This window comes from Sciurus carolinensis, chromosome 1, assembly GCF_902686445.1.
Source record: "Sciurus carolinensis chromosome 1, mSciCar1.2, whole genome shotgun sequence".
NCBI classification, from domain to species: Eukaryota; Metazoa; Chordata; class Mammalia; order Rodentia; family Sciuridae; genus Sciurus; species Sciurus carolinensis.
In genome coordinates, this window is record NC_062213.1 from 208,705,264 (window position 1) to 208,767,769 (window position 62,506).

Consider the following 62,506-nt stretch of genomic DNA (forward strand, 5'->3'; position numbering starts at 1 on the left):
AGACAGGCCTGCCCATGATGGTGGGGGACATAGGCCAGCAGAAGTGTTCCAGGCCAGAGCTCCAGGGATGAGGGTCAGTTCCTGGCTCGAACCTGGAGGTCTTTATCCCAACCCTGCCCTGGCCCCAGCCATTCCTGATCTCAGACAAATCCAGCCAGGATCTGTCCTGACTATATAGGACAAAGTGAACCGAGATGTGCTTCCTCTTCAGCCACTGGTAGGAGGGAATCTCATGGAGGTGTGGCAGACTTGTCCTCATGGGGTGCAGAACCTCCCAGGTTCCAGTACAGACACAGAACCAGGCCTGTCCCAGTTCTGCCTTGCTGTGCTGAGCCGGGGGTAAGTGGTTCCTGTTGACCCACAAATGATAGGGTGGGAGCCGGCAGGGGGAGGGCTTGGCTCTGCGATTTGGTGGGGCCTGCCAGGCCTGATAGGGATGTGAGCAGGGGCCCAGGCCCAGAGGAGGGCGAGTCCAGATGGTCTTCACAAGGTGGGGTGGGGAGGGGGTGGCAGGTGGAGCAGAGGCCAACCTGGGTTACACGCAGATGAGACCGACATGGCTTCTGTGAGCACCAGCACTGTATGAATGAGGCCAGGGGGCCCAGGGGTCATTCCAACCAGTCCTGAGATGGGTAGTGCATGGGTAGCTCTGTCTTCTGGTATCCAACCGGACATTACACCTTGGAATCACGAGGCTTTTGCTTTGCAAGTTCTGTGATCCAAATCACTTCCACAGTTCCTCTGCCTGCGAGGGTCCAAGACTGCCAGAGAGAGACCTCTGTGCCTGGCCTGTCCTCTCTGCACCCCGTACCTCGCTCCCACCCAGAGATCCCAGGACCCGGATCTGAGGATGGTTGCTTACGTCTCCTGTGAACTGCAGCCTCGCCAAGCATCAAGCTCCAGCAGTGAGATGCCAGATGCCAGGAAACGGGCTCTGTGGACCTTGCCTCTGCAGGTCCCTACCCCTGCCCACGTGCAAGCCAGTCTGCACTTACAGGGTGCGTACACCCCGGGGCAGGGTCCTGCAGCAAGGGCAGGAGTGACACTCCCACCTCCCTTTGCTGGAGGCAGGAAACTGGCCCCACCTGTGGCCTGTCCAGCTCTCATGCAGGTTTAGCCCTGAGCTTCAATTCAGAACCCCCAGCCGCCAGGGAGCCCGCCCCCAGAAGAACCGGGCTTCTTGGAAGGCTGGAGAGAAACGCTGTGAGGGAGGGCGTCCTGAATAGGCTGGTGGGGATGGGGTCTCTACCCCCAGACCTCCAGGCCTGCCTTCAGGCCTAGGAAAGGGGGGTGCCCCTTACCAGGCTGCCTCTCTGGTGACCATAAAGGAGCTGAGAAGAGCTTGCTGCACTAGGTAGGAAGAGGCCACTGTCCTGCCACAGCTGCTCCCCACACTGGGTTACCGGCAGGGCAACTTCCCCAGGGTGAGGGAGCAGCTGACCTCCACCCAAGCCCAGCCCTGGAGCGAGACTGTTCCTTCCACAACCTTGGGAAGGCCAGGCCTGGGGACAGGACCCAGGTGTCCCTACAGCCTTGGCTCTGAAGGAGGGCAGGTGTCAGAACCTCTGGCCTGGGGGTGATAGGCTGGGAAAGCAGGGAGGTCCTGGGGCCCAAGAATCCTGCACACCCTGGTCAGTGCTGGTCGGAGCTGAAGCCCATCTCCTGGCATGGAGGTTTCCGCACGCAGCTCACCTTCTGGAGGTCAGGCCTGCACTACTCTTGCCCCACCCAATGCTCTAGGCACCTTGCCCTCGGGCTAACCAGTCCCGCAGACGCAGAGGCGCCCTCGCCTGGCTTCATTAAAATGCCCCCAGTCCCAAGGGCCCTCGGTCTGGAGGCTGGGAACTCCGGATAAAGTCACTCAAGTTTCCTAGGGTATCCCAGGGTACCCCAACTTTAAAGGTTGTGCACAGGCTTCCAGGCTCAGAGAGTGAAAGTGCGTCAGGTTCCATGCCCAAGTGGCCCACGGCGCCTGCTGCCTTGTCACTCAGTGCACATGATCACTAATGGCTCAGGCTGGGGCTGGAAGCTGCTCCATCTGAGAATCTCCCGCTCGGAGTTAGGCTCGAGGCCAGAGGAGGGCAGAGCAGACTCCCCACCCCGCACCCCTCCCTGGTCACTGCTGCCTGGGCAGAGGCGGGAGGTGGACAGTCATGTCGTTCCCCTCCTTGCTGGGCACCCCTGCGGCAGTCTCACTTCCTGACCCCCCAGGCCACCCTCGGCAGCGGACTCGGGCCTGCTCGTGTCCTGGGGTGCATGGTCGCCACGCTGCAGGTCATCCCGCCTTTCAGGAGGGTTCCATTGTGGCCTGACATCATGTCCCTTGGGGTCTTTGACTTCTCAGACCCCAGCTTTCAACCTTTGCTCCCACGTGCCCACCTGCCATTGCCCCAGGAAGCAGGGTCAGCACTGTCACATCTTCCTCTCTGACTCACCCCTGGTCTCAGAAGGGCAGGTCACCCTCAGGGACTCCTTTAAGGACACAGGGTCCTCGGTCTCCGGGAGGGTGCTCCCAGTAGCCTCTCCCTCTCCTGGTCTTCCTTTCTGGGCTCCTCACCCTTCCTTCCTGTCTCCTCTCCACCTTGGCACACGCTGCAGCAGGCAGTGCATCTCCTGACTCCACGCAGGGGCCCTGAGCTCCCGGAGGCAGCCCCTGCGACCACCAGGGGTCCTGGCCAGTGCTGCCAACCAGTGCCTGTCTTTCCTACCCCAAACCACCCAAACCCTACCCAGCCAGGTGGCGGGGCTCTGCCAAACACCCCGAGTCACAGGAAAGGTCTCCTGATTTAGTCTGAACATTTCCTGCCTAAAGACCTCCAGGAGCCCGAACAGCTCCACCCCCAATGGCCTCTCTGCCCTGGCCCTGGACTCTGACTGCTCCTGTGCTTCCTTTCTGCCCCAAGTTCTTCTGTCCAGCCGCAGGACACTTACACATGCCACTCCTGGCAGACAGGTGCCTTCCACTCCTTGTGCTGTAGCAGGGTGGATATCTTCAGCTGGTCGGATGCTCCCAACCCTCCCTGAAGCCCAAGCTAGGGCAGCCCCCACCTGTACCACTGCCTCTTGCTGACCCCTAGCACCTGCCTGGTGTGCAGCAGCCAACATTCCAGAAGGAACCAGTTAGTGGGGGGACAGGAAGTGAGTGCCTGAGGCCTCCCTAGGTCCCCTGGGTCTGAGGTTGAGGGTCTTTTTGTTTGGGAGGGGTGTGCTCATTAACACAAGATTAAAAAGGTACACTTTTTATCTTCAATTAAAGTCACGACTTTGAGAGAGGGGCCACCTATCTGGCCACATGGTCCCCTCCTTCCCCCTTTCCTCCAAGAAGCTGACTGCTGCACTTCTGCAGGGGTGCTACTGATCAGCCAGGAACCCCTCCTCGGGCCACCAGTCGGTGTCTCCCAGAAGTGCCAATGGGTGGCCCTGCACACCTGAGCCTGCTGAATGGCTCCCTGCCACGCAACTCACCACACCCTCACCAAGGCCTTCCTGTGCCCACTCACTCGGGTACTGGCCTCCCCAAGCAAGACTGCACCCAGGGCAGCCAGCAGGCCCCTTGGCCCCTCCCGTCCTATGCTGATGGGGGGAGGCTTGTGCACTGGACTAAGTCCACGGCCCCACCCCACACCCCCAGGTCACCTGGACTAGTCCCTGTGATGACCCTGCCCAGCCCCACCTCACGGGGGCCACCTGGGCTACTGTCTGTGGCCCTGCCTTGTCCCCATTCAGAGCTGTCATCCACACACTGGGCTCTCACCAAAAGGAGCCTGGAGTCCCAGTTCCCAGTGCAGGGCCACCTAAGGGAGTTCGAAGCCTGTGCTCCACCATGAAACCAAACGGAGCTGCCGAGCTGTGGGGCTGGCAGCTGGCGAGGACAGACATGGCCCTTCTTTTGTTTCCAGACTTTATTTCACGGTGCTTGACATGAACACATACTGGAGTTAGTAAGGGTACACCAGTGCTGCTCCCCGCAGGCCCTCCCCCAGCCGAGGATGGCCAGGCTGCTACCCCACCACTGTTATCTGGGAAGGGCATCCAGGCAGGGAGCAGGGGACAGGACGTTGCAGTTTAAGGCATTTCTGGCTCTGTGGCCACCTCTGCCCCTGCACCTGCACTTTGGCCTTGCTCAGACGCTGGCCAGTCCCTGGTCATTCTCAGATAAATATGACCACTTCTCACACTGGCACTGATGAGGCAGCTGGGAGTAGCCCTTAAATGCCCTGGGGTCAGGACAGGAAAGAAAAAACAGCTCTTCTGCTCTGGGCACCAAATAAAACCAATGCTCCAAGAACATGTTTGGTGGTCAGACCTGGACATCCATCACCCTACAGGAAGACACAGGCAATGGAGGTCAACCACATCACGTCCAGTGGTCCATTCCCTCTCAGGGGCTGCTCACGGGGCCTGGAGTTGGGGAGGGATGGCCATGTCTGTGGGCAGAGCCTGATACCAATGGCGACACCATTTCTAAGTCACAGTACTGGCACGGGAGCCTGGGGTCTGGGCTAGCCTGGGTGAGGCTGCCCAAAGCACACAGGAAGGACAGCAGCTTAGGAAGGACCTAGGAAGGTCCCACAGGGTGTGCTCAGTGGAAGGGCCCCTCAGGCCTCAGCAGCCCCCTCTTGCTCTGGGACACAGGCTTTTTCCAGTGTGGCAGGGGTGACATGGGGCAGTAGGGGCTGCCGGTGGACCAGGGAACAGAAGGGACAGTGGGGCAGACACGCAGGGACACAGTGCAGAGGTTGGTGTGGTGCCTCAAGAGAGGGGCATGTCCAGAGCTGCACACCCACTGGCACCAGTTTGTCTCTGCAGTCCAGCTGCCTGGACGGAAGGGAGGATAGGCCAGTGGTTTCTCTGGCCAACACACAGGCAAGAAAATCATATCAAAAACCAACACGTTTACAAAAATAGAAAATAATTACAGTAGGGTGGGTGGAAGTCTCTGGTGTCAGTTTAGGAGGTGGGACAGGGCCGCAGCTCTGGCTTGGCAAGGGCATCCTCCAGCAGGTGCAGTGGACGCCGGCCCACCACCACATCCCGCAGGCAGCCCACAAAACCTGTTCCATAGGCCTTTGGCAGGGCCTGGCCCACAGGCAGCTTCTGCAGGCCTCCTACAGGACAGACAGCAGGAGGTAATGCTGATGGGCAGAGGGCCACCACCGCCCAGGGGAACAGGTGGACAGTGGGCACCCCCACCCGCAGGACCCTGTCTTCTCGCCCTATGCCTGGGAACTGCAAGGGCCAAGGTAGGAGAGCTCTCAGATGGACAGATGCAGTCTATCCTTAGATGATCTGAGGCCCTCGGTGCCCTCTGTCCTGGCCTCTGCCAAGCACTCACCCAGCCAAAGGGCTCCATCTGTGTCCAGTTGTGTGGCACCCAGTGGGGAGGAGCCAGTCACAGGGGCCTCGTTGCCCACCTGAAGGGACCCTTCTCTCTGCTCCCTGAGGATGCAGGTGGGCCAAGATTATCAGGGGTCCCTCCCCACCTCCCCCAGGTCCCTCCACACCTTACAGTTGCCACAGGCTGAGCCCAACCCAGTCACGCTGGAGACCGGATGGTGGCAGTAAGCCCCAGGCCACGGCTGCTTCTCCTGCCTCTTCTCGTCCCTTCTGCCTCTCCTCCCACCAGCAGAGACCTGGGCCAGGCAGCCCAGGCACTGCCCGCTGTTCCGAGTGGGCCCCACTGACCTGTGAGCCCTGACTCGCAACCAGCGGTTGGTGTTGACCCTCACAGTGGAGCGCAGGACCACAGGCTGAGAGCCCAGGTCATAGGCCAGCTGCAGGTGTCCATCCACGATGGCTAGTGCCATGTAGTCTGCCCGCTCAGTGGCCTTGCCACTCCACAGCACCAGCCCCTGCGTGGCCTCCGTGCGCAGGCTCAGTTCGAAATGGTTGGTCTGCAGTGCTTTTTCGCTGGAGGGTAAAGGGGCAGGTTAGACCTCCAGGAAGGTGGCAGGGTGGCCGAGGAAGGTGGGAGGGCAGAGCCTGGACTGCAGAGGCCAGGGGCTGGTGATGGGGCCTGGGGCAGCTGGCTGGGTGAGGGAAACACCAATGGTGGGGGGAGACAGGCAGATGGAGGAATGGGAGGGGCGGCCAGAGCTGGAGGATGACAGGAAGGCGCACGCAGGGCTCAGGCACTGCGGCTCAGGCACTGCCACGTGCTCACCTGCTTAGGGCCCCGGAATCCGGAGTTTCGGGGCTTAGAAGCAGGAAGAGAGGGAAGCAGTGAGCCAGGGACAGACAGGCCAATCACAGGCCCCAGTCCCATTTCCAGCACTGGGAGAAGCAAGCATGGCAATGGACACCGTGGGCCTGGGCCCACTGACCACCCACCAGAGGGCCATGGAAGCGGCATGTGTGCGACACACGCATGCAGAGCCCAAGGCAGGAGACCAGATGACCGAGGGACAAGCAGGGCCCACTTGCCTGGAGTGGCCCGGGTGCCCCAGCACACGAGCACAGAAACAAGGACACACGAGACACGCTCACACACACGCGCACTCAAGGCAGGCACACCAACATGCCCTGCACTCTGCACGTAGACACGTGCACACATGGAAAACCTGCGCTTGCACACACACGCAGACACAAGCACACTCAGGCCGGCCTCAGTGGGGCAGCGGCTGCAGGGTGGGTGAGGCCAGCCCCTTGCACACCTCTGGGGAGGGGTCCCACTTCCCAGGGAAGAAGCTGACCCTCATACAGCATCCCAGGCCCTGACCCCTCTTGGGTGGAGCGATGTTCTGCCCTTGAAGGGGCTTGGGACTGTGCCGGGGCAGGGGTCAGGCCGGGGCAGTGGTCAGGGGCACAGAGGGGCATGGATGAGTGGAAGGTGCAGGTGGGGCTGAGGGGCTACTTACACTGGGATCTCATTGGTCAGTTCGCTTGGAAACAAAGAGACAAAGAGGTGAGAAGGAAGGAGGGGGGAGAAGGGGTGGACGCTGGGGCTTCCCTCCTGGCCAGAGCACGGTGTCCTGCCCTGTGTTGTGTGTGTAGACAGGACCAGACAGACAGAGGAGGGTGCCCCTTGTGCGGGGCTCCGGGCAGCGCGTTACCTCTCAGTTACAGCGTTGAGGTACTCGATGTAGGTCCTCCCATCAAAGGCCAGTGCCTCCAGGTCCCCTGCGGCCTTCTCGACCAGCCCTGGAGACAGGCAGGGTGAGGGGGCTGCGGCGCAGGACCACAGCCCCTGGGCCGCCGGCGCTCACCCTACCCGCAGTGCAGCCCCGAGAAGCCCGCGGGGCACAGGCCAGCGCTCACCCTGCTCGCAGTGCAGCCCCGAGAAGCCCGCGGGGCACAGGCCAGCGCTCACCCTGCTCGCAGTGCAGCCCCGAGAAGCCCGCGGGGCACAGGCACGTGTAGGCGGCTTCCTTCGGGAGACAGGCAGCGCCGTGGAGGCAGGGGTGGCCCGAGGCCTGGGTACAAGGGTGGTCTACAAAGGGTGAGACGTCCACCGAACGCAGCACGTGCTCCTGGGCCAGCAGCTGGCGGCCTCCCAAGGAGACCTGCAGGGCACAGGGGTGAGAGCCTTTCCTGGGCCCGCTCCAGGCCCTGCGGCCAGCGTGAGGCAGCCCCTCCCCACTGTGGAGAGCCCTGGTGGGAGGACCCCACCCCACGCCTCGCACCAGCTGAATGGCACCGTCGAAGCCCGAGGATGCTGCCGCTGCCCGAGCAAGCTTGCTGAAGTCGGGGGCACCCCCGACGTAGAGTGGCTCCTTCAGGTTGAGCATACTGTGTGGCACCTGCAGAGGGCACCGGGTGAGGTGGGCATGGCCTGCCCACGAGGCAGGGCAGGCCTGAGTCCAGACCAGGCTGCCCAACTGCCTGACGCCCACATCCCAGCCCCCAGCTAACTAGCAGGCAGGGTTAGTCACACAGAGATGGTGGACAGTGGGCCTTAGTGGGAGCAGCTACTCTAGGTGGTGCGGACAGTGAGCATGTGGGCAGCAGACAATACCTTGCGGGATTTCTGACATCCGGAGAGCGGGTGGGGGGTGCAGAGTAAGAGCCAGAGAGCAGGGGCAGAGAGGAGACAGACCAGGCACAGGGCAGATGAGAGAAAACAGCTTCGTAAGAGGAGGAGGAGGAGGAGGAGCAGGGCAGGGTGGGGGCACACCCACCTCCTCACACCCCAGATACTCACCGGGGACTCCCCCAGCACGCGGGGCCCATCACCCACACGCAGGGCACCCTTGCGGCCATTTCTCTCCACCAAGACCCTGGTCCAGGTGCCTAGGGCTATGGGCTCCTTGCTCCTGTGAGGAGGAGGCCGGGTGAGCAGGCTCTGGGCCCCACCCAGGGCTCAGGTGACAATGCCACGTGCCCCAGCCTTGTCCCCATCCAGCACAAGCCTCCAGGTCCTCCCTGTGGGCAGCATGGGCAGTTCAGGGCAGGGCCCACAGCCCTCATGCTTGCCCACCTGATGACCGCGGCCCCTTTGCCCAGGTCATAGCGGAATTCCAGGTGCTGGTCATGCAGGGCCAATGACACAAAGTCCCCCTTGCCATCTGTCTTTTGCCCGTTGTACAGGAGCAAGCCGCTGGGGCCTCGGGCCAGGAACACCACCTCCAGAGCCATCTTCTCCCTGGGTCACGTGGGCCGGGGTGTCTCACTGCCCCTTCCCCGCAGGCTGGCTCTCCTCCTCCGCCCCACCCACCCTACTGACCCCAGGTCTCTTTCGAAGGTGTGTAAGCCTCTCAGCTCCAGGTAGGAAAAGCCACTGAAGTCCACCAGGAAGGGCTGGGCACTACCATCCCTCTCAGACACTGCGGAGGGAGGACAGGGCTCACTCAGTCTGTGAACCCCACTGTCTGGTGTAACCCAAACCCATATGACCCTGAACCCCAACTCTAACTGGACCCCAAGCTTGGGCCATAACTGAAGCTGAACATTTGACCCTGACTTGTCCCTGTCCCTGCCTGTCAGCCCTGTGCTCCTACCTGTCTGGCAGAGGGTGCCTCCACGCCCCGGGGGACACTCGCACTGGGCTCCGCCCGTGGGCAGCACACGGCAGGAGGCTGTACCATGGCAGGGGTTTGGCTGGCAGGGGCTCTTCTCTTCTGCACAGGTTGGGCCTGGAGGGAGATGGAGGTGAGTCCCAAGAAGCACGGGCCCCCAACAGCCAGCTCCCAGCCCTCACCCCTGGCCCCAGCCTGCCCTCACCAAAGCGGCCAGGTGGACACTGGCAGTGGAACATGCCGGCTTCCAGGGCCTGGCATGGCGCCCCACCACGGCAGGGGCTGGGCAGGCAGGGGTGCTCTCCACACTCTCCCACGCTGGAACTTCGGGACACAACCCCCTGCCAGAGGCCGAGCTGCAGGCGCTGGTTGTTGACATCCAGCAGGCGGATGCAGCCCTTCAGACCCACGCCAACAGAGGTCCGCTCACGGGCCCTGCCACCAGGAGGGTCGGGAGCAAGTTCAGGCAGAGGCCTCCCTCTCATGGCCAGGGTCACATGGGCACAGCTGGGGTCAGGGGCCAGAGCTGCTCCACCCGTGACCTTTTTGATGCTGACAAAACACCAGTCCCACAAACGGGACAGACCAAAGGGTGGGGTTGAGGTTAAGGGTTAGGACTGGAGGTAAGGGCTGGCCCAGGCCCTCCTCACTCTGGTACCAAAGGGAAACCACCCAGACAGGACAGGGGATGGCCAGGAGCAGGGCTCAGCTCAGGGTCCTAGCCACATCCACACCCATTCTTCCGCCCCATTTGCTATCTACTAGCAGCAAGGGTCGAGTGGAGTCCAAGGTCAAGATCAAGGTCAGAGAACCAGTCTGATGCCCATGCTCTTGCTCACACGTCAGCCTGGTCCTCTGGGACTCCGCCCACAAAGAGGTCGGTATCCAGGTTGAGGCCATCCGTTCCACTGGGGCTCTCCCCCAGAACAGGGGCCTCACCATCCACAGACAGTGTGCCTTGGCGCCAGTGCCGTGATAGCTCGAGGCGGTGCCACCGGCCTGGTTCCACAGGTACTGAGCTGGTCAGCACTGCTGGTCCAGAGCCTGTGTCAAACCTGGAGATGGAGCAGGTGCTCAGAGCGGAGCCAGGCTCCACAAGCAAGCTGGTTAGGGACCACCCACCAACTCCTCCCCCATGCCCCGGCCCCGCCCACCGAGCAACAGTCCCCCCCCCCGGCCCCGCCCACCAGAGATGCCGGCCGGTCCTCTGCGCACCTGAGCTGCACACGCCCACCCACTAGCGCCAGCGCCAGGAAGTCCTTGCCCCGCGCGTTGCCATTGTAAAGCAGCAGACCCTGAGGCTCCAGCGCCCGGAATTCCAGTGCCAGGCGCAGCGTGTGGTATGCACGGAGAGTGGGGAAGGCCAGGAAGGAGCTGCCCGCAAAGGCGGGCACAGAGACAGAGGAGTGTAGCACTGCAGGGGACAGGGAGGGCCAGCTGGAAGAGTGTCCTGGACCCTGCCTGCCCCTTCCATCTCCTGCTGGTGGCTTCGCCCCGCCCACCACCTTTGCTCTCATCAACCTCCCTGGCCTTCCAGAGAATGGATAACCACGCCTACCATCCTCACAGAAGGTGCCTCCCCTGCCTGCTGGGCAGCTGCAGGTGAAGCCCCTGCCAGAGTCCTGGTCCTGACAGGTCCCCCCATGCAGGCAGGGCTGAGAGTCGCAGGACCTTGGGTGCTGCTGGGGACTGAGGAACAAAGGCCAGTGTCCGGCAATATGGCCAGGAGCTGTGGTGGGAGGCCGGTGTGTGTGTGGGGGTGCTGTGGTCCTTCCAGTGGGCCTGCTGGTGTGACTGGGGTAGGCCCGAGGGGTCACTGAGGAAGGTGGTCGGCCCACAGTGGTAGCTCTGGCTGTGGCCACAGCAGCGGTGGCTCCTGTTGTGGCCCCCATGAATGCAGGAAACCAGTCTGTGGGGATAAGGAGCCATCAGGGTCTGCAAGAAGTGCAGGGTGGGGCAGCTGAGGAGGGGAAAGACAAGCCGAGGCCTGGCCTGCTGCTCACCAAAGTCCATGAATCGCACATGTTCCTGCAGAGGCCTCCTTACCACCAGGGCCCGGCGCCTGGACACCTGGATCTGGCGGAGCAGGGCCCGGCCCACATCCTGGGCCCTGAAGGCTGTGGCTGGGGAGGAGTGGGTATTGAGCATGGCCTGGCCTGGCCCTCTGCAGCTCCTACCCATCACCTCCTGGGAGAGACTCAGAGTGGGGGTCTCACTGGGGTCAAAGTGCACATCCACAATGGCACGGACAGATCTGCCAGGCCCCAGGTCCCGCAGGTGGACACTCCGGAAGTCCTTTTTGACATCTGAGTTCCGAAACAGGTCGTCCAGCTGTGGGCAGGGAGTGGGTGAGGATACTGGGCACAGCCTTAACCCACTGAACTGGTCCCCTGCACTGTGGGGTCCTGCCCTGGTCTCTGGGCCTGCCCTGGGAGGATGCCCTCCACTTACGGTGCTCTCGATGCTCCTGGCGGTCTCCCCAAACAGCTCTGACTTGGGGTCGGCCATTTCAGGTGTGTAGAACAGCTCCTGCCCCTCGACCCCCTCCAGCTCCAGCACGCCCTGGTATGCCTTGGTGGCTGTGGGGAAGGGGTAGTGAGGCCCTGCCTGACATCCACCTGGCGCAGGCCCCTGTAGCAAGCCACGCAGGATGCAGGGGCAGGTGGGTGTTAGTCAGATGGTCATGAGGTTAGTGGGAACCCCAGGGCAGGGCTGGCGTCAGTTACCAGGCAGACTCCTCAGAGCAGTTGCCCCAGGCTGGCTTGCAAGGAGAGAGACGGATTAGGTACAGGGTCCTGGGCATGCCCGTGTTAGGGCTGAGACCACACGTGTGCACATGTGTGCTGAATCCCCAAGATCTCATACACACGCGTTGAGGCCAAAGACCATGAACCCTGGTACCGACCTGCTGCCAGTGGGTAGGGGCAGCACCCACGGTGCGTCCAGACTGCTCCTCAAGCTCCACTTGCCCTGCCACCCACTCACCAGGACAGTTGGAGCCCTCTGCATCCAGTGAGGGTGTCTTGCCATCTGAACAGCAGCCCAAAGGAGAGTTGTAGCAGGAAGCCCTCTCAATGGGTGGCCCATGTGTCACCACGCTGCTGTCCATGGGGAGCTCCAGTCCTGGGGATGCATAGTCTGAGTCCAGCCCCAGGTGGGAGCCTCTCTGGGCCCTGCCCCAACAAGCCCCTGCTCACCCCAAGTCCTGCCCCATGTCCCAGAGCCTCTGCTCACCACAGGCCCACCCATGTCTCCGAGCCCCGGATCACCCCCAAGCCCACCTACGTCCCTGAGCCCCTGCTCACCCCCAGAACCTCCCCCACTGGCCTCCTGGTCCCCGCTTAGTTCCTCATCACCACTCCCGTCAGTGCTGCCGGACTCCCCGAAGGCAGACGTGGCAAGGCTGGCTGCAGTGGAGGACGCTGTGGGTGGCATGGTCAGCGCGGGCCGAGAGCCGGTCTTGGGGATGCTGGCGGTAGTCCGAGGTCGTAACATGGCTGGAGGGGTGGGCTGGCTTTGGGGGGTGCTGCTGGGAGCCACGGGGAGGACGCTGGGTGGGGGCAGCAGAGGCTTGCTTGGCAAGTGCCCCGTGGCTGTGGTGGACCTGGATGTCGGGTGAGCGCCAGGAGCAACAGCCTCTGCAAGGAGAGGGAGGCTGGGGGCTGGAGTCGAGCAGGGCCAGGCCCTCCTGGTCAGTGCTGGGTGGTGGCTCCCAGACCCTACCCGGGCAAGGGCCGAGGCTCTGGGTGGAGATGTCCAAGCCCTGGCGGCAGGCGATGGTCTTCAGCTGGCACTCACTGCCGTAGGTGATGCCATCTGACCCGCAGACCTGAGGCACGGGCAGGGAGGCTCAGGCAGGCTCCCTCACCCACTGCCCCTCACGCTTTCCACCCCTTGCCTTGCTCACCTTGGTGGCATTGGCCTCTGGGCAGGTGAGGGCTGGGCAGACGCAGCGGGCAGAACCTGCCTCTTCTATACAGGAAGCACCAAACTCACAGCGCATCTCTGCACAGGTCACCGGGGCCGAGGGAGCTGGTGGACGCAGAGACCCGCCAGCTCAGGCTGTCCCCCTGCACAGCAAACCCCAGGCCCGCACTGCAGCTGGTCCTTACCTGCTTCACAGCCAGTGGGGCCCAGGGCACGGCCATCGGGACACTGCCCACACTTAGGACCAGCAACGCCTGGCTTACAGGAGCACAGCCCAGTCATCTGCTCACAGTCGTCCCGCACGGCGCCCCAGGGGTCACAGCTGCAGGCTAGGGGAGGGGAGCCTGAGTCAGCACCTGGAGAGTCCCACCTGCTGTGGAGCCCTGCCAGGTGCGGCTCAGGCAGGGCCTGAGCACGGTGATGGGGGCCGGCAGGCAGGAGTGCTTGACTGTTGGCCAGCCCTGGGGCCCTGTCACTCACGAGTGCAGCCGCTCCGGCTGTCAGTCACAATGCCACGGAAGTTCCAGAAACCAGGCTCACATCGGTCACACTTGAGGCCACCCACACCTGGCCGGCAAGAACACTGGCCTGTGGCTGGGTCACAGGTGCCTCCGTAGGAACCATGCGGGTTGCACTGGCAAGTGCCTGCAAGGAAGGGGGCCCAGGTCAGTGCAGCCACAGCGCTGTGCCAGACTAAGGGTGAGGGCACTCAGGTACTCACTAGGGCAGCCGGCCAGGCCCACGCCCCGGGCAGCAGTGACATTATCCTGGCAGCATCCGTAGGGGGCCTGGGCACAGTGAGGAGGGGCTGCAGGCAACAGTGGGGCCAAGGTGAGGCCTGCAGGGAAGGGCATGGGGTCAGACTTGATGCAGTGCTATATGCCCGTCCCTCTGCCTCAAACCCCCACACCACCACTCAGCCTGACACCAGGCCCCTGGGGCCTGGAATCTGGGGTTGAGGTCATAGGCAAGGTCACCATAATAATACAAGGACATGCCCCAAATGCAGGACCCAGAACACAGGGAACACATGGGGCCACATACACAACAGAGCACCCACATATCATGGACACAGCCCCGTGTGCACCACCAGAGCTATGAACATACAGATAAGCGTGTCTGTGCAGCACACAAATGTGAAGACACTCACATTCCTCCAAAACCATGCACAATGACATACACCTGTGCACACACATCTGTGAACACGCATGAGCATACCAGGAGTGCTCAGATGTGCATAAACTTATGACATGTGATGTTTACAGATCCCTGCCCACAAAAGCAAAAGGGCCCAGAGGGTGCCCTGTGGTTCCCTGCTGTCTCCTGCATGGAAGCCTGACTGACATGCAGTAGGTGCTCAGAGCACACTTGCTTTTGTGAGGCAAGATCTCGCTGCATGACTCAGGCTGGCCTCAAACTCACATTCTTCCTGCCTCAGCCTCCCGAGCGTGGCACACACGATAACTGATGGACATACGCCCACAGCGCAAACGTGGACATGCCAGCACCTGGACACGTGCCCACAGGGCACAAACGTGGACATGCCAGCACCTGGACACGTGCCCACAGGGCACAAACGTGGACATGCCAGCACCGTATTCCATGGCACATGTGGATGCCTGTGTGCCACACACCAGTGCCCACACACACCTTCAAACACGCGTACACACCAATGCAGCCCCACGAGGACGTGCCGTGGCACACTGTGCAGGGCACTCACCACGGCAGGGTCCCTGAGCTGCGATGTACAGCTCTCCCTGTGACTCGCACCTGGCCCTCTTCAGGTCACACTCGCTGCCGTAGGTGACCCCATCCGAGCCGCAGACCTGGAGGGATGGGGTCAGTGTGGCAGCCCTGGCCCCCTCACTGCCCACCTACAGCGGAGGGGGGAGGGGCTCACCGGGCTCCTGAGGACACCCTGGCAGCTGGAGTCGCAGACGCACGGTCCGTCCTCGGAGTCCTCATCCCACACCCCGCCGCGCTGCCTGCACCGCTCCTGCTCGCACTCGCCGTCCTCCCCGGAGCCTGCGTCTCCTGAGCCACACTCGGCTGTGGGGCAGGGGGCGAGTCACCCACGGGGACCCGGCTGGAGGCTGGCACCCCACTGCTGCGCCAGCGGCCCGAGCCTACCCTGCTCACAGGGCCCGGCCCGGGCCTCCTCGATCTGTCTCTGCTGTCGGCAGGCGGCCTCCCGTAGCTCACAGGCACTGCGGTAGGTCACGCCGTCACTGCCGCACACGGGGCCGAGTGGAGGGCGCTCACACCGAGGACACACGCACCGCCCGGCCGAGCACACGGCCCCAAAGGCACACACGGCGTCTCCACAGGTCTCTGCAGCACAAGAGCCAAGCAGGGGTCAGGAGACCCTGGCCGGAGCGTCGTGACACCCTGGCCTGCCGGCCCCCGCGGCCCCACTCACGGCAGTGTCCGGCGGACGCCACGTGCAGGCTGATCTGGTGTGTGCAGGCGTGGACGTGCAGCTCACACTCACTGGCATACGTGTGCCCGTCAGAACCGCACACGGGTTGGGCTGAGGCCACGCACTCAGAGGGGCACACGCAGCGCCCGGTCTCGGCCTCGCACAGGGCTCCGAAACGGCACTGCCCGCATGGGTCTGGGGAGGGAGTTCTGTCACCACAGTGTCACAAGCCCACCCCCCAGTCCCGCTCGTCCACTACTGACCACATGGTCCTCTGCGGGCCACCTGGATATCTCGCCCAAGGGCACAGGCCATGGCCTCCAGCTCGCACGTGCTGCCGTAGGTGATGCCGTCGCTGCCACACACAGGGTCGTAGACGCCGGAGCAGGCCTGCCGGCACTCGCATGCAGCCTCCCCGTTCTTCACGGTGCATGTCGCCCCGAATGCACACTGCACCCCGCGGCACGGGGAGGGAGCCTGGTCTGGGGAGGACAGGGCGCTCAGCCCGCCTGCTGCATCCCAGGGTGGGCAAAGCCCCCAGCCCCACGCAGCAGGCCCTCTCCCAGGGTGGGGTGGTCGAGGAAGAGCTGAATGCGCAGGACGTAGCAGAGAAAGGGACAGACACACAACAGAGGCAGATGGGGACACAGGAGCCTCCTGACTGCCCACAGCAGGCCACTGACCCCGACCACCAGCAGCCCTGGGACACCCATGCACATGGGGGCTCTCTCCAGGCTGGGAGGAATCTGCACCCCAGAGTCACACCCAGGGCTGCACGGGGAGGAGGTGTCTGTCCACTTGCTCTGAGGACCACAAGGCCAGGCAGCAGCGAGCCACCCCCCCCAGCCGCGCCAGGGGCAGACCTCGGGCTGTGGGCTCCTGGTGGGCAGGCGCGGCACCTCATCCTGCCAGCAGGTCAGGCTGGAAGACACAAGAGGAGGAGCCGAGAGGGAAGGACCGAGGAGAAGAGACAGACGCAGAAAGACAGACCAGAAAGATGGACAGAGGACTGACCCAGATGGACACAGGCAGGCGGGGCCACAGCAGCCCCGGTTCCCACAGGACCTGCTGGTCACTGCCCAGCTGCCTCCACCCTCCACTGCCCCTCAAAGCTCAATTAAGACTCTGCCTCCAAAGGAGCTAGTGACAGTATGTGCCAAGAGTGTGGGACCCCATTGTTGTGTCCACTCCTGCCGCCCAGGCCGTCTATATCCTGAGGCAGAACAGAAGGAGGGACGGACAGATGAGAGGCCCCGAGGGCTGGACTCCCGTGGCCAGAAGTGGGTCCATCTGACCACCGACAGCAGGGCTCCAGGCACCCTGCACCCTGCCCCTCCCAGGGCACCCACCCTGGCCAAGCCCCCGGAGGTGTGTGCCCAGGGATGAAGATGGCATGTGACGATGGGCAAGGCCGCCGGCCGCGAGCAGGTGCTCACCACACGGGCCCTGGTGCCTGGCAGGGAGGGCTCGCTGCCGCCGGCACTCGGCCTGCTGGCGCCGGCAGTCGTTGTCGTACGTGTGCCCGTCCTGGGCGCACACGGGTCTGTAGGCCCCCTCACAGGTCACGCGGTCGCAGGAGCAGCGGGGGCGGCCACGGCGGGACAGGCACACGGCACCAAACTGGCAGGCCTCGGGGCACTGGTCTGGGGGTGCAAGGAGGTGAGGCCAGACCCACACCAGAGCCCCACGCAGGACCCCGTGGACACGAGCAGTGCGCGGGGGCCCCAGGCGGGGGAACACGTGTGGGGGCGGGCAACACGGGGTGCCTCACGGGCCACAGTGGCCGGGCACCCTCCGGGAAGCAGCCCACCTTGAGGCTGGCACTGGCCAGAGCGCACTCTCTGCAGGAGCAGGCCACGGGCAGCCCCGGAGTGGCCCATGACGCAATCGTTTGCATAGGTGACCCCGTCGTCCCCGCACACAGGTGAGCCCCGGGGAGGGCAACTCTCTGGGCGCAGGAGCATCTCGGGGCGCCGAGTGCGCGGGTTCACGCGGCAGATGCGGCTCAGGTCAGCAAGGGCTCCCTGGCAGGGGTCTGGGGGTGCAAGGGCAGGAGTCAGGGGTGATGCCTACACGCCCAGGGGAGGAGCGGATGTGGGCAGGCACTCACCACAGGGGCCGTCAAACTTCTTAAAGATGTTTTCCTGGCGTGCGCATGCCCGGCGCAGCAGCTGGCACTCCCCGGGGTAGTCCACGCCGTCGCTGCCACACACGGTGCCCTCCGGGGCCCCACGGCAGGTGGTGGGACACAGGCAGGAGGCGGTCTGCCCGTCGGCGGAGGGTGCGCAGGTGCTGCCAAAGCTGCAGGTCACGTTGGAGCAGGGGTCCCGGGACCCTGTGGAGGGCGGAGTGGGTCACACTGGCCGTCCAGCTGCCCCTGCACTGCCCCCCGGCCCTGCGCACACACTCACCACAGGGCCCCCGTCGCAGCAGACGGATGCGCCGCTGCAGGTGGCACTGGGCACGCTGCAGCTCACACTCGCTGCTGTAGGTGGAGGCGTCGGAGCCACACACGGGCGCCACGACAGCAGGGCAGGCGCTCTTCTTGCACACGCAGGAGGCCCGGCCTGGGTCCTCGGCACTGGGCTCACACACAGCGCCAAAGCCACACAGCATTCCCCTGCACGCTGGGGTTGGGCACCAGAGGGGTGGTTGGAGCCAGGGCCCGAGGCTGGGGCACTGCCGCAGCCCTCCAGGCACGTCCCGCGCGCGGGTCCAGTGTGTTCAAGTCCACGCGTGGCCACAAGTGTTACGGACGCTCCTGTGCGTGTTCACAGGGCCTAACCCCTGGAGGGCGCCCCCGCCAGCCCAGGGGCCTTTCCTCATTGGAGAACATTCTCCACAGCCTCTGACAGGGAGAGGGGCTCCTGTCCCCACAGCAGGACAAGCCACCCACTCCCACCCCACCTCAGCAGACCTGCAGCACAGGCAGGAAAGGGCCCCGGCCAACTCTGAAGCCAGCAGCTGAGGCCCCGCACTGCCCAGAGCCCCCTCCCACAGCAGCCCCAGAGCCCCTCTTGTTACCTCACAGCCCAGGGTCACCCCAACCCAGGCCATGAGTTTCTGGGAGCTGCCTGGAGCCCTGCCACCTCCACCCCTGAGCGAGAACCAGGTCCCAGCCCTCCCCCAGCCCCCAGTGCAGCTGCTCTACACAGCCCCAGGCGCCTCTCAGCTCAGCTGGGCCTGTCACTGGACTGACGCTGCAGCCCTGGTTCTGCAGATAGAGGGTCCAGCACACACCCTACCACGGAGCCTCCAATGCAGCCCACCAGGCGGGCCCAGGGAGAAGGCAGGCCCTCTACCAAAGTTACAAATGAAGAGAGCACGGGGACATTCGAACCCAGAGCCGTTAGGGACTCTCCAGGCAGCCACCCTGAGCCCAGCACTGGGACTGGGCCACATCTATTTCCTACCACTCCAACACATGACACGGTTCTGCTGGAGCAGAGGATCCAACAGGTGACACGGTTCTGCTGGAGCAGAGGATCCAACACGTGACACAGTTCTGTTGGAGCAGAGGATCCAACACGTGACACGGTTCTGTTGGAGCAGAGGATCCAACACGTGACACGGTTCTGTTGAGAGATCATCCTCCCTCTTGGGGGCCATAGGCGTGGCATGTCTTCATGTGCAGTTGCTTCTAATATTAATAATCAATATATCCTTAGATTCAGATTATAGAGAACACTAGGGAGATTTCATGGTGCTGGGACACAAAATAACATACAATAAAGTTTAATATTAATACTTAGATGAAACCATAAATAAGCAATTATGATTTACTCAAATTTGTAAAGAGCCTGTGATTTCTTTAGTATACAAATTCTCTAAAAGTTATATTTAGGTATATGAGAGTGTATTCCTCTGAGCTTTGATGTGGTTTTTGGTCTTCACTGCTTTCTTTGTGTTTATGATTAAGTTTAAGGATATTTTTCCCACTTAATTAAAAAAAATAGGTTAATCATAAGTATAATTTGTATTCTTCCTATGTCTAGTTCTTTAAAGATCAAAATAGTTTTAGTCCTCCACTGAGTACATGAAATAGAATAAATATTAACTATAAGCTGATTCCTCTATTTTCTGTTAGTAATAACAAAAACTTTCCACTGTTAATAACTAACATTAGAGTTCTTGGAAAGGGTAACTACCATAGATCCTTAATGATGTATTCTTTCAGGGAAATTAAAACTAAATGTAGCACGGTACCTCCTACCTTGCTGGGAACTGGGTTTTAAAAAAAATTTTTTTTTTTTAAATTTAAGCTATCTTTCAGTAAGAACATGTTTCTTGAAAAAGATCGTTAATTATACTCTTAAAGATTTTTTTTACTTAACATTTCATTGTATTAACCATTAAACAATGTAATCAATACCAAAGAAAAAACATACAAAAAGATTTTGTGAATAATAAAGATTCAGTTTCAGCCTCAAAACACTTGGTGTCTCTGTGCTGTTTCTCCACCATGCCGACGCCTCCCATCCACCTAGGACCCCCGACCGCTGCTAGGGCTGGGGATAGGCTGGCTCTGCAGGCCAGTGTACCCAGGGGTGAGGTGGTCCATTAGGGGCTGAAGCTGTCTAATAAATGTTTAATTTGGTTCAATTATCATTAATAAGTCACGGGTGGCAGGGCCTTGTCACCTCCCGGCAGGTTGCAGAAATGAAGCAGAAGTCCCCTCCCCATCTCCTAGGAGGGGTGGGGAGCTGGAGCCACTGCTGCTATGGTAACAGCCCACCCCAGTCTCCCCGCTGCCTGACCCAACCCTGCAAGGCTGAAAGAACAGGGCTTTGGCCTGCCTTCCCTGTCCCCACCTCGCTGTGCCTTGGTATCCCTTTCTGTGAATGGGACTATAGGACCTGCTTCCCAGTGTCTGCAAAGCTCAGAGGTGCTGGGCACAAGCATCACGTGGGCGGTGAGCGACTCTGCAGTAACGAACAGTCACCACCACTGGCCTCCCCTCTGTCCCAGCTCAAACCACGTCTGCCAGTGGCCCCTCTGCATGCCAGGCCATACGCTCCCATTTCCCCTTCTGTCTCCTGGTGGCAGCTCCCTCTCGAATGCAGGGTCCTTGGGACTCCCAGGCCAAGTTCAAGAGGCACTTGCTAATGCCTTGGGCTTCAGCTGGACCTGCTGATCAAGGTCTACAGGGTCGAACCCCAGGGTCAAGGGCTGAGTCACCTCCCTTCCCCTGGGTTCCTCAGCCAGCTGCTGTCTGTGCTCTGGGTTTAGCCCTTTCTATAGATCAGGTACCCCGTCCAGCCAGATCTCTCCAAGGTCCTGACCTCACAGCCAGAAAGAGCCGTTCCTGGGGGGCAGCACAACCTGGTCCTCAGTCCACAGCCCACCAACGTTTTTTGCAGTGAAGTCACACTATAGAGCACACAGTGCTGGTCCTTATTTCTGTCCCCTGCCAGGGTAAAGGTAACTTCTCTTTTTTTTTTTTTTTTTTTTGAGGAACTGGGGATCCCCAGTCCTTTTTACATTTCTTTTTTTTTTTTTTTTTTTTTTGGGTGCTGGGGATCCAACTCAGGGCCTTGTGCTTACAAGGCAAGCACTCTACCAACTGAGCTATCTCCCCAGCCCCTACATTTCTTATTTTGAGACAGAGTCTTGGTGCAGACTCCAGGCTGGCCTTGAACTTGTGACCCTACCAAAGCCCCCCCCCCCCAGCAGCTGAATCACACATGTGGTCACTGGCTGGCCAGAGCGAAGTAACTTCTCAAGTTAGTTCAGGAATTCCCACCTTCAGGATGGGCCCTGCTTCCTCCCATGCTCAAGCCCTTAGGCTGGGAGAGGGGCTGCTCCCTGGCACCCTGTGGATACCTACAGCATGACGGCCCTTTATGTGTCTCTCTGGCCGTGGGACCAGGAGATCTGAAGGGCTCAAGAACTTAAGAGTCAACCCACCTACACAGGTGCAGGCAAAGCCTGTCACAGCGGCCATGCCTCCTGTGTGCCAGGCACACTCTGTCATCATACACAACAACCCACCTCAAACCCACTCAGCAGAAAAGGAAACTGAGGCAGAGGGGCCTCCTGACAAAGTCACTACTAAGAAGTGGCAGAGCTGGACGCAGACACCTGCTGCCCCTCATAAATGCAGGTGACACGGTTCCCTTGTGGGTCACCTCTGGGGGCCCCACCATGCCCGCCCTGCTCAGTTCCCAGTGGAAGCCTCTCCCTGGCCACTGAGCTTCCCACCAGAGCAATCTCTCACTGCTGTGCGGAGGTGGAAGGGGCTTTTTATAGCCACAGATGCAGCTGGTATACTTAACTCTCCTCCTGGTCTCGGGGGTTTGGGGGATGGGACGGACACCCAGAGCCCTGCTTGTGGCCACAGGTGTGTCGTGATGGCTGGGTGTGCACAAGGGACCCACGCGGGCAGCTATGTGGAGGGACTCAGGAGAGGGACTGTGGACACTCAGCGCCCAGACCCAGCCCAGTGCAGAGCAGCCTCCTCCTCACAGTCACCCCACTGAAGGACATGGGCCCCTTCCTGGAAGAGGTAGGACTTGACTGGGTCACGACCTCCTGCCCTAGGTCAGGAGGGGGACAGTGGTCTGAGACAAATGGACTGCTCCCACATCCACTTACCCCACGATTCCTGCAAATACCAGGTCACATATCAATGCACTTCCCTGACCCCAAGGCTCCTGTATCTCAGGAGAAGGACTATAATCCTCCAGGAAGAGGCACCTCAGAGGCCATAGGCTCCCCTCCCACAGCCCAGATGGGGCTTGGAGCTCTAAGGGGCCTTCAGGTCTGGTCGGAGCAGTCTGAGGAGGGGCACTGCTGTCAGGGACACAAGCAGAGCCCAGGGCCAGGATGGGGACCCCCACAGCCACCATCACCCATTCTTACTGCCGCACTATAAATGCTGCCCAGTCCAGGGACCCCAGCACATTAGGAAGCACAGATGGCCATGCCTGAAATCCCAGCTACTCGGGAAGCCAAGGCAGGAGGACTGCAAGTTCAAAGCCAACTTCAGAAATGTAGTGATACCCTGTCTCAAAATAAAAAGTAAAAAGAGGGTGGAGCTGGGGCTGGGACTCTGGTAGGGCTCTGGGTTTGATCCCCAGCACCACAGAGGAAAACACACACACACACACACACACACACACACACACACAAGAAAGCACACTAGCCTCCAGGAATAAAGGAAAGTTGGTCACAGGTGACCCTGGTCCAGATGGCCACTAAAGGACAGCAGAGCCCTCCATCCTGTACCCATGAATCCAGCTCCTGCTTCTGGGTACCCAAGCTCTCCACTCCCCTGCCCTCACCTCCCAGCACAGGGCTGCAGGTAGAGGGAGGGAAGCCATCTCCTCTAGCCACTGTTTCCCATGCCCAAGACTCAGGAGGCAACCCTGCTAACGCAACCCAGGGGTGCATCCTGAGAAGAAAGCCCAGGGCCCACCTCCACCCCAGGCCACTCAGGGCTCTTCCTAGTTGTCCTCCCTACCCATGTCCTGCTCACGTCAGACAGCTCTGGACACGTGACTCTGTGCACCTGGACAGAGAACCCAGTGACGGGGCAGGACTGACAGCAGTCTGCTAAAGACTCAGGCAGGGCGGGCAGAGCCATGGCTACCCCTGGTCCTTGTTCCTCTGCAGCACTAGCGCCTCCTCTTCCCCTCTGACATTAACTTAATTACAGAGGCCCATACTCCAGCAGCCCTGTGGGAGGACTTCCCAACCCACAAGGAGGTCAAAAGGTCGGCCCAGCCCTCCATCACTTGCACCCTCCCAGGGACAGATGCAGGCCTTTCAGGCCCCTCCTCATGTCCCTGATCATGCTGAGACCCTCCCCATCCCCCAGCTCAGTCTCCCCTTTTGCACTTCTGTCTGTCTCAACCCCTGCCTGGCCCCACCCCTTCCTGAAGAGGGAGAGGGGAGGACAAAGGAGGAAGCCCCCGCAACCGGCCTACTCCACTGCCCATCCCCACCCTGCCCACACCACCTGCCAGCATCTCACTTCCTGGGGTTCCAGGACTTGCTCCCAAACTTGAGGCTAAGTCCCAGAGAAATTAGTCTTGCCTGTGCACTGGTCAGGAGCAGAGACCCTCGGTCTTGGACTCAGTGAGCACCCCAGAAAGAACCCAGGCTCCCTTGCCCAGCCTCCTCTCTCTCCAGACACCTGGCACCCGTGGTATAAACACCCAGAATGGCCCCAACCCTAGGATGCCCAGTCCACTTGCCACCCTGAGCTTCTCCAGTCACCCAGACTGCTCCACTCACCGTCAGGAGGCATGGGAGGTGCTGGTGTGAAGTGGGTCCCAGGTTTGTCTGGAAAAAAACAAATCTCCAAGTTAGGGCCCTCTGAGCAGGGCCTCTCACAGCCCACCATGCCCACTCTGCCCTTCCCCTGCAGGCTGGCTCGACTCTGGGGAAGAAGGCAGAGGCCTTTACTTTCCTCTGTCTCTCCAGCTGCATTGTCAGGGCTTGACACCTTTCACCTGTCAAGTGGGTCCCCAGTAAAGGGAACCAGCCAGTCATCTGATTCACCAGATTCAGTCCAAGCCCTCATTCCCAGTGCAGATGCCTCTTTCTAACTCCCACAGAAAGTTGTTTCTGCTCCTCAGGATGGGGTCAGCTGGCCAGAAGCCCAAGGACAGGTCTCAAGAGGCCAAGAGTGGCCCATCTAAGCTGTTGTGGCCCCTGGTCTCATTGTGACCCTGCCTGCCCTGTACCCTTGCCAACTGGGAAGCAGGATTTGGTCAGCAGAAGCAGGGCCACTTGGGCCCCGCCCAGCCGCCACGTACAGTTGTTGAGGAAGAGCAGCACCGCGAAGCCAAGCGTGGAGGTGGCCAGCAGGATCAAGCAGACGTTGCAGGGGATCATGAAGTACCGCACCACCAGTGAGGCGCCAGGCTGCTGCCGGGGGGCCCGCTCCAGCGGCAACGGAGGCATGGCCTGGGGCTTGGCCTCTCTCTTGGGGCGTGGGTCCTCACGGAGCGCCCTTAGGCCTCTTCGGGGCTATTGCCCCCATTCTAGGTCCCCTGGGGCAGTGGGCATCTGCTGTGCTCTCAAAGTTCAGCCCCACTCACAGCCTGGGGCGCGCCAGACCCTGCCCAGTCCTCCAGGCTCATAATTGGATGTGTGCAGAATTCTCCAGGAGTAGAAATCCCAAACGTGCACTCAGAAGCAGACGAAGGAGGATGGAGGAAGGCCAGGGCCACCGCTGCCGGCCGCAACCCTTCCGCCCGCCAGCCGGCGCTGTCCGCCGAGCGGGCGCCGCTGGAGAGGCAGAGGCCGGCGGGACCGCGGGCGCAGGGCGCGGGCGCGGGGCCTGCTGCTCGCGCCTGGCAGAGGCGGGAGCGCGATGGCAGCAGCGGGAGGAGCGACAGCGTCGGAGAGAATAAAGAGCCGGCCGCGGAGGCGCCCGCCCGCCTCCAGCAACAGCGGCTGCCCTCACCCTCGCCGAGGCTGGGGCGGTGAGTGAGGGGCGAGGGGCGCCGCGGAGGGAGGGCGGGGAGCAGAGACAAAGGAAGATGCCTCGGGGGACCCCGGCGTCCGCAGGGAGTCGCAGCTCCGAGCAGAGGATGGGCGGACGCGACTCACAAAAGGGATGAAGGGGCAGCGTTGACGTGGGGGGTAAAGGCAGGGGCAGGACGGTGCTATAAAGGGGACAAGGGCCGCGGGAGGGGTGGGCAAGGGGCAGGAGGTAGGGGCCGAGGCCAGGGGAGGGGCCGGAAAAGGAACTGAGGCAGGCCAGGTGCTGGTGTGGAGGCTGGTGCTGGCCGGGGGATGGGGAGTGAAGCGAGGGAGATAAGAATGGAACCTCTTCGGGGAAGGGCACGGACCAGGGGCGTGGTAGGAGCAGGGGCTGAGTCGCGGGCAGAGGCTGGGCTGGTGCCCAGCGGGGCAATAGGGTGTAACGTATCTGTAGGGGGACAGTCCCCCGCAGGATCCCGTTCTAGGGTTTGGGCATTCGGCCTGTGTGTGGCTGCAAATGTGTCTTCTGACAGCTCCACCCTGGTGTCTGTGGGGAAGGGTCCCCAGGTAGGGTGCAAGGTGGAGGCAGGGTGGATGTGAGGTGTCCCGAAGTCACCTTGCCCACCCCTCCCCTAGGAATTGGCAGCAAACACCTCAAATCACCAGTGCAACCCCAACTCTCTTCAGTGTGAAGAGAAAAAAATGCAAATGAGCCCCAGGCAAATAAGCCGTATGCAAATAGCTGTCGGAACCCCCAGCGCGGTCCCGCGGGCCTGGAGCGCCCCCAGCGGCCTCCCTGGGAATTCCGAGCCAGAAAGGAGGGGCTGGTGGTGCAGTCAGTCTGGGATCCCCGACTTCTGCTCCCTCCAAATTTGGGGGCACCACGTGTCAGAGAGGTCCCACAGCCCGGATCCTCATGCAATCCTGACCAGTCACGTCTACCCTCCCGAGGCCAGGGTGACCACCTTCATGGCTAACGCCTTCACTATCCTGGAAAGATCTCTGCACACCCACCCCTCACCCTTCACTGGTCCTGCTCACACCCCACCATGCGAGTTTTCACCGTGCCATGCCCTTCTGCACTAGGGTCCTCCTCCTCTAGGCCAGACTGCACCCTGCCAGAACCGGGTGACCCCACCCAGTCATACCCACGGGCTCTGCGGGCAGGTCTATATTCCCTCAGCAGGTCCTCCTTCCAGACAAACTGCTGCTACCACAGCTACCAGTGCCACCCGTGTTCACCCTGACTCATCTCAGTCCACCTTGGGAAAGAAACAGTGACCACCCCCACCTCCTGTAGGTCCCTGGTCTGTCTGTAGGGCTCCCTCTGTCTTGTCCTTGAATGAGTCCTTCCTGGGCCCTAGGGCCCTGCCTTCACTGCCCCCTGGCCCCACCCCCACATGGCCTCCATCTGGACCCTCCCCGAGGTCCCTCTATCCCAAACGTATCCCATGGAGCCCCCATCCTGCCAACTGCTTCCTGGCCAGGCTGCCCCTGAAGCCCGCCTCAGGCTAGGCAGCCTCTTGGCACTTAACTTTCCGCCCTGTCCCTCTGCTCCCACTCCTTCCACTGCTACATCCCACATGGGAGTCACCCCTGCTTCATCACCTGTGTTAGGGACCTTCCCACCTCTTGTGGCCCTGAAACCCATTGTTCTAATGACACTTTGCAGGAAGTTCCAGTCCCTGGCCAGCCTCACCTCTCTTCTGGGAGCTCCTGCCCCAACCACCTCTGGATCCCTGACGCTGCCCGTGACACACTGATAAGTGTCCAGGCAGTGCTGGCAACTCCGTGCCCAGGGCAGGGTCTGACTTTTATCTCCCAGGGTAGGGCTTGGCCCAGAGCCAGAAAGCCGAGCCCGGACTTGGTGCGGGTGCCTCATGCAGGCTTTCCCATTTGCCTCTCACGGCTGGGTTGGGGAGGACCCCCTGGAAAGTGCCATGGCCAAGCCCCAGGTGGCACTGAGGATGTTCCAGGTGTGTTCTACGGGAAGAAGCTGGGAATGGGGTGGAGGAGTTGGGGGCAGGGGGGTCTGAGTGGTAGTGGGAGCCCTTGGCAAAATCTGGCTCCCCCAGAGAGCCTGGGATCTGCTACTGAGGGGGTGCCAGCAGCCTGGCCTGGATGCTCACATGGGGGCCTGAGATGGCCAGGAATGGGGCTCAGGGTCCTCTGGGCTCAGCCAGTGGGAAGGGGAACAAGGCCGGTAGCCGGGGCCCCACTAAGTCCCAGTCAGTGTCTGCGCCCCTGCAGGGGTGCAATGTCTTCAAGAGACAAAGAGCCATTGAGGCTCCAGGCCCGCGGGGGAGGGGAGCTCAGGCTACTGAAGCTATTTTGGGATCTTCAGACAAAATCATTCAGCCGGAGCAGCCCACGCAGGCCCATGTCCCGGGAATGAACAGGATACTGAGCCAGGAAACAGCCCCCCGGACTCTGGGCTCACACCCTAGCAACAGCAACACACACTAGCATTCCTCTGGGGGTGCAGGCACACTCCAAGTCTGCAGCATTGGGGTCACACGCCCTCACCTGCATGCACACACTGGGCCCCCCATACTAGCTGAGCACCACACCTCCTCACCCCTCATCCAGGTACACGGTGTGCACACTTTTAAGATCTAGCTGGGAACTTCCAGGTATTTCTATGGGTCTGGAAAGGGTGGCAGTCCGGACCACTGGCAACCCACTGGCCTATTCTCATGCAGATGACCCCTCTCTCTGCTCTGGAGTGGGTGGGGCTCCTTTGGAAAAGATCAGGTGGGGTGGATGGCTGGAGCCCACAGAACCTAGCTGTGGGTCAGACCTGCACCCAGCTCGTGTGTGCAGGTGCCACCTGCAGACGCACCGTCCGCCCTCCAGTCAGACGAGGGCCAGGCCTTTGCTCCCTTGCCCGCTGGGCTCCTGGGGCTGTGTGCTCAGAAGGGAAACTTCGCCCAGCCAACCGCACAGGTGTGTGGCTACGCTGGTGGGGGCGGGCAGTGCCTCCATAGCCTGCAGTCTCCTCGGGGTGTTTCAGGCTGTACCACATCCTCCCCTGCCCCTTGGCAGGCACTGGCACTTCACAGCAGGATGTTGCTGCTGGGCCCAGCTGGCCTTTAGTGGTTCCTCTTGCCAACCTCAGGTGAGGCCAAGAAGCGTCTGTGCCCTTTACCTTCCCCCAAACACATCGTGCTCTTCAGGGTGGTGAGAGTAAGTGAAAATTAAGGAACAGAGGCATCAAGAGCTGGCTCATAGGTCAGCGGACACTCCTGGAAGCCTGCAGCCTGGACCCCACCCCTCACTCCTCAGCTGGTCACACCTGGTCATTAACCCGCCCTAACCAGCCAGTCTGCGTCCCTGGGCAGGGCTCAGTGTCCCCAGCACAGCCTCAGGGAAGCTATATCATGGCAGTTTCTAACTAAGCCCAGACTGGTAATGTGGCCTCTAGGGGTGATATTTGCACACAGACCAGTGATGGGAAGGGGGCTTTTGCACAGATTCAGAGAAGAGCCTCAGACAGAGGCAGTTGCCAAGGCCCTGAATGGGAACTTGCTCAAGAAGCTGCAGGGGAGGAGGCCAGTGTGGTGAAGTCTGGGGGACAGGGACAGTGGGAGCAGCAATAGGCACGGTCAGGACAGCTTCTCAGGACAGATCTAGGGGGCAGCCCCACCCTGGGCCCCTACCACAACAACTAAGGGGTGCCAGGTGAGTAGCTACTGTAAAACATGCCTCTCCCCTCCCAGGCAGCTCAAAACCCAATTCAGTCAGGCCCTGTCCATTTCCAGGAGGAAAGGGACTGTGGAGATAGGTGGAACCCAGATGTGGTCAATGCCTCTTGAGAGTTCAGTTGTGCTGAGCTGGGCTAGAGACACCAGACACGGGGGGCTAGAGACACCAGACACGGGGGGCGGGGTGGGCATAATAGGGATGGTTCACTCCTGCCAAGGGCTGAGTTCCAGGGGCTTTCCTGGAGGTGCTGAAAAGGTGGGCACTGGGATGTACAGGACAGGGAGAAGGACAAAGGACCAAAGGTGCAGGAAGCAGAGAGCAGAGACAGGCTCTGGAGGGGAGTGCTGCGGTGGAGGTGGGCAGGGAGGAAGAGAGGGTCGGCTTGCTCTCCCAGCCAGGGGTCCTGGCAGCGTGCTGGCTTTTGGCCCTCTCCCCTTCCCGCATGGCACCTTTCTCCCACCTCACCCAAGCCACAGGGGGCAGCTGCTGTCCCCTGCTTTCCCTGGGTGTCAGCGCTCACTCACTCCAAAGTGCACTGGAACCTCATGCTGTGGGCAGGATGCCCCACTGGCCAGACTGCTTCTCCTAGGGCCCAGCATGGGTGGCCAAGGGGAGCACAGGGAGGGCTCAGGCCTGCCTCAGGCCTAACTGCCCTGCACCCTGTGTGGTTTGGGGGAGGGAGCGTGTCTGCATCAGCCTCAGGGTCAGGCACTGTCCTCACTGCAGCCCACCAAGCATGCCCTTCATCTTGCCACCTCAGCTACTCCCAGGGGCAGAGCCCACGGGATAAAGTGCTGGGCAGCTGACAGGCACAAGGCCCAGCTGGACAAGGCAGAGGCAGACTGAACAATCAGCAGCAAGCAGAGGTGATACATGTGCATGAGGACAGAGGCTGCTCAACACAGGCAGAGGGTGCCCACTGGCCAATACTTGAGTGCCCTCCTCCCAGACTGAGCCCAGGGACACTGTGGCATCAGGAACCACCACTGCCAGCCAGGCTCTGACAATGTACAGAATGACTGCACATAGCTTGGAAAGTGGCGGCCAAGGGCCCCAGGCACACACAGCACACAGGCACAGCTGGAAACAGCCTGCTGGTGGACACAGCTCCCTCTCCCACGCCTCTACTCCATGGGGGGTGCAAGGAAGTCTGGGAGGGGCCAGCTCCCCTTTCCCAGGTCCAGCTGTTAGCAGCCCCTGCAGGGGGCCTTCCTCAGAGGAAGTTCTCAGGATCTGTGCTGAAGGGAGGGGGCCCCAAAGAGGGGAGGGTCCCTCTCCACTGGAGGCTCCTCCGAGACCTTCCCCAGCTCCCAGGCACAGACTGCCTCAGCCGGGGGCCCAGGAGCAGGACACACAGGGGGCAGAGCCCCCTTCCTGGAGGTAAATATCCCTGGGGGGATCAAGTGCCTGGTGGGCAGGGCTACTGTGGTGACTGCAGCAACCCCCGGCCCAGCAGGCCTCTGGAAGAAGCTGAGGAGCCAGGAGGGCAGCTCCCTACCCCATCCGGGCCTTACCCCCACCTCTGATGTGAACAGCTAGCATGGGTCCCACAGTGGAGACAGGGGTGGGGTTGCCCCCCCAAGCTTCAACAGCAGTTTCCCACCCTCCTGTGGTGATGGGGGTAGGCTTTGATCTGCGGGGGGGATCAGCCCTTCTGAAGGGAGAACAGCCAGGTGGGAAGAGGCAGGGAGCTGGCAGGAGCGACCTGTGGCTGGACCCCTGGCCTTTCAGTGTGGGAACAGCCCCATCCTGACCTCTGCAGTCTCTCCTCTGCCTCTGGGACTGGGGGGCAGACTTCAACCTGGCCTGGGAACATGGCCTCTGACCTGGGCCAGGGCCCTGAGCAGGTGACCTCTGACCTTGAATGCAGCCCCCTCCCAGGTCTCTCACCCACGAAGGTGCAGGCAGGCCCCAACAGAACCAACTCCCTCCAGCCTCCACTGGGGCAGCCCAGGAGAGAAGGGAGGGTGGCTTCAAAGCAGCCTTTTCCATTTTCTAGTCTGCGGAGAATGGAGGCGGGGGCTCTGGGTGCGGATTGAGGAAGTGGGGTGGGTCTGGAAAAAGCCAAGAGCTGTTTCCATCAGCTCAGTCCTGCCCTGCTTTCCCGGTGTAAGGTAGGTCACCCCCACAGAATCCATGGCATACCCCACCCATCCCAGAACTGCCCCAGAAGCCCAGGGAAGCCAAAGACAAGACAGACCCACTCACTGAAATGCACTGGCAGCACCAGCACCCCAGGTGGGGAGGAGACGGCCCCGCCCCCAGCCACACAGGGCAGGCTGCGGTGGCAGGCAGTCTCCAGTGCCAGCGGCCTCCAGCCTGGACCTGCCTGGGGCAGGGGCCTTGAGGGCACTAGTTGGGGCCAAGGGGTAGGCTGAGAACCTGGATTCTAGAAGAGGGAAGCAGGGACAGGGAGAAGCTACCTCCCACATCAGCAGAGGAATGTGGTGGGGGAGCACATGGCACACAGCGGAATACCCAGCAGAGAGAGCCGCTGGTCCTGGCGTCCAGAAGCCTCCCCACAGCCTCAGGGATCAGTGAGAGGAACCCGGCCTGGGGCTCAGGATGCCCCCACCCACTGCCCTGGGACTGCCCTCCTGAGGGCCCTGGACAGTTGGCCTGGCAGGAAGGGCTTGGCCGGAACACCGCTGGCTAGGCCAGGCCTGGGAACATGGCTGCCAGGACCCCCAGCTTCAGGGCTGGGCAGAGCCAGGCTGGGCAGGTGCCAGGCTCACTCCGACCCTGGCCCCCTGCCCTGTCCCTGTGCCAGGCCCTGGCAGGGGCAGACAACACTCCCTTTCTCTGCTCCTGGCTTTGAATGGGGAGGGAAGGCCTCAGGCTGCCCTGCCAGCCCCATCAGGCCTGGGGTCTCTGAGTGTTCAGGAGTAAGCAGGAGGGCCTTCCTGAGGTGGAGTGGGAGGTGGTGGAGTGTCCAGGCTAGCACAAGGTGGCAGAGGGCTGCCCTGAGCAGGTTCCCAAGTGGCAGCTGGCACCAAGAGAGGCTAAGCCATTTTCCTGACAAAGCAGGGGGTGGGGTCAGCTTCCGGAAGGAGCAGGAGGGGCCCCCAAAGGTGGTACGGGGGAGGGGCACATACCTGTCTCAGCTATGCCAGGAATGTGGCTCCCCAGGCAGAGGAGGGAGGAGGAGATTTCCTGGGGGCTGCAGCTGGGGGAGGGGCTGACTGGACAAGGCCAAGAAGTCCCAGCTGGCCCAGGGGAGAAACTGAGGAAGGGAAGCCTCTAGCAGCAGGACCCCTCAGGGCAATGTCTAAGCAGGGGTCGGGGAGGGCATGTTCCAGGACTGAATTCCCACAGAGAGGGCCCTGGAGATCTTGGGTGACCACTGAAGACTAGGGGCCACGTAGACTTCACCTGTGCCCTGTGTGGGTAGGGCAGTGTGGGAGGGGTCGGCTTGGTTGTAGCCCTGTCTCCAAGAGGGCTGGGGAGGGGCTGAGGTGCTCATCTCCTGAAGACAGCAGATGGACCCAGCTTGGAGGGCTGGGCCTGAAGGGAACCTGGAAGAGGCCGAGCCCCGCTGTCCTACCCGGGGTCACTGAGGGATCAGCAGCCATGGCACCGTGGTCTGCTTCCAAAATAGAGATTTATGTCACTCAGCCCTGCTCAAGGTCTCTAAACTCCCCAAAACCTCACAGTGGAACCCAGATTTTGTCTTCTCTCCCTGGGGCCTCCCCTGGCCCCTTGATCCTATCTGTAAGCCCCCACCTGGATTTTAGGTCCTACACTGATCCCTGAGTGCCAGTCCTGTGGTTCACTGTAGGTCAGGCCACACCTGCCCAGGGGGTGGGGTGGGATTTCCCTGGGGACCCTCCTTCACAGCTGTCCCTCTGCTCAACCTGGGCATTCCCAACACCAAAATCTGGCATGGGCAAAGTAGGCTTCAGAAGCCGAACCTGTTCTGCCCAGGGGACCCTTCCTCTGTGCGACCTCTGACTGACCCCTTAGCAAGTCCTCAGTTCCTGAGTCATGGACCCTCAGGCCGGAACCCCCCAGTTACAGAGTTAATGGTCTGCCCTCTGGATCTCTCAGGGACAAGTGTGGCCCAAACCTGGATCCTCCTTCTCTAGGCCTTCCTCAGTCACACTCATCCCCCTTTGCTTCAATGCCATGCCCAGCCCACAGGCTTCCAGGGCAGGACCAGGTTCTCTGGTCCTTGCCCAGTGGGATGGCCTGGCTGGACCTCTCAGCTAAGCCTGTGCTAAGCAGGGCCCAACCCAGGGGACCTGGAGGCAGCCCAGGAGCAGCTGATCACAGCTGGGGGAGAGACAAGGCTGCCCATTCTGGGCTGAGTCCCTCCTCCTTCACAGTGCCCCTGGCAAGACAGCATGGGGGAAAGGTCCCAAAGATCCCCCATCAGGAACCAAGTCAGCATCAAAGCAGAAAGACAGACAAGAGGTAGGACTTCCCCACTAGCCAAGAGAGCACCTCAGAAGACTGGAAGTCATGACCCCTGCCACTGCCCTGGGGAGGAAGTGTTTCTGTGTCCCCCACCCCACATCCCATTCCAGACAGCCAAGAGGGAACAGACAGGAAGTGGAGGCCAGGAGCTCTTACATTCTCCCACCACATTCCCTGGCCCATCATGTGACGGGTCATTTCCCAGAGGCCAGGTGGGGAGGAGCTCAGGCACTAACCTGTCCAGTCCCCAGAAGTACTTGCCCTACAGAGAGGCTCTTCCCAGAAACTGTGGGCCTCTGGGTCACACAGTATAGGACCCCAACCTCCAACCCCTAAGCCTGGCCACAGGGCTCTTTGCTCAAACGTGTGGGCAGTCTAGGCAGACATGGGGCTTCTGCCAGAGCATGATAGCTGGTGTCCATTCACCTGGACCCAGGAAAGAGCCCTCCAAGGGGAGGCAGGGGAGAGGAAGCTGGTCCCGTTGCAGGGTTGGGGCTTGCTTCTGATCTGGGGCTTTGGCAGCTGGATGGTTGGAGATGCAGCCAGGGAGCAGGGAAGTAGGAATGAGGTGGGAACACAGCCAGACAGCAAGACGCTGTGCGCTCCAGCCGCAGTAAACCCCTCTTGGCCACCCTCCCTTGGCCACCTCCAGAGGACAAGTGGCCGCAGCTCTGCCACTCCCCACCAAGTCTGCCCCTCTGCACACACCTGTCACCCCTCTGCCCCTCCAACGGGACCCCTGCATGGACGCCCCCCACGCACCTTCTACACAAAACTCCACCTCCTCCAGGTTCCGCAGGGTGATCCGCATGAGGCTAGAGTTGAGCATTAGCTCATTCTTATGGGCTGGCCACAGGTAGGGGGGTGCTGGGTTCACAAAGAAGATCCTGGTGTCCCCGGTGGACACCTGGTTGTCACAGATGAGGGGGTCTCCAAAGCCGCCAATGACTACCTTGTTGCCGCCGTCCAGCAGGCTCTCCTGGGACACCACATCTTTGCCCTTCAAGTACCTCCAGACCCGAACCTGGGTAGACACAGGGGCAGGCGTTAATGGTCTCTTCCTACTGGGGAAGGGTGCCAGACAGTGGCCTGGCCCTTCCCCCTCTCTGTCCTCAGTTGCTCAGGCCAAATTTCCACAGCAGACCCCAGTCCTGGGCAAAGACCTCCGGACTGCTCCTGGGCAGAGGCTGCAGGAAGTATACATGGTGCTGGGTGGGTGCTGCTGCCCCCCACGTCACACAGGAGGACACAGGAACTCCCCATCTGTGAAAAGATGTCCCATGCCCACCCCAGGAATCAGCTCCTACCCCAGGTCTAACCAAGGTCAATACCCAATTCCAAAACGTCCACCCAAGCTCAAGCTGGAATTAGAAAGGGGCCCACCTGGCCCAGAGTGCCCGTCTCCCACCCTTCCTCTTCTCCTCTTCTCCCCCAATGCCTACCCCACTTGCACGCACTCTGGGCAAAGCCAGGACCAGCCACCAGGGTGGAGGGGGGTTTCAGGGCAAGCGGCCAGCCTGGAACTTTGCAGCCCTGTGGGTGGGCTGCCGCTTTCCCCCCAGGAAGTGAAAGCCCCCTCCTCCAGTTCCACAGTCAATGCAGCCAAGGCGTGTGAACCACAAAGTCAAGTTTGGGCAGCACTGAGCAGCCCCACCCTACACCTCCTCCCAGGGCCCTGAGGGCATCCACTCTGACACACTTGGGTGAAGGACAGCTGCAGCCGCCACCCAAGGCAGCCCCGCATAACAGGTCCCCAGACCCCGTTACTCCCTGTGAAAGGAGTTCTGGGGAGAGGCCTCTTCTTTCAGAGCTGTCGGGGCCAGGGCTCTTGGAACGGGAGTGAAGACAATGGGTGGCCTTTCCACCTGCCAGCTTGGGACTGCAGAATCACAGGAACCCCTCCGTCAGCTGGCACAGCCTCATCTAACCTCCACACATCCAGGAGGATCCGGCAGGAGATAACCCAGACCGGGGAGGGCCTGTGGGCTTTCATCACCTCCCCCCACCCAGCCACACCCGAGAGCAGGGGAGGAAGTCGGGAAAATCCTGCAGGGGCTTGGCAAAGCGCCCAGTGGTGAGGGGAGGGGCCCGGCGGGTGGGGGGACCCCAGCTGTAGCCCGCACAGGCCACTCTGAAGCCGCAACCCTCCCCATCTCCATGAACCAGGAATGATTCGATTTCTGATCCAGAGAGTAGTTTGGGGGGGGGGGGTCAGAGGGAGGACCAACCTTGGGTTCCCAGAGCCCTCCCTAGCCGTTTGTGGAGGAAATCCACCATACCTACTCCAGGAGCTCCAGCTGAGGGCCAGCTGAGAAGCGGGACAAGATTCCCCTCCCTATGGCCAGGGCAGTTCCAGTATTCCCGGGAGCAGGACAGAGCACCTGCCCCAGCCCCCCTCCCCGCCCAGGCACGCGAGGTTCAGCAGCGGCCCCGCCCACTCCCTGCTCCTGCACCCCACAACCCGAGGCCGCAGCACCCCTCAGCCGGCTCCCTACGTTAGAAAATCAGGCTGTGCACACCTCTCTTCTCTCCTCTCTTCTCTCCTCTCTCTCCCCTCTCTCTCTCCTCTCTCCTCTCTCTCCTCTCTCTTCTCTCTCTCTCTCTCTCTCTCTGCAACCCCCTTTAGCCCTGGTATCCGCCTCTGGGGAGCAGGGAACAGCAGGTCGAGCCCTTGTCCCCACTCCCGGCAAAAAGCGTCACCTCCCCGGTCTCTACCCCTTTTCTTTGGCTGGTGGGGAGGGGGTGCGGCAGCCCACATCCTCCCTGGGGGGAGGTGCACTTGTTTCCGTCAAGGGAGAAGGCTTTGGGTGGAGGGGAAGCCACCACCCGGTATCGGGCCTGGGCACCACGGGCGGTACCGCAGCAACACCGCAGGAACTTTCCCTGTCGCTCCAGAGTTTTCCGGGACCTGGCGCCCCACCCGGAGGCTTGGCGGTCGCCAAGGGAGCGCGAGCAGGGGCTGCGGTGCGTCTGGGTTCGTTCCCACGGCCTGGGGTAGGGGGTCCCAGCAGGGCGGCCCGCACGCGAGGGGAGGGCCTCGGGGCGGCATCGCGGGGAAGAGGCCCTGGCCCCGGCCTCCCGGGGGCTGGGGTCCCGGCGGGGCCCACCTTGCAGGAGTACGTGTGCTGCACCGGGTCCACGTTGAGGATCTCCTCCACCGTGCCGGTGAGCACCACGTTCGCCTCCTCCTCGCGCCGCTCCAGCGCGCGCTCCGGGCACGTCCCGCCGGCGCTGGGCAGGGTGTGCGCGGCCACCACCAGGAGCAGCAGCAGTGGCCGCAACGGAGCCGGGCCGGACGGCCGCAGGCTGGCCATGGCGCAGCCGAAGACGGCGGAAGGCGGCCGGGAGAGCGCGCGGGCCGGGCCGCGCCGGGGACCGGACTGGACAGGACGGGACGCAGCCCCGGGAGGCGGCAGGAGCGCGGGCGGCGCGGGGGCGGGGCGGGGGCGGGGCCGGGCAGCGCTGCCCCTCCCCCACGGGGGCCCGCCCCGCCCGCCCGGCGCCCTGCGACCCGCGCCGGCCGCGAACAAAGCACCGGGACAGCGGCGCCGGGCGGAGGCCGGGGGTGGGAGCGCTGCGTCGCGCCGGGTGGCTGTGGGGACCGGCCGGGGACTTGGGCAGGCCGGGGGCGGGGCGGGCCCGGCGATCTCTACTGTGCCTCACCCTGCGGACGCCCCTCCCCCCGCCTGCACGGACGTCCCCCCAAGGAAATGCGGCTGAAGTCGGGTTAATGCATAATCTAAAGGAGACGTGACGGGACTTCCAAGGGGCTCGTGGCGACGACGGGGCCGCCAGAGGGGCTGCGGGAGCCCGAATTCGCCGCCCCTCGGTCCTGCGGCCTGCCCCTCCTCTGGCGGAGGAGCGGTCCCTCCAGCTGGGATCTGGGACCGCGTTCTCAGGGTCCCGACTCCTGCTCGCTCGCGCGCGGGGGCGTCCCCAGAAGGCCGCGCCCCCAACGGCGGACCGGTGCGGGCGGTGACTGGCGGAAGCGGCGCGCAGACCCGCCCACCTCCCGCCCGCGTTTCGCGACCTGCCGCGAGGGGGCAGGGCGCCCCCTGCTGTCCTTCTGCTGGTGGTCCCACCCGGGAGCCAGACTCGCCGCCTCGCCACTCCTGGGCCACTCTCTACAGTTTAGCCTGCATAGATCCAGGAGTAAGCTGAGGCCCAGAGCATCCAAGCTAGAGCCCGGCCTAGCCGAAGATGGAGAGAGAGGACACCATTATGTCTTCTTAAAACTGGATCTGCGGTGTGTGAGCCACAGGTTTCTGAGCCAGAGGCATTGAGGTTGGGTGGCAGACACGCCTGAAGAGGAGGACTCCAGCCTACCCTGATCCTGGTGGGGGATTCAGGGAAAAGGTGGCTTCAAGAGTCTGTGCTTACACTTGCTGTGTTGCAGCATGGCAAAAGGGGGATCTGGGGGGTCCCGGATCTGCATCCCATGCACCCAAAAGGGGACTTCAGGGTCTCCAGTCATATCCTCCTGAGGCATTTGAAAGCTGAGGTCTGAGTGCCACCAGGGTTGTGGTCCAGGGTCCAGAGAGGTGCACATTCTACCCACCGTACCTGGATCCTGGGTGCCCAGCCTGGCTTCTGTGGAACTCACTGGGTAAGTTGGTACAGAAGGAAAAAAACTGAAGGAAGCATTCCCAGAGGAAGGGGGTGAAGTTTGGTCCATCTGGGACTGTCTGGGACATGCTTTCCTGGTGGACAGGTAAACCACCAATTCCAGGTGCTCCCGACCTGCTGAACTTGGCCTCTCCACTAGGCATAGCCCTAGAGGATGCACATGCTCTGTTCACCCCTTGCCCCACCCCACTGCAGGCAGGACAGTGCAGGTGGACAGGTTCCAGCCCCCAGTGGTGTGTAAGAGGCTCCCTTGTCCTCCCACCCCACCCCCAGGTCCTAGGACCCACCCTCACTGCTTCCAGGGCTTTGGGAGGGGCTGGTCCTGTGGAGCCCCTTTTGAAGGGACTGTGGCCTGTGGAACCTGACCTGACCTGGCCTGTTCCTCCCTAAGTCTGGCCACCTAGAGGTAAAAGTGGAGCCATTGTGAGTCTGGCCAGGCAGACCCCCTCCCCCAGCAGGTGTAGAGGCATGTGTCCCTTCAGTTTCTGGGAGAAGAGTCACAGTGGAGATCCACTAGGCTCTGACACCCTGGACCCTGACTTCCAGCCCAGGCCTGGTCACCACGGTGGACCTGGGTCTCTCGCAGACCTCTCCGACCCCAGCTCATCAACAGGGGGAGGGGAGGGCAAGCAGACAGAGCAGAATGCGGTTCACTCCTTATGTCATCATTTATTCCTAGCACTTGATCCTGGTGGGGTCTCAGCTCCACCCTCCAGGCCCTGCCCCGCCGCCTCGCAGCCGCAGGTTCATGAACACTGTGCACTGGGAAGTGAGGCCATACTCCCCCAGAAGCTGCTGGTCCTCCATGGATCTCCCCTCGAAGCTCAGCCAGAACATGTCCTCCTGGACGCGCTCCTGCTGGCACACCTGGCGCTTGAGCTCCACCACCTTCTGTGTCAGCCGCACGGTGTAGGGTCTACTGCGGCCCTTGTCATTCCTCACCAGGATGCTCACGGGGCTGTCACAGTTCTGCACCATCAGTAGGACTGTGCTGCCAGAGCGCAAGCCCTGGCCCACCAGAGAGACCCTGTCCTGCAGCTCTGTGCCACTGGGCAGGGCCAGGTGCTGTTGGAAGGCAGGCACCCCAATCTTCTGGAAAATCTTCTGCTTCAGTTCCACCAGCATCATGGAGTCACTCAGGGGCACCAGGAACTCCTCGCCCCCCAGCATCTTCACCTTCAGGTCCCAGCCCTGCAGGCATCACACGGGCTTAGACCTCTATACCAGCCACAGGCCCTGGGTGCTGCTCACTGCCCTGCCCTCTCCACCCAACAGGCACAGGAGGGCCAGCCTCCCGCAGCCTCCACGTTCCTCCCTCCACCCTGGGAGCCCTACACAGGGGACCCTGGAGCCCTTCTCTCCTCACATTGGGGAACCCAGCTGAGCTCAGGGCTTGGCAGTGAGTGCTCTGCTGCTGGAAGAGCACAGCAAGGGGAGGGAGGGAAGTGGGATGGAGTAGCCCTGTCTCACCATGGCTGCGGGCTCCAGTGCTCGGTCCTCCGCAGATGCACCGTCCTGAGTTGCTGCTGCTCACCTCCAGCTGCTCCATGGTCCATTTATGAGTCCAAGCCTCAGACGTCAGGGGGTGGTGCCTCCCAAAGCCTGCACCAATGGCTGGTGGCCTTCAGTTTCAGTTTCTATTTCCCCATGCGTGCCCCAGCACGAGTGGAAGAAACAAAACAGAATGACAGAAGGGTAGGTAAATGCTGGGGGAGGGCCTGGTTCACATGGGGACTTGTGCCAGGACCCCATCCCTGCCTCCCAAGGCTCCACCATGGGTGTGCATGCAGAAACCCTAAATATCCAGCACTTCTGGTAGTCTTCCTACCAGATGCACAAAAGTCATAATAACATGAAGTAATGACTGAAAACTTTCACTTTCCATTTACCAGTTTGCAAGTTAGTTAGCTTGGAAATTTTCACCCTGATTAATATGGAAAAAACCCTAAGATAGGGACAATCCAAATTACCCAGAAGTAACCATTCGTTTAGGACAATATTTGTTCACATTATTTCTTAGTGAAAGAGATGTATTTCATTTTGTACAAAAACGACTTAATGGACACTATCAAGAAAATTAAAAGACAACACACAAACTGGGATAAAATATTTCAGGTCATTTATCTGATAAGAGTCTAGGATCCAGGATATATAAAGAGCTCTTTCTGTAGCCAGGTGCAGTGGCACACACCTATAATCCCAGAGGCTCAGGAAGCTGAGGTAGGAGGATCATGAGTTCAAAGCCAACCTCAGCAACCAAACAACTCAGCAAGACCCTGTCTCTAAATAAAGTATTTAGAGGGGCTATGGCTCAGTGGTGAAGTGCCTCTGGGTTCAATTGCTGGTACAAAAAAAAAAAAAAAAAAAAAAAAAAACCTCTTACAACTCAACAGAAGAACAAACAGCTCAACTCAATTTCCCAGCTAGCAAACAGGGCTGCTGGAGGTGTAGCTCAGTGGCAGAGTGCTCACCTAGCATACGAAAGGCCCTGGGCTCCATCCCCAGCAACACACACACATACACAAAATCATTAATCTTTAGGGAAATGCAAACCATAACCACCCTGAGCCAGACGTGGTAGTGTGCACACCTGTAATCTTGGCTACCCAGGAGGCTGAAGCAGGAGGATTGCAAGTTGGAGGTCAGCCAGGGAAATTTTTAACAAGACCCTGCCCAAAATAAAAAATAAAATGGGGACGTGGCTCAGTACCGTGCCTGGAGCAGACAGTGGTGAGCCTTGGCAAGGACCTGGAGAGCTGGGAGTCCTGGCAGCTGCTGGGAGTGTGAAAGCTGCCGTGGAGAGCAGGCCAGTTGTCCTCAAGACGTCAGGCAACTATCACGTGACCCAGCAATTCCACTCCTGGGTATACATCCGAAAGAATCGAACACCAGCATTATTTACAGCAGGTAACAACTCAAGTGTCCATCATCAGATAAATGGGCAAAGAAAATGTGGTGTGTACACATGTGGAATATTACTCAACTAGGACAAGGAACCAGGCTCTGACAACCAGACACAAAAGCCCACCTACTGTGAGAAGAGGGATATTGACAGTCCAGAACAAGGCTGCAGGGTTTGGACCTTGAGAGGGCCCAAAGGCCATGTGTTGGTGGCTCAGTCCCCAGCCCATGGCACTACTGGGAGGTAGTAGAACCTTTAGGAGGTGGGGCCTGGTGGGAGGAAGTAGGACACAGGGCTGCCTTGGAAGGGCACTGGTACCCTGGCCCCTCTGCTCTCTGCTTCTGGACCACCAAGAAGTGAGCAGCTTCCTCCACCTATGCCATGATGTGCTTCCTCAAAGGCTGCAGAGCCAAGTGATCATGGACTGAAACCTCCGAACCTTGAGCCAAAATATACCTTTCCTCCTTTCAAGCTGCCTGTGTCGGGTATTTTGTCACAGTGATGCAAAGCTGAAGACCACAGGGGCGTCCATAGGGAAGTGGTTGTGGAGCTCAGGTCTTTCCTCAGTGCTACGTCTTGGGTGCAGCCTTCCCTGGCTGCCCCTCGTGTGCTTGTCCTGCCCATGCGTGTGGCCTCCAGCAGCCCTGCACCTCGCTTTGTAGCTTGGCACTCCTCCCTCTATAGCCTGCTCAGTGCTGCACCTGCCCCCAGCCACGTAGAGGGCGCTGTGTGAAGGACTGAAAGCTCATCCATCCAATTTTTTCACCTATAAAAATGTGCTGGATCTGAGGTTCTCAAGACCATTCTGACTCTTAACATGAGTGTGAGCGCACCCTCCCGACTGCCTGCCTGAAAGCATGAACCTAAGTATTTTATTGACCGCAAATGAGCACTTAGAACCTCAAGGCTCATCTGATCTGGCATCCCAAGGTGTTCCTGTCATGGCAGTGGGGAAAGCACATGGCAAAGCACGTCTGTGCAGCAGGCGAGGGGACCTGGCACGGTGGGGGTGGCCCGTCTGCTTTTGCTTCTTTGTCTACCTGATCCTAGCTGGTCTCATGCCTGTTAAGGAACAGGCCTGCCGAGATGCTGGCGTGCCTCTCGGGGGTGAGCCTTGTCAGGGCTGGGGCTGGTTCCTGATGCACAGACTGTCCCTGTGCTCCAGTGGGGACAGAACCTTCCTCGTGACAGTGCAGGGACCCGACCTCACTGAGGTGTCAGTCTAGAAGCACAAGGGACCAGATTCTCCCATCCAGTGCAAGTCTGCCAGCCTCAGGTCCAGACCCTTTTCCCTGCCTCCCCAGCGGACCAGTCACCACAAGGCCATCATCCTGGAGCACGTCTGGCTGACTCAAGGCCCTGACCCTGTGTCCCTTCATGGCCTTTAGTCACAGCTCAAAGCTCACCCCAAAGCCTCAGGGTGGATGGGCTGGCCTTCCGCACAGGCCTCCTGATCCAGGGACTATGGGGTGGGAGCACAGAGCTTTCTTTTGGGTCAGTGGTCGATGACCAGGGAATGTGTCAGCCAAGACCAGGGTCGGCTCCCAGGTTGGGCCGATTAAACAGCAGCCCTGCCTTTCCAGTCTCTCTAGGAGACCCACCAGACCCTCCCCCAGGACCAGGAAAGCTGAGTGGTGCAGCCAGAGCAGAGCCCTGGTTCCTCATGGACCCCTGGGCTGCCACAGCCCCTCCCAGAGGCAGCCATGGCAATGGGCCCCTTGGGAAAGCAGGACCCAGTACAGGGCAAGAAGGGGACCCCTGTCCACACTGTGCAGCAGGCACAGTGGGCCCTTCGGAACCACCTGGAATCTGGTTCTTGGTAAAAGATCTGGGCTGGGGACATGGCCCTTAGGGCAGGTGGGTGATGTCTGTTGAGAAACCTGGAGGTGGAGACAGGGTCTGTGACCAGGGGGCCGTTGTTCTAATCTGGGAAAAGCAGCGTCAGGAACAGGTACGGGGCCGTTCAAACCCACCAGGCCAGGTGGAGGAGGAGGAGGAGGAGCCGCAGGTCTGACGGGAGCGGGGGCCTGAGCTGGACACTTGCCTGCCTGCACTGTGTGGCATGACAGGAGGTCAGCCGTCTTCTCAATCCAGACCCACATGCAGACCCAGAACTGGGGGCACTGCCACAGGCAGCCTGGGCTTGGGCTCTGGCCAAACCAGGCCCTCTAAAGGTCCCGCCATGGAATAGCATGTCTGGGCTCTGTGGGAGGTGACCAGGAGAATGGGCTCTCCCTCCCCTGGGGCCAGAGCTCTCTCCAGCAGGAACCCTTGCCCAGGATGCGATGCAGGGAAGTCCACAGCCTACAGGGTGAGCGCAGGGCAGGGCCTCCTGTGCCGTCCCCAGACGCCCCGAGGCGACTCCACTGATGCTGTGTGCTGTGCCGACTCCCTGCTCCCAGGCTGCACTGAGCCTGTGAGGTGGCTGTGGGAACCACACACGGGGTTCTGTCCTGGGGAAATGCTGGTCTTCCTGCCCCAAAAGGCCTGGACCATCCCACTCCTGCAGCCCTGCCTGCTCAGGGCCTGCGAAGATGGTCCTCAGGGGCCTCCAATCTGCTGGTTTCCTGGTCTACGAGCAAGACACTTAACGGACAGGTGCTCACTCTATATGAAGGTCTCTCTTTGACCCTAAAAGTCACATTTGACGTCAGATGGCTGCCCAAGTGTTGACAGGTGCTTTCACCACCAGATTTGGGGAAAGGTGGTGCTACCAGGCAGATAGATCTTGAGGATGTGTCCACCACTTACATGTACAGCACACACACTGACCAGGACACACCGGGGAGAGGGGGTTGTGAGTTCCAAGGTGGGCAGGAGAGGAGACACCAGGAGGCCGGGAGGAGGGCAGAGGCACAAGTGGCACAAGGAGGTGCGGCAGCCTCAGCCTCGGAGGCTCAGTCCCAGGATGCCCAGCAGAGAGGAGCAGATGCTCTGGGAGCCACAGCAGAGTGGCAGGCAGCACCCAGGGTGTCTGAGCAGGCGCCAGGCAAGGGAGGTGCCACGTCCTTCTGACCTAGGACCCCACATCCTGGATCGCATCTGCTGAGAGCTTGATAGGGTGTGGAGGAGAGAGACGGAGGCTTTGAAGGTGAACCAGGAGCAGGGGAGGAGTGGGCCAGGACTGGCGTAGTGCCTGGGCAGATCAGGGCCACTGAGGCACAGCTGTGGGGCGACCAAAGCCAGGGCGACACATAGCACCTCTCCTGCCATGCGCAGCTGCAGCCAGAGAGATGGAAAGACATGGCTCGGCACTTTGCAGGTCCCTTGAATCTGGTCTGACTTGCCTTGACCAGTGGAATGTGCTGGAAGTTTCACTATTGGGTTTAGAACCCAGGCCTCCACTTTATCCTCCTGGTATGTTGGCTGATGTTGCCGCCTGCAGCAACGAGACCGCGGGAAGGAATCGGAGGCGGACTGGGAAGGAACAACTTCTTTATTTTTCTCAGAGGTGCTTCCTTGCTTGCTTCCTTGCTTACTGCCTTGCTTGCCTCTCTCCCCGAGTAGACGCCTTGGTGCCAACACCAGCTCCGCTGACACCGTGAGAAGAGGGAAAACAGCAAGCCACCACCGCTGGGAGTGGAAGCCAGGCCAGAGCGGCCGCGGAAGGCGGCGCCCCAGGTGCCCGTAGTCCCCGCGTGCTCCAGCCTTCCCGAGTAAGGGCTGGGGAGGAGGCACGGAGCGCCGCCAGGTGGGCGTGTCCTCCCGGGCGCCCCAGTCTCTTCCTCAAACAGCTGCAGGCAGGTCTCTACACCTCCCCCTTTTTGTTTTAAAAGGTGAAGAAAACGTTCATGGATGCGTGATAGCTATCACTACATCTGGATCGACTGTGCCTCTTAGGCGTCCACATGTCTTACTGACATCTTACCCGTCATCGGACAACCAAGAAGCTGGATATCATCGCCTCGGCTCCTGTCTTAGGTTGATATGTCAGTCACACGAGACTTTCCCGTCTTTGACTACCAGCCGTCCATTTGACAGCCAAGCCTGAGAAGAAGTTCCGGCTTCTAAGGCGGCAAGTGCAATAAAATGCTAACACCTCTCCAGACCATTTGTCCGGCCCTCTGGTACGGAAGATGTCATCCGAGTGTATGCAGAAGCAGATTCGCAAGAAAGTGCTGATAGCCTCGCGCATGAAGTGAGTTTGGCGGTGTTTCAACTGGCTGGAGGAATTGGAGAAAGACCCCAACCAGGTTTCTGAAGATAATTTTTATATTCTGAGAAACTGGATTTTTAAAAAAAGTTTTAACAAAACTGCCAATAATGGCAGTATCAAGACACTTGCAATCATAATGTTTATGATATACCTTACAAGATTGTTTCTAAATTTGTTTTTTCTTAAACACTACTAGAGAAATTCTTGAGAAATACATAAGCTTTATAACTTTTTGTATGTGTGTGCTGGGGATTAAACCCAGGGCCTTGGGCATGTGAGGCAACACTCTACCAACTGAGCTATATCTCCAGCCCCCCTTTATGACTTTTTAAAGAAGCTTACCGCTAATTTCTCTTTCACTAATGTAAAATATTAGGGCATAAATATGATTTAATCATTAATTTTGCAGTGTATGCCAGGAATAATTCATGCAGTTTGCTGAAAAATTAAATCTCGTTACCATCAAAAAAAATAAAAATAAAAAAATAAAATGCTAACACAATGAACAACAGAAATATTAAACAGAACCCCATAATGTCTGCCCATTTTTGACCCCATTGTACAATATCTTTAAAAAACGTAATTACATCAGCAACAGGGCACCTTGACTTTAGTAGAATTTACTAAGATTGTTTGGGCTTGTAGTAATCTGGTGAGATTATCAAACTGATAGTTCCAAGATCCCTTAAGCACAGCACTAGGTTGTCTTGATAAATAGGCAGCCCTGCTATAATTATGGTATTGAACCCCTGTAAGACATAGTCCTGAATAATGTCCAAGACATCCTGATGCAGCAAGGTCCATCGAAATATCCACTTGTTCTTGGAGAAGATCGACACGTTGGTCGAGTATGACCACACCAAAAGGAAGATGTTGATCTGTGGTCTCATGTGTTTGAAGAGCCGTGGCCACACTGCCGGTGAGGTTGTTCAATGCCTGTACAGCAGGAATACTTGTAGCTAGGGCACCCCCGGCAGCAGTAACTGCAGCTGCTGACGCAGCGACAGCCACAGCCACGGCTAGAGATATTCCAAAATCCCTCTCATGTCGAGACAACACCACAGGCAGGTCTTCCACATGGGCTAAAACTGGCATTGGGAGGTACCTAGGAACTCGAGCAACAATCATTAAAGGAAATCTAGTACTATTCCAACACTGAGTTAAAAAAAAACATGAGGAGGGAGTGCACTCTAAAGTGTGATGGAGGAGAAGGCATTAGAGACCATAAGGATGAACAGTGAAGTGACACATATAGGGGTAGGCTTAATGTAATCAGGGAGGAGGATCTAGAAATATTTACACCTGTTTCAAACACTGTAGAAGTGTTATAATCATATAACCATTAATAAATTGACCTCCTTGAAGCATACACAGAGCACTAATGTCTGTGTGAGCTCTTTCTCCGCACAATGACCAGGCATCAAAAGAATTGGCTGTATCCACCATTAAAGAATTTTGAAAAGAAAAATTATACCCAGAAAAGGAACTATTAGAGTAGGTACTAAATCTAGGAGCAAAGGTAAAAGATCCGGTTCCACCTACAAAGACAGCTCTAGAGGAACCTTGACATCCAGACCACAAAGAAGGCCACGTAGGGGAGACTCCCAGCAACGTGGGCCCCATCTAGGTACCAAGAGTTTGGCTGCCAAGTATGACACAGGGATGGGTAGAATCATTATTATAAGAAATGGAGAAACATAAACTACCAGAGTTGAAGAAAGCAATTAAGAAAAGGCGTAATATCCGAATCCACAGGTACAGCGGGTAAACCCAGGGTACTATTAGTAGTAAAAAATGGGGGATAAACAGAGGAGGTGTTAGTTAAAGGGAGAGGCCGAGGCCATGCTGTAACTACAGACCAGAGTTGTAAAGTGTTTCCATCAATCAATGGAATCATCAGGAGGAGAATGATCATGTTCATGTTCACTGCTTTCATGATGTTTATCAACTGCTGAATGATTGGTAACTTGTCTGATGAGTCTTGCCGGCACCCACACAGGAGAGGTCGCGTCCTGTGGCCTCAAATGAGCACTGGGTCTGGACCTCTCCACACCCCAGTAAGACATCTTTCCAACAAGCCAGTGGTTTGTGCTGTTGTGTAGGATTCCAATGTCTGTCTCCAGCAGAGTAACCTTCAGAATCTAAAGTCAAGAAATTTAAAGTAAAAAGAGCTACAGCCAATCTATCCTTGGGGATAGACCAATCTCCCCCTTTTTGTTTTAAAAGCATGAGCTTGAGCATTTGATTAGCACGCTCCACTATGCCTTGGCCTTGAGGATTATAAGGAAGGCCTGTTTTATGAATTATTGAAAACTCTAAACAGAATTGAGTGAATGAAGTTGAAGTATAGGTGGGGCCATTATCAGTCTTAATCATTTTAGGAATCCCCATAGTGGCAAAAGCTTGTAGACAATGAGAGATAACGTCTTTAAGTTTTTCCCCAGAATGGAGAGAAGCAAAAATCAATCCTGAACATGTGTCAATAGACACGTGAATAAATTCTAGTTTACCAAAGCTGGGATCATGAGTAACATCCATTTGCCACAAATGATTGGGTAAAAGCCCTCTGGGATTGATGTCTACATGTGGAACTGGAGAATGAGTAACACAAGATTGGCATCCCTTAACAATAGTTCTAGCTTGTTCTTTAGTTATTTTAAATCTACGTGTTAATGTCGTACTGTTAACATGAAATTGAGCATGAAATTGAGCGGCCTGTTCTGAAGAAAATATGAAAATAGTTTAAGTTGTAAGATCAGCTTTATGATTACCCTCATGTAGAGGACCAGGCAAATTGGTATGCGCTCTTATATGTCCAACAAACATAGGTTCTTTACATTCCCAAAAGAGCTTTTGTGTTTGAAGAAATAACCTAGCGGGGTGGGAGGGGTTAGCGTTAGGGTTAGGGTTAGGGTTAGAGTTAGGGTTAGGGAGGGTGGCAAGAATGGAGGAAGGAAGGACTGTATAGAGGGAAAAGAGGGGTGGGAGGGGTGGGGGGGAAGGAAAAAAATAACAGAATGAATCAAACAACATTACCCTATGTAAATTTATGATTACACAAATGGTATGCCTTGACTCCATGTACAAATGGAGAAACAACATGTATCCCATTTGTTTACAATTAAAAAAAAAAAAAGAAATAACCCAAAAGCTGGAGTATGAGGAGCTATAGGTCCAGCCAATTCTAATGTAGGAATTGCTTGAGCAATATAATTACTGTCTGTAAAAAGATTTATGGGTTGTTCCTTGAATTCTATAAGGGCTATAACCACGGCTTCCATTTCTACCAATTGAGCAGACTTATGAGAAGTAATATGAGTGATAGTATTTTGGCAATTGACCACTGCAGCAGTACCATTAGAGGATCCATCAGTAAAAACATTTAATGCTCTAGGAATAGGTTGTTTTTTAACTACCTGAGGAAATATAACAGGATGGTTTAAACAAAAGGATAATAAGGGAGATTTAGGAGTATGATTATCAAAATTTGCAGAAGTAGAGCATTTAGCTACAGCCCAATCATTATCATTGGTGCATAAATACTCAACTTGTTGGGCTGAGTAAGGAGTGATAATAGTAGTAGGATGAATTCCAAATACTCTAATTGCAGATTTAAGTCCTTGAAGAACCAGTTGTGCTACCATGGAAGTATAGGGTTCAATTACATTTTTTGGAGAGACAGACAAATGTGTCCACACTGAAGGTCTCTCTTGCCAGAAAACACCAGTGGGTGTATATAAAGAAGGTATAATGATCAACATAAGTGGTTTTGTGAAGTCAATTCTATCACAGTGAGCATGTTCAATAGCTTTTTCTACAAGTTTTAAAGCCTCTCTAGCTTCAGTTGTTAGGGATCGTGGAGGGGTGTATCAGGATCTCCACGAAGTATATCAAATAAAGGTTTTAATTGTCCTGTGGTGAGACCTAAGGTTGATCAAAGCCAATTGATGTCTCCTAATAATTTTTGGAAATCATTTAAGGTGACCAACTGATCTTTGCCGAGCTGAATTTTTTGAGGCTTGATGAATGTGTTCATAATTTGAAACCCTAGATATAAAATGGGAGATCTAGTTTGAACCTTTTCTTCTGCTATAACTAATCTATATTGTTTTAAATTGACAGTCATATCTCCAAATATCTGAAGAAGATCTGAGTGGCTTGGATGAGCTAGCAGGATATCGTCCATATAATAAAGACATATGAGCTCTGGATACATTTTCCTCACGGGCTGAATAGCTTGATCTACAAAGACCTGACATATAGTTGGGCTGTTTGCCATGCCTTGAGGCAAAACTTTCCAATGATATCTTTGATCTGGTCCTTCATGATTAATAGAAGGAACTGTAAAAGCAAATCTGGAAGCATCTTCAGGATGTAAAGGAATAGAGAAAAAGCAATCCTTTATGTCAATAGCTATAAGATGAAAATTCTTGGGAATGGCTATAGGGTTAGGAAGTCCAGGCTGAGTAGGACCCATAATTTGCATAGTTTTATTTATCTCTCTAAGGTCATGTAAAAGTCTCCATTTCCCTGATTTCTTTTTAACGATAAATATCGGTGAATTCCAGGGGGAAGTGGAAAGCTCTATATGCCCCGCTTCCAATTGTTCTTGTACTAATTGTTGGGCCGCCTGTAATTTTTCTTTAGATAGAGGCCACTGAGGGACCCAAACTGGTCTATTAGAAAACCATGGTATTTTTAAAATATTAATCTCAGTGGCCCCTAAAGAAAATATCCTAACCCTGCCCAAGCCTGATTTTCCCTAGCCTTAATGGGTTCAAGGTTTCCTTGTAAATTTTTGCCTAATCTTTTGCCTAGAACATACCCTTGTTTTTTCATTAACATCCAACCTTTGTCACTAGAGCCTATAGGCTCAGTGGTAAGACGTTCTCCCAATTGCTGTAATACATCCCTTCCCCATAAGGTAACTGGCAAACAGGACAAAACATAAGGCTGAAACGTTCCCTGATGTCCTTCGTCATCTTCCCATTTTAAAATCTTTGCGCTCTGTTCTGGGCTATTAGAATATCCAAGACCTTTTAGAGAACACGATGCCTGTTGTAAAGGCCACTGTTTGGGCCAGTGTCGAGAATTGATAATGGAAGTATCAGGCCCTGTATCAAGTAACCCTTCTAATTCAATTCCCTGTACTTTGAGTTTGCACATAGGTCTCTTTGAACAATCTTGAACCCAGCAAACCATAGGTCCCCCGCCGGTGGAGCCAAAGCCTCTTTTGTTTTGGTCTTGTGGTAAACATCTAAATGATTCATGAAGACTAGGGAGGAGGAGTAATTGAGTGATTCTGTCACCAGGATTAACAGCAATAATACCATGAGGGGAACTAAGCATTATTTTAATTTCCCCCTGGTAATCAGGATCTATAACTCCTGGAAATACTTGAAGCCCTGCTCTAGTAGTTGAACTCCGCCCTAAGAGAAGCCCCACTGTGCCAGGTGGGAGGGGTCCTTGGATTCCGGTAGAAATCAACTGAATCCCCGTTTCAGGTGTTAATACTATTCGGGCGATGGAACAGAGGTCCAATCCTGCGCTTTCCTTCGTTCCTCTGACAAGAGAGTCAATGGGTAGAAGGGACTGTGACGAGGAACCATCTAAATATGTGTCTGGGGATTGTCCTTCTCTAATGCCCCGTACATTTGTGGGCCCTGAGGCAATGGGCCCCGTGCCCCTTTTTTGAATTACTAGAAAGCGCATTCCCTTCAATATCTGTGCGTTATCTACACTCATTAGCCCAATGGCTTCCTTTTCTGCACTTTGGGCAAAGACCTGGGGCACAAGGTGTAACAGGTTTTACTGCAGTCATCTCGTCTTTTGTTAGGGCATTGTCTTTTGATATGGCCTGGCTGTCCACATAGGAAGCAACCTTTAGGACGAGCCCCTCCAGAGGTGTTTAAAGGAGAGACACCTCTCATAGCTGCTGCAATTATGCTCCCTGTAACTACTGCATCGTTGATATCTTTGCAGAGTTTTATATAGACAGAAAGATCTTTCTTGGCCTTCCAGGGCCGGATAGCGTCTTGACAAAATCTATTGGCATTCTCATACGCCAATTGAACAACTAGTAGCATAGCTGTTTCAACATCTCCAAAAACTCTGCTGGTCGTTTGTAAGAGACAGTTGACAAACTCAGCATGTGGTTCACTGGGTCCCTGTATAACTTTTGACAGACTGCCCTGTAAGTCACTGGTCCCTTGTATGGTTTTCCAAGCCTTAGTTGCTGCTGCATATATCTGGGCATAGACTCCAGGATCATATTGAATTTGTGTATCTAAGGGGGCATACTGTCCTTCCCCAGTTAACATATCAACATTCTGGCCAGGAAATCCTGCCCCTGCATTTCTGCGAGCAGTCTCGACTGAGAGTTCTTGAAACTGAGCTTTCCAGATAAGATATTGTCCTCCATTTAACACTGCTTTACACAAGTTTTTCCAATCTGCAGGAGTCAAATTCAAATTACTTAAGGACTTGAGCATACTCAATGTAAAAGGCACTTGAGGCCCATACGTCATTACTGCTTCTTTAAAATGTTTCACAGTTTTAAAATCTAATGATTGATGGTATCTTTGTCTATTTTGAACTTCAAATACAGTCAGATCCCATGACTCCTGTGATTCTCTGCATTCAAGGGCGTCCAGACGCCTCAAGAGACCCTGAATGACCTTAGTCACAGGATCCTTCCATGGCGGTGCGGAAGGTAGAACTAGACTTACCCTTTGTTGCTCTTTTTCTTTTGCTTCTTTTAATTTCTCTGAGAAAGTACTTTCAAGATCACTACCACTTAATTCACCTTCACTTTCACTTTGCTCACTTAATTTGACTGACTCCCACTCATGTACTTGTCCTAATGCTTCGGCACTCTCAGCGACACACTCCTTCACTTTAGGTTTAGATGATATTAGACACTCTCTAATTAGTTGCCACATAGGAAACGTTCCCTTAGGAAGGGGACCTCCTTGTTTTTCTGTTGCTATTAAGTCCTGTTTATGTAGATCCCATTGTGGTACATTAAGTAAGCCTTCCTCTATAAACCACGGGCTCACTCTTGCTGAGGTGTGGACATATGACTTTACAGTAGATTCTTTTACTGCTGTACCATTACTCTTTAATAAATCTTTTATGACTTTGGTCATCTCATTCTTTGAGATTTCTGATCCCATTACGAATTCTTTTCCTTCCCTTGCCCTATATCGCTCTGGCCAGAGACTCCCGAGAGGTTCCTCAGTACTTACCTGCCATACCAAAATTCCCCGTACAGGCCACCACTTGTTGCCACCTGCAGCAACGAGACCGCGGGAAAGAATCGGAGGCGGACTGGGAAGGAACAACTTCTTTATTTTTCTCAGGGGTGCTTCCTTGCTTGCTTCCTTGCTTACTGCCTTGCTTGCCTCTCTCCCCAAGTAGACGCCTTGGTGCCAACACCAGCTCCGCTGACACCGTGAGAAGAGAGAAAACAGCAAGCCACCACCGCTAGGAGTGGAAGCGGCTCGCGTAGAGCGGTGGCCCCAGGTGCCTGTCGTCCAATGCCTCACGCGGGAGATTGCTGGGGCTACAGTGCAAGCACAGCTGGGGGACCAAGCCCGCGTAAGGGTGGGGGAGGAGGCATTGTGCGCCAGCAGGCGCGGTCTCTTCCTCAAAGAGTTGTAAGCATGTCTCTACAGGCTGAGCCTCCCAGGGAGGCAGGATAGGTTGGGCGGATTCCAGGCAGCTGGTGGAGAACATAACATCAGTGATACAGCCCTGAGCATCCAGCACGGCACCTTCTCAGTCCAGTTGACCCTCAACCAACAACTTCATGAGTGAGGCCTCAGGCAGCTTTGGCTCCCCCAGACCCGCCCCCCATGTGAGGAAAATGGGCAGGCAGTTGTTAAGCTACGTGATGCTTGGGCCTAACGCGGGTGGTGTGGAGCATGGTGGAGCAGACAGGCAGGACCACAGCAGCAGCCCAGGGCTGCAGACAAGTGCCCTTCACAGGAGAGGAGAAGGACCCAGCATGAACTCCCTGAACTGGAGCCTCTGCTAGGACCTCACCTTGCAGGGCTGGAGGAGACAGGAGGGGGCTGCAGGCTGGAGGTGACTGGGGATCCCAACCCTGAGGCTGGATTGGACCTTGGCCAGCATGAGGTGAGCAATGAGGACACCGGGCCTCGAGGGAGAGGGGTCATCGTGAAGGCTGTGGAGTCCCGAGGGCTGCGACTGGCATGGCTGGGAGAGCGGAGGGAGCTGGAGTAGAGTCTCCAGGAAAGGGGGACGGACAGTATGGCTTGGGCTCTGCACTGGGCCACGTCCATGCAGGGTCCTGTCAGGAAGTGGCGATGCCCACCTGCCCGTGCCAGGTGCAGCGGCCCAGCAAGAGTGGGGACTGCACACGGAGGGAAGGTTGCACCCTGCTCAAGTCCCCACAATGCGGGGACAGCAGGCCCGGTTGTGCCCAATCCTGAGTACTCGGTGTAACAAAGCAGCAGTGCCACAGGCTGCTCCGTTTCGAGCTCAGAGACTGAGGTGGACGACCACACACCTTGTCTCTGTAAGCAAACGGCGACCTCTGCCCGGCACAGCCATCAGGCCCACGCTGATAAGTACGTTAATTGTGCTTGTAAGAATGACACCGTGAACTTACCGAATTGATCGGAAGCGCAGGTGTGCATGGGCGTGTCAAACTCGTGTCAGGGAAACCAGGCCCACGAGCTCACCAAATGCTCTGGACCACCAAATGACATGGCGCCCTCACTCGAGGCCCATTAAGAGGGGCACCCGAGACTGGACACGAGGGCACCTGGCCTGTCACCTGGTCACTTGTCACGAGGCTTGCCCAGGAAAATCACCACAGCAAGGAACCTCCAAATGTCTGTGCTCCAGAGTTAGCACACTGCAGTTTCTTCTGCCCGTGACGCCCACACTGTCCCCTCCAAGCTGACATCTCAAGTTGCTATCCAGGTGACTGAATCACCACTGTCAGGATACTGTCTAGACTAAGTGCCTGCGCTGACAGCTCTGTGCCCTGAGCAAGCTATTTGGCTGGTTCACAGTCTTATCTGACCACCCACCATGACTCTTCATCCTATTTGCTCTCTGCTGGAACAGGAAGTAGGGAGGGAAGGATCACTGTTCCTTCCCAAGATGGAATGAACTCAGGCCCTCAGGGGAAATCGCCTGCAGGAGGAGGGGGTCACCATGGAGTGCTTTCCAGAGTGGGAGTGGGCTGGATTCTGGCAACTCTCCAACAGCAGGACTGTCTTCCCCAGTATCAAAGCCCAAATTGAGGGTCCAGGTAGGCAAGGAAGATTGTAACAGCACCCCCAAGGTTCTCCGGACTTGGCAGGTTACCTTCTCAGACTTCGGCCCAGCTGATCCCCTTCCCAAGGTCTCCCACTCCCCATGTGCATGTCCTCTCTGAGGCCAGAGGGCAGAGTGGGCAGTCTGACCTCAGAGATTGACAGCCAGTCAGAGGGTGCAGAGGGTGTAGACAGGGTATAGGCTCACTCTCCTCCCACCCTCCTCCCACCCCACCTCAGTGCCCCATAAGGACCTGAGGGGGTCTGCTCAGTGCTGGGATTCCATTGCTCAGTGCTGGGATTCCATAGGGCTTCCTCAGGGTGAAGCCAGGGACAGTGTGTGGTCTAGACTAGGGACAGACTAGGACTGACCTCAGAGGGATAGCTTCAGCCTAAGTCCCCAGGACAGGCTCCCCAGCCCCTCCTGGGGCCAGCGCCCCCAGGACCCTGCTGACCCTACCTAACTCTTCTTCTCTTCTCTTGGCCCCAGTGGCCCCCTTCACATTCTGGGAATGCCACTGCCTCCACCTGGGACCTTGCAGAGCTGCCTTCCTCTGAAGACCCCCACCCTGAAGGTGTTAGGACCATGCAGTGAAAGGAGGGGCTTCTCTGCCACAGACAACCCCTCACTTCCTGTCTCTCCAAAAGTGTGTTTGATTTGTTGGTGTGCAGGAGACCTCCTCCACTGGACTGGGAGCACGTGGAGGGTCTCCAACCTCAGGGCTCCAGTGACCTCTGAGAACCTCCACTGATGGAGGCAGGACCTCTACCAGGCCACGGCATGCTGGGGACCCTGAGTCCTAGACAGAAAAGTAGTGCCCACGGAGTGATTCAAGATGAAACAACAGCAAGCAACAAACAGAAACGTTTCAACCGCCGCCCTCAGAAGAACGGCACATCACCATTACAGCGTCCACCTGGCTTCTGCCACCACCCTGTGACCCCACGACCCCGCCAGCCTACCCATGGACCTGTCCCATGACGTTGTCCTGCCTGACTGGTGACATCCGACTGCCTTATGGTGTTACCCAAGGCCACCACCTGCCTGTCTGCCTGCCGACCTCAGCCAGTCACCTCTCCAGCCCAGAGGCTGGCGTTGATTCTTCATCCCCGCAAAGCTCGGTCCACGTCCCTCGGGTCCCGGGCCGGAACTTCATGCTGCACACAGGCGGATTCGGAGACGGAGGAGTTGTGCAGGCCGGGCTTCCCCTGCTGAGGGGCTTGTGAAGCTTCCTCTCAGACTTCTGCGCGGCCAGGGCGCGGCGGGAAGGTGAGCCTGCAGCCGCAGCAGAGCGCGGGCTGGTCACTTCCCCGGTCCCGGCCGGCGGAGCGGAACGCGGCGGCGCTTGACTGACAGCTGGGGAGGTGGGGCGGCGCGCCAGCCGGGTCGAGCTGACCAGGCGCTTTGCCCATTGGCCGGCGCTGGTGTGGGAAAGGACGCCTTACCCGATTCACACGCCCCGCGGCGGCGCTGCCTTAAATAGCGGGCGACTGTCCGGCATCGCGGGCTCGCGACCGGAACCCGCCAGGGGGCGCAAACGCTCTGCCGGGCCCCGGAGCGCGGGGTGCAAGATGCCGGCAGACGCCCCCAGGAAGCCGAGCGCCTCGCCGCTGGCAGGAGCGCCCGCCAGCGCCAGCCGGACCCCCGACAAACCCGACGAACCCCGCAGCGCGACCGAGCACCGCAAGGTGGGTTCCGGCCAGGCGCGGGCGGCCGGGTGGTGGGGAGGGGAGACCGAACGCGGGACTCGGTCGCTGTCGCACCCGCAGTACTCCAAGCCAGTCATGGAGAAGCGGCGCCGAGCGCGTATCAACGAGAGCCTAGCTCAGCTCAAGACGCTCATCCTGGACGCAGTTAGGAAGGATGTAAGTCGGGGCGGGTAGGGCGAGTCCAAGGCCTGCGGCCGCAGAAGGGGGCATGGCCGAGCTGCAGACCACCACCCCGTCCCTGCCCCCAGAGCTCCCGCCATTCGAAGCTGGAAAAGGCCGACATCCTGGAGATGACGGTGACACATCTGCAAAACCTGCGTCGCCTGCAGGTGACAGGTGAGGCGCGGGTGGCAGGGCCTTGGGGGCCGGAGGCGCGCAGGGCCACCGCCCTAGACGCGACCGCTGGTTCTGCTGCTCCCGCAGCGGCACTCAGCTCGGACCCCGCTGTCTTGGGCAAGTACCGCGCAGGCTTCAACGAGTGCCTGGTCGAGGTGACCCGCTTTCTGGCCGGCTGCGAGGGCGTCTGGGCCGAAGTGCGCTCCCGCTTGCTCGGCCACCTGGCGGCCTGCCTGCTCCAGCTGGGGTCTTCACGCCGCCCTGCCTCGCTGCCCGCCGCCGCAGAGGACCCGGCGTCCGAGGTTTACGCTGGCCGCCCACTGCTGCGGTCGTTCGACGGCCCCTTTCCCCTTCTGCGCCCTGGGGCCGCGTTCACGCCGTTGTTCGCGCCAGGGCTGACCCCCGCGCCTCCAGTCGTCCCCAGGGTGGGGCCTCAAGGCAGGAACGGACCCTGGAGACCGTGGCTGCAATGAGCTGCCTTGGCCCAGACTGTACCAGAGATTATTTCCAGAGGCTTGGGATTGTTTTGTTGTCTTTGTGAACAGTCTGGTTCCGTCCAGCAGTGCACCCAGGTTGACTGTCTGCTGGTGGCCCGCTTCCACCTCTGGGAAGACCCAGCTGCAGGCCCCTACACTCCTAGGCCCAGCCCATTCCCAGATTCCGCCCTTTTGTAGACTCCGACCCTTCCTGGCCCCAGCCCCAACCCCAGCCTGGGCCTGCAGTGGGTGGCCTCTGTGTCTCTGGAGCCTTGGGTTTGCCTTGGTCAGTGCTAGAGCCCGCAATCCACCTTTGGCCTGGGTCTGAAGGGTGCCCAGGAGGCGCTTCCCAGAATGTATCAGTACTGGAAGGCAGCTGCACAGCATCAATGGACATGTTTTAAGGGTATTTATCCCAACTCCTCCCCAGACCCTGGGAGGTAGAGATCCACCTTTTCACACTGTTTTTTCCTGCCGTTTGGGCTGCGCTAGGGTGAGGGGTGACTGCCTTCTGCCTTTCAGCACATGGTTCAGCACAAAAGCCGCCTCCGTCCACCTGGGCCCACCCTCATACCTGCACTGGTAGGGGTCCCAGCAGGGGAGGGTGTGTGGGAGAGGCTCCCAGAGGGTACCTGGTGCCTGGACTCAGGAGGCACTTTCCTGGGGAAATCTGGGCCTTGCTGCATACCCATGGGAGCTAATGGGGTTCCTCCTTCCATGAATCCATGAACATATGCCTTTGGATGCAACTAAGGACACCAGGCAGCAATGCAGGCCACACTGGGCATCCACCCTGTGCACCTCCTGAAGTCACAGTCCTGCTGCCCCGAGAACTGACGCTGAGGGCTGTGCTCCAAGTGCCTGAGGGAGTGGTCTGAGGCACAAGTTCGGTCTGCAGAGTCTTCCAGAGCCCTGTGCAAGGCTGCACCAAGACCCACTGCCCAGTGTGGCTGGATTCATCAGGCATTTGCCTGGCACCTGCTGGGATGGGCCATCAGGAAGGTGAGTCCCTCTACCACAGGCTGGTCCTGCCTCTTCCTACCGGTTTCACCTGGGCCCCCTGGACAGGACCATGCAACCTGTCAAAAGCCTCCAAGTCTCCACCAAGCCATTCCCCTACTCTCTGACTGCCTCCCTGCCTCCCTGGAGCTGGGGCAGTGTCCCTGAACAGTGGGTCACCATGTGGGCCAGCTGCTGCACCCTTGGGTGTACAGGCAAGGGCCCTGCTCCCTTCACAGCTGGGTGGAGGGAGATGGAGGCCCTCCTGGCAGGAGGGTTGGAGGGGTCTGCAGAGGGGTGACTGGAGGAGGGGAGCTGCTCAGGGAGGGCAGGGCCCCTCCTGGGAGGTGAGCTTAGGTGTGTGGGTAGGGAAGGCCAGGGCTTGCTCAGACCTGGGTCCCACACACTGCGGGGGTGGCCCGATGGAGAAGGCCAACCAGGATGCCCCCTGGGAGGTGAGGCTTCTTATGCCCCTTTCCCCAGAAGCAGCAGCAGCAGCCACCCCTGCCCCTTATTGATTCTTGGGTCTGTTATGGGCACTGTTGCCAAAATTCTTTGTGGTGGGGACCACCTAGCCCTTGGGGACCTCTCTGACTCCAGGTGGCAGCCCCTCCTAGTCTCTCTCCCTTGCACTCAGCCCCTTCCTGAATCCTCTCACTCCCTGCGCACCTCAGACCTCCGCCTGCGCAGGCTCCTCCGGGACTCCTGTCTGGGCATGGTGGGACTGTGCTCCTGCAAGCCGCACCTGTGCCCTTTTGCTCGGCATCTGCTTGAAGCTGTGGGCTCAACCTCAACCCACGCTGAGTTCCTCAGTCGATGTGAACAGCGGGCAGAGTGGGAGTTGGGGTCCCTCTTGGGTCGGCAGGGAGGTCCTAGGAACCACAGCCTGCACTGAAGCTGAGTCGCCACCAGGACACACCAGAGCTGTAGTTCTGGGCCCTCCCAGGCTGCCCTCTTCCTGGCAACTGTGGGTGGCTGGGGCTCAGGAGCAGCGAGTCTCCTACCTCTGAGTCTCAGCCTCTCTGCACACTAGCCAGGGTATTGCTCAAACCTGCGTCCTACTGCCACTGTGTGTAGACCGCCCCCGCCCAAGTGCTTTTCTGCAGGGCTGCCCTCATGGTGGAAGCTGTGGCCCCCAAATGCAGAGTGCTCCTGCTCTCAAGGGGTCTCTTCCTGTCCTCCTGACCCTTCCATATATTTCCTGCCTCAGAAGAGGCCCCTGCGTCTCTTCTTGTCCCTCCCCACCCGCAGCTATTTGCATCTTGCTCTTGTCTTGCAGAGGCTTCCTGCTGAATGATAGATGGAGTCCCCTCTTCTGGGTGGAGGGGCACTGGTTACAGCCTCCCCAGTTCATCTCCAGCAGCCCCTTCCAGCCCTGCGCCTGGAGCGGACCAAGGGTCAATAAACACTGAATTCACATGCACCGTTGGCGGGCCGTGTGCCTGTGTGGTGTCCAGCCTTGTCTGACTGGGTCCTCTGTCTGCTGTGGTGCCAGGGCTTGGGGACTGAACGGTGACAACAGATCATAGCTGTTTGAAATCTGGAGAAGAACTGGTCCCCGTGGTGACAGAAGTTAGTGACCAGGCCCACTAAACTCCATGCAGTGGGAAGTTGGGGCAGGGGCCAGGCCGGGGCTGGCTTAGGAGAGGTGAGACCCACTGAGCGCCAGCCCCCTTCTCCCCTCACTCAGCATCCCTGCTCCTAGACTGCCTGTTTCCTCAGTCCTACTTGTGCCTGGATAATCTCCCTCTGCTCCTTGGAACCCCTGGGTTGGCAGCCTCCATGGGCCACACCTCAGTGCACCAAGGTTGACCTGTGCGGGGTCCTGGAGGGGGACAGGCGCTCATTCAAGACGAGGCTGCAGGCTCCTTCCTGTCTCTGCTCTGGGGAAGCCAGCTGTCTTTTCCATGGAGAGGTCCACAGTGGGCCAGAGGCTTCCCGCCAACAGCAATGACATGAATTTAGACATGAATCCTTTGACAGGACCTTGACCGTGACAAGCCACCTGGGCTTCTGTGCACAGAAGCTGTGAGAGCATAGCTTTTGTTGTTTTGTGCTGCTAAATTTTTGTTACTCTGTGGTAAATAACAATACTGATAAATTGTATGTAATTTACTGATTACATGTAAGTCGCATGAGCAGTACAGACCCAAAGAGCGGATAACCTGCCGAGGGCTTCCAGATGTCCTGGGAATGAGGAGGAGGTTGCTGGGAACGAAACAGAAGCAGCCCCTGTGGCCATAGTGATGTGCCGAACGCAGGTGGTGCCGCTGCCCACTCCCACCCGGCCAGAACAGCCCAGCACCCTGCTGACCCAGCCCCTGCGGCATTGGGGGTCCTGTCTGGCTATAACTGAAGGGGCCTCCCTCCTGAATGAGAGCACAAGGTTGGGACTCACAGGCCCCCAGATGAAGGTGAGCCTGTGACTCGTGTGCACGGACGTTAGTTCCCGGGATCGCTGTGTTCACTACCCCGAGTAGCTGACCCCTCGGGTGGTCCTGCTATCCCTCTGCACAGGCACTGTGTGCCACATTGGGCTACACTGTCCTGCCCAAGTTGGGTATGGGGGCCACAGTGACAGAATCATTAAACACCATGCCCAGGACTGGGGTCGTGGCTCAGTGGTAGAGCGCTTGCCTGGCATGTGTGAGGCCCTGGGTTGGATCCTCAGCACTGCATATAAATAAATGAATAAATAAAAGATTCATTGACAACTAAAAAAAAAAAAAAAACTTAAAAGCCAACCCTGTCCATGGTCACCTCAGAGTGTCTCTGACATCCTGCCTGATCCCAGCATCTACCTGGTGCCTTCAGGCTCACTTGCTGGACCCCATGTGAGTGAAGGGCCAGAGGCCTTTGTGGAGGGGTGGGAAAAGGTCAGTGTTGGACACTCACAGGAAGAGGGGGCGCCTAGACAGCAGCAGCCTCCTACTGCCACATGGGATCCTGCCTTCAGCCGGCATCTCAGCCAGAGGCCGGCAGAGAGGAGAGCTTCCCCCTCTCCAGTGGTCCTTGCCTGGATCACCTCCTCAACATGGTGCCATGTCTGGCATGGTGAGGGAGGGCTCTGCAGTCTCTGTCCTTCCTTGACCTCCACTCTGCTTCCCAGCTTACCAGCTGACAGACTGTGGCTTGTCCCAAACATACCCCAAGGGCAGGGGCTGACCCAGTACTGGCCTGAGCACCCTCAATTCCTGACCTGCTTCCCATGCTCTCTCAAGGCCCCAGGTCCAGTGGATCCCTGGCTTTGGCTCTCCCAGGGTCAGACCGAGCTTTTTCCTTGAGGTGGACAAGGAAGAACTGATGGCGAATGGAAATTCCTGGAGGACTTCTGGTTGTCCTCTGGCTGAGTGTCAGCACGGTCTCTAGTTCAGCCTCAGGAGGAGAAGGTCCTTGGACTGTCCCAGGTACCAGTGGAGGAGTATCCCAGAAGCTGGCTGACTTGCCTGCCCTTGGAGTTGGTGCTCTGGTCAGACTCTTCCTGACAGGCCAAGGTTTGATGTTATCAAGCAGGGGGTGGGAGGATGTCCACAGAGCTCGCTGGACAAGTGTCTTCCTCAACCAGGGCCAGAAGCAAGGTTTCTGACATTAGAGCTGACACTCTGCATGTGGCTGTGCCCTGGCACTTATGCACAGGGGACCCTGCCCAGCTGGCACACAGGGGACCTTCCTCAGATAGACACACACAGAGGGGACCTTCCCCAGATGAGCACACAGGGAACCTTCCCTAGATGGGCATTCAGGGGACTTTCTTCAGATGGACACACAGGGGACATTCCCTGGATGGACACACACAGGGGACTTTCCCCAGATGGCACATACAGGAGACTTCCCCATATAGACACACAGGGGACCTTCCCTATGTACACACACACAGGGGCCTTCCCCAGATGCACACAGGGAACCTTCCCCAGATGGACACACACAGGGGACTCCACCTGGACCAACACATGGTTGACAGAGGGCAAGGTGATAGGGAGGGCTGAGGACGTTGGACTTTCAAATGTTAATTGCCTGACAAATGGATAAATAAAACATGGTCTGTCCCTCCCATGGAATAGTACGTGACAATCAAAAAGTGAGGCACTGGAACCGCGGCAGCATGGATGAACATGAGAATGTGCCAGGGGACGGGTGCTGGACATGAAGGCCACATGGTGCTTGCAACGTTCATGGCTGCTCTAGGGTCTGCCAGCAGTGGAAAGTGGATCTGTGCTGGATAGAACTGGGCCAGAGGACCCTGTGAAACCCAACCAGATGGAGCTGCACAACTCTGACCAGTCTGAATGAGTTTAAGTGGAGGAGATGTAACATGTGTGTCAAAAAGGTTAACTTCACCCCACTAAAAGCAATAAAGAAAAAGAGCAACTAGAGAAGAAAGCATGTTCCAGGGGAACAAGGAAAAAATGACAGCAGATTTCTCCTAGGAACAATGAAAAGAGAAGACAGCAAAATCTTCAGAGTACTCAGAGCAGAAGTCTCCCCTCCAGAAACACATCCTTACCCATGTGCTGAGCTAACATTGGACAGAAGTGGAAAAAGAACCCACAAGACACATGTGCTCAGCTGACATTGAAGAGAGATGGAGACAGACCCCCACACACGAGTGCTCAGCTGACATTGGACAGGGGTGGAGACAGACCCCCCACACATATGTGCTCAGGTGACATAGGACAGGGGAGGACACAGACCCCCCCAAACATGTGCTAAGCTGACATTGAAGAGAGATGGAGACAGACCTCGCCACAAACATGTGCTCAGCTGACATTGGACAGGGGAGGACACAGACACCCCCACACACATGTGCTCAGCTGACATTGAAGAGAGATGGAGACAGACCTCGTCACACACATGTGCTCATCGGACATTGGACAGGGGTGGAGACAGACCCCCACACACATGTGCTCATCTGACATTGGACAGGGGTGGAGACAGAACCCCACACACATGTGCTCAGCTGACATTGGACAGGGGTGGAGACAGACCCCCACACACACATGTGCTCATCTGACATTGGACAGGGGTGGAGACAGAACCCCACACACATGTGCTCAGCTGACATTGGACTGGGGTGGAGACAGACCACCACACACACATGTGCTCATCTGACATTGGACAGGGGTGGAGACAGAACCCCACACACATGTGCTCAGCT

The 62,506-nt window shown here is 58.3% G+C and overlaps 3 protein-coding genes and 1 long non-coding RNA gene across 13 annotated transcripts; 2 read left to right on the top strand and 2 right to left on the bottom strand.

The window, feature by feature from the left end:
* Positions 1-3,894: 3,894 nt before the first annotated feature.
* Positions 3,895-36,485, bottom strand: Agrn (agrin). 5 transcript variants are annotated; one of them, XM_047538487.1, is made up of 39 exons: positions 35,964-36,485; positions 33,619-33,880; positions 23,539-23,586; positions 17,712-17,927; positions 17,411-17,635; positions 17,111-17,335; positions 16,737-16,943; positions 15,564-15,782; positions 15,301-15,495; positions 15,012-15,212; positions 14,782-14,930; positions 14,602-14,707; positions 13,603-13,719; positions 13,362-13,526; positions 13,067-13,210; positions 12,862-12,986; positions 12,678-12,783; positions 12,260-12,592; positions 11,940-12,077; positions 11,406-11,533; positions 11,171-11,285; positions 10,958-11,077; positions 10,513-10,863; positions 10,170-10,368; positions 9,794-10,009; positions 9,160-9,389; positions 8,937-9,071; positions 8,663-8,762; positions 8,417-8,581; positions 8,141-8,252; positions 7,955-7,966; positions 7,623-7,739; positions 7,310-7,502; positions 7,053-7,140; positions 6,164-6,196; positions 5,686-5,910; positions 5,336-5,439; positions 4,920-5,108; positions 3,895-4,322 (listed from the first exon to the last, which is right to left on the bottom strand). In XM_047538487.1, the coding sequence occupies exons 1-38, from the start codon at positions 36,168-36,170 to the stop codon at positions 4,951-4,953; spliced, it is 6,189 nt and encodes a 2,062-aa protein (XP_047394443.1). In that variant the 5' UTR covers positions 36,171-36,485; the 3' UTR covers positions 3,895-4,322; positions 4,920-4,950. The 5 variants fall into 5 exon arrangements, with proteins under 5 accessions (XP_047394443.1, XP_047394433.1, XP_047394450.1 ...); XM_047538477.1 differs by having other exon boundaries at positions 3,895-5,108; XM_047538494.1 differs by lacking the exon at positions 7,955-7,966 and having other exon boundaries at positions 3,895-5,108.
* Positions 24,516-45,979, top strand: LOC124975999 (uncharacterized). Of its 2 annotated transcripts, none has more exons than XR_007106951.1 (3): positions 24,516-24,734; positions 43,892-44,040; positions 44,161-45,979. It is a non-coding gene; the product is annotated as an uncharacterized LOC124975999 (long non-coding RNA). The 2 variants fall into 2 exon arrangements; XR_007106950.1 differs by lacking the exon at positions 24,516-24,734 and adding an exon at positions 38,864-39,177.
* Positions 38,134-52,883, bottom strand: Isg15 (ISG15 ubiquitin like modifier). Its single transcript, XM_047538572.1, has 3 exons — positions 51,788-52,883; positions 38,953-39,119; positions 38,134-38,673 (listed from the first exon to the last, which is right to left on the bottom strand). The coding sequence occupies exons 2-3, from the start codon at positions 38,953-38,955 to the stop codon at positions 38,182-38,184; spliced, it is 495 nt and encodes a 164-aa protein (XP_047394528.1). The 5' UTR covers positions 38,956-39,119; positions 51,788-52,883; the 3' UTR covers positions 38,134-38,181.
* A 1,552-nt stretch (positions 52,884-54,435) lies between these two features.
* On the top strand, positions 54,436-60,695 carry Hes4 (hes family bHLH transcription factor 4). Of its 5 annotated transcripts, none has more exons than XM_047538534.1 (5): positions 54,436-55,696; positions 55,789-55,876; positions 55,964-57,354; positions 58,631-59,765; positions 60,573-60,695. In XM_047538534.1, exons 1-3 carry the CDS (start codon positions 55,403-55,405, stop codon positions 56,347-56,349), a joined length of 768 nt encoding a protein of 255 aa, XP_047394490.1. In that variant the 5' UTR covers positions 54,436-55,402; the 3' UTR covers positions 56,350-57,354; positions 58,631-59,765; positions 60,573-60,695. The 5 variants fall into 5 exon arrangements, with proteins under 5 accessions (XP_047394490.1, XP_047394508.1, XP_047394480.1 ...); XM_047538560.1 differs by lacking the exon at positions 60,573-60,695 and having other exon boundaries at positions 54,441-55,519; positions 55,601-55,696; positions 58,631-60,008; XM_047538552.1 differs by lacking the exon at positions 60,573-60,695 and having other exon boundaries at positions 56,009-57,354; positions 58,631-60,010.
* Positions 60,696-62,506: the final 1,811 nt, after the last annotated feature.

What these genes read in the sequence shown, in the direction of transcription:
- Agrn (XM_047538487.1), bottom strand. Translation starts at nt 36,170, where the DNA reads ATGGCCAGCCTGCGGCCGTCCGGCCCGGCTCCGTTGCGGCCACTGCTG. An exon ending in GTGTCCACCTGGCCGCTTTG is followed by an intron (nt 9,072 to 9,159) that starts GTGAGGGCAGGC and finishes ATCTCCCTCCAG; the next exon opens with GCCCAACCTGTGCAGAAGAG. An exon ending in ACCTTCGAAAGAGACCTGGG is followed by an intron (nt 8,582 to 8,662) that starts GTCAGTAGGGTG and finishes CACGTGACCCAG; the next exon opens with GGAGAAGATGGCTCTGGAGG.
- Hes4 (XM_047538534.1), top strand. Translation starts at nt 55,403, where the DNA reads ATGCCGGCAGACGCCCCCAGGAAGCCGAGCGCCTCGCCGCTGGCAGGA. An exon ending in TGGACGCAGTTAGGAAGGAT is followed by an intron (nt 55,697 to 55,788) that starts GTAAGTCGGGGC and finishes CCCTGCCCCCAG; the next exon opens with AGCTCCCGCCATTCGAAGCT. An exon ending in GCGTCGCCTGCAGGTGACAG is followed by an intron (nt 55,877 to 55,963) that starts GTGAGGCGCGGG and finishes CTGCTCCCGCAG; the next exon opens with CGGCACTCAGCTCGGACCCC.